Source organism: Balaenoptera physalus (assembly GCF_965194825.1).
Source record: "Balaenoptera physalus genome assembly, chromosome: 5".
NCBI classification, from domain to species: Eukaryota; Metazoa; Chordata; class Mammalia; order Artiodactyla; family Balaenopteridae; genus Balaenoptera; species Balaenoptera physalus.
The window spans coordinates 26,190,182-26,262,270 of NC_138884.1; the positions used below are offsets into that span (position 1 = coordinate 26,190,182).

The 72,089-nt window shown below is 38.4% G+C and overlaps 3 protein-coding genes across 7 annotated transcripts in view; 1 reads left to right on the forward strand and 2 right to left on the reverse strand.

Annotated features, from left to right (window-relative positions):
- The window catches only part of MANBA (mannosidase beta), a 115,298-nt gene extending 114,365 nt beyond the window's left edge, over positions 1-933 (reverse strand). For all 3 annotated transcript variants that reach the window (XM_082462334.1, XM_082462333.1, XM_082462332.1), the window contains exon 1: positions 645-933. In XM_082462334.1, coding sequence (XP_082318460.1) covers positions 645-821 — 177 coding nt within the window. In that variant the 5' untranslated portion in view covers positions 822-933. The remainder of the gene's footprint in view (positions 1-644) is intronic.
- Positions 934-16,995: 16,062 nt separating this feature from the next.
- UBE2D3 (ubiquitin conjugating enzyme E2 D3) lies at positions 16,996-46,557 on the reverse strand. Of its 3 annotated transcripts, XM_082464033.1 has the most exons (8): positions 46,400-46,557; positions 45,466-45,620; positions 33,164-33,291; positions 32,065-32,128; positions 25,211-25,288; positions 23,927-24,032; positions 21,586-21,679; positions 16,996-19,570 (listed from the first exon to the last, which is right to left on the reverse strand). In XM_082464033.1, the coding sequence occupies exons 3-8, from the start codon at positions 33,262-33,264 to the stop codon at positions 19,525-19,527; spliced, it is 489 nt and encodes a 162-aa protein (XP_082320159.1). In that variant the 5' UTR covers positions 33,265-33,291; positions 45,466-45,620; positions 46,400-46,557; the 3' UTR covers positions 16,996-19,524. The 3 variants fall into 3 exon arrangements, with proteins under 3 accessions (XP_082320159.1, XP_082320160.1, XP_082320161.1); XM_082464034.1 differs by lacking the exons at positions 32,065-32,128; positions 33,164-33,291 and adding an exon at positions 21,093-21,142; XM_082464035.1 differs by lacking the exons at positions 33,164-33,291; positions 46,400-46,557 and adding an exon at positions 31,945-31,976 and having other exon boundaries at positions 45,466-46,315.
- Positions 45,744-55,401, forward strand: LOC309661487 (uncharacterized protein; the record flags this gene model as incomplete). Its single annotated transcript, XM_082463176.1, has 5 exons — positions 45,744-45,859; positions 46,380-46,851; positions 47,022-47,159; positions 47,664-47,786; positions 48,930-55,401. The coding sequence occupies 5 exons, from the start codon at positions 45,744-45,746 to the stop codon at positions 49,011-49,013; spliced, it is 933 nt and encodes a 310-aa protein (XP_082319302.1). The 3' UTR covers positions 49,014-55,401.
- Positions 55,402-72,089: the final 16,688 nt, after the last annotated feature.

Consider the following 72,089-nt stretch of genomic DNA (forward strand, 5'->3'; position numbering starts at 1 on the left):
CCCTGAGAGGAAACAGCATCTTTCTTCATATTCCAATCAGCCTTAAAAATTATTTAGCCTTTACACTAGCACTGACAATCCTAACCTTACACCTGCAGGTCTCATTCTCCTCAGCTTATGTGCTGCTGCATCAATTCCAAATCTGACTCCCTGGTGCCTAAAAGCGAAAATGAAAAACTGAGGCATTAATGAACACAGTTAACCCTTACTTGGCGAAAGACTATTGCCCTCTGCGGTGTTCGGGTAGTTGAAACAATAATCCCCCGCTTTAGGCTTTGTCAGTGACAACACGTCCTTTCTAATCTACGCTTCACTGGAGAACTATGGCAATAACACCCCCAGTAGAACTGTCTGGACCTCCGCTTTCCTGAGTTGCTGCTGTCCCAGCGTGGGCGTGGGTCAGCCTCCATCTAGCCCGGACCCCAGCGGTGATCTTCGCCAAGAGTAGATACACTGTCTCGGCGTCCCCATCCCCACCCCTTCACCCCCCCTCCCACCCCCAGACCACAAGACGCAATGGGGAAGTTAGCGCCAAACCGAGGAAAACAGCCTCGGGCTCGGGGACTGCCAGGCCGTTCCTGGGCCCCTCTCACCACGAGGGGGACGCGGGCGCAGGCTCCCGGCGGGGAGGCCGCACACAGTACCTGGATGAGCCTCTGGTGGAACAAGGCGCTGTGCACGCAACCGGGAACCTCCGCGGGCAACTCCAGCGAGCCGTTCCCGCTGCGGATCCTCCAGCTTCCCCGCAAGCTGACGCTGACCTCCATGGCAGCGGAGCCCGCACCGCACAACGCAAGCAGCAGGAGCAGGCGGAGGAGCATGCCGGTGGCCGGTACCTCACCCACCCACGGGGCAAAAAGCCCCGCGCGTCGGTGGGCCGCGGAAGTTACCCTCTGTTCGGGAGGAGCCCGGGCTCTAGCTCTCCCCGCCCCGGGGCCCGCCCCCAGCTCCAGGCCACGCCCCCGGCTCTCGGCCACGCCCCCAGGTCAGCTGAGCTGAAAGGACCTCAGCTGCTCCCCAGGCTCCGCAGGCTAGCTGGGAGCGCGGATATCGTGCCGACTGGGCGAAGCCCGGCGTCGCGAGTGCCGGAGCCGCCACCTCGTGCATGGCTCCGGGCTCGGACCGCTGCGGTCTGGGTCCTCCTCGGCTCTTATTCCAGCTGCTCCGGCGTCTGAACGGGAGGCGAGAACCGTGCACGCTAATTAGGACACACCAATCTCTGGACGCAAAATAGCGCACAGCCTCGGGGAGCTCAGGGACAGACAGTAGTGTGCGGAGACTACAGCAAGAGAGGCTCCTCACTGCTTCAGAGAACCGAAAACCAAGATACCCCATCACTTCAGTTCCCCCCAGTTTCCCCAGACTCTCAGCGCTGCAGGTGTCTGCCCGGCGCGGGTAACGCCCACCTCCTGCAGCTCTGCAGGTTTGTCTCAGAACAGTCTGCCCTTCGAACAATAAATAAGTACTCAAGTACCTAATTCGTACGGTTGTTTTGAGAGCTGAGAAAATCCGTGTACAGCGTGCAACATAAGGCCCGGCCCAGAGAAAACACAGCACGCTGGCCTGATGTTAGTGGACTACAACATTCTGTTTTATAAATCTCTACAGAGGCGGTTCCTGGGGTTCCGGAAGCCTGCATTAATGCACAGGCAAATTTAAAATCCTCTGCCGCTCACTAGCTGTGGGACTTGGGCAAGCCACAAACTCTCTAATGCCCCCGTTCCCAGAACTCAAAAATGGAGACAGTACTCCTTTTTTGGGTTGTGATAAGCATAAAATGGGTTAACATACTTGGCTGTTCCTAACAATGCCTAGGTACCCAAGAAATACCACAGGTTTATTTCAAGTCTCATAGTGGCGCAGTCTACTTGAGTCCCATTTTTGCAGTAGGATGTAACTGCGATCTAGGAAGTTAAGAGGGAATTTCGCATTGCATAAAATAGACTAACGTATGACTGTGTTGACGTTATCTGCCTTATTTCTGTATTTAAGCAGAAGTCTTTGAAGAGAAGTTCTCCCCTCATTAAATCCGAGCTTTGTTTTGCCTTATAATTGCCCTGGAATTGCCTGAATCTGTAGACACTGGACAATATTTTATTTTTTCAGAGTCAGCATTTTTCACAAGCCTAGCATCCTGGCTTTAGGGACATTTGGATTATTCAGCCCAAGCCTCTGGCTTTAAAGCTGAGGGAACAGGGTCCAAAGAAGTCAGGTGACTTGCCTGTCAGACAGTGGCAGACAGGACCCAAACTCTCCTTTCCTGGCCCATAGACTCCTTGCAGTAGAGCCCATTGATATTAAGGGGGAAAGTCTCTGGCTGGTTCAAAGGTTTCCTCACTCCAGGAGCATTTTACTTTTGATAGGAACGGAACTCTCAATTCAAATTATATTCCCTGATTCATGGCATTAAACTAGTCTGTTCAAAACTGATAACAAGGGCTTCCCTGGTGGCGCAGTGGTTGAGAATCTGCCTGCCGGTGCAGGGGACACGGGTTCGAGCCCTGGTCTGGGGGGATCCCACATGCCGCGGAGCGACTGGGCCCGTGAGCCACAACTGCTGAGCCTGCGCGTCCGGAGCCTGTGCTCCGCAACAAGAGAGGCCGCGGCAGTGAGGGGCCCGCGCGCCGCGATGAGGAGTGGCCCCCGCTCGCCACAACTAGAGAGGGCCCTCGCGCAGAAACGAAGACCCAACACAGCCATAAAATAAATAAAAATAAATAAATTTTAAAAAAAAAAAAAAAAAAAAAAAAAAAAAAAAAAAAAACTGATAACAAGACTTACAGCAGCAAGAGTGGCAAAGAGTTTTTCTTTGTTTGTTTGTTTGTTTTTTCATAAATCCCAGAGATCCCATTAAGCCAAGTCAAAGGAAAATTCATCCCTGTGAATATGTTTGGATATACTCTGTTGTTCTATTAAGAAATACTTTAGGGAATCTATTTTTTTAAAAAAACAGGAATAGAGACTTATCATTCCTCCTTTCATTCCAAGACACAAGTATGACCTCATTTGGATTACTTCACTTTGAAAACATACATTGGTCCAAACCCATAGAATGTACAACACCATGAGTGAACTGTAATGTAAGCTACAGACTTTGGGTGATAATGATGGTAGGTTCATCGATGATAACAAATGTACCATTCTAGTGGGGGGATGTTGATAACGGGGGAGTCTGTGCATGTGTTGGGGCAGGGAGTGTATGGAACGTCTGTATTTTCTTTTTTTTTTTTTTTTTAATTTTTTTTTTTTAAATTTTTTTTTTTTATAGCTACTTTATTTATTTATTTATTCTTTATTTTTGGCTGTGTTGGGTCTTCGGTTCGTGCGAGGGCTTTCTCTAGTTGCGGCAAGCGGGGGCCACTCTTCATCGCGGTGCGGGGACCGCTCTTCATCGCGGTGCGCGGGCCTCTCACTATCGCGGCCCCTCCCGTTGCGGGGCACAGGCTCCAGACGCGCAGGCTCAGTAGTTGTGGCTCACGGGCCCAGCTGCTCCGTGGCATGTGGGATCTTCCCAGACCAGGGCCCGAACCCGTGTCCCCTGCATTGGCAGGCAGATTCTCAACCACTGCGCCACCAGGGAAGCCCCGTCTGTATTTTCTATTCAGTTTTGCTGTTAATCTAGAGTTGCTCCAAAAAATAAAAATAAAGTATATATATATATATATATATATATATATATATATATATATGTGTGTGTGTGTGTGTGTGTGTGTGTGTGTATTCATGGGTCAAAGAAATAAAAGACTTCCCGTTACTGTTTTGTCATGTCAGGAGCTTGGAAGTCATCACTCCATCCTAAAAACAAGTAAGAAGCTGAACAAACTGAAAATCAACAGCTTTTGTTAGATCTGTCAGAGAATTCAGGTGAAAGGGCAAACTGCTGCCCCCAGAATTGGAGAAAAAGACAGGTGGATACAGAGAATCACAACTTAACCAAAGCAGAAACCCATGAGTAGAAAGCTCTGCAAAAACCAGTACTAGGGAAGGAAAATCTAAACTCTAATTTCTGGGACTTGCCTGGCGGCCCAGTGGTTAAGACTCTGCATTTCCACTGCAAGAGGCACGGGTTTGATCCCTGGTGGGGGACCACAAGCCGCAAGGCCAAAAAAAAAACCACACAAAACAAAAACAAACAAAAAAAACCTCTAGTTGTTGAGTGGCTGGAGGCTCAGTGTGGACAAATTTGAGAGTTAAAAAACTCCACAGGGGACTTCCCTGGTGGTCCAGTGGTAAAGAATCCGCCTTGCAACGCAGAGGACTCGGGTTCCAACCCTGGTCAGGGAACTAAGATCCCACATGCCGCGGAGCAACTACTGAGCTCATGCACCTCAACTAGAGAGAAGCCCGGGCGCCGCAATGAAAAAGATCCCACATGCCTCAACGAAGATGCCACGTGTCGCAACTAAGACCCGCCGCAGCCAAAAATAAAAATAAATAAGTAATAAATAAATCTTAAAACAAACAAACAAACAAAAACTCCACGGGAATTCAGTCTTACTGGGTCTCCCACAGTTTTGTGTTTTGTTTCCAGAAGATCTACCAGCTCTCACATTGAAGATTTGCGAGCAATTCCCTCATGCTTCCAGCAGAGGGACGGGGGTAAGGAACCATTTTGAAATACATGATAGCATTCTCAAGGACTACCCTCAAGAGAAACGATTTTACCAGAGCCTAACCTGGGAGAAGGGAAATTCCCCCTAGCCTTCTTGCCTTACCTAAGGGGCTGAAAAAAACGAGAAGCACTTATTAAATTCACAGCCCAGGACACAAGTTCACTAAAAGACTAAGGCCCAATCATAGGACTATAGAAAGCTTCCCTCTTCTCATACCTTCCCACTATATCACTAAAGGCCTCTTTGCCACTGTTCATTTCACTGCACACATCACGTATGGCTTTCAACAAAAAATTACAAGGCAAAAAGAGACAGAGCAAGCCCTAGAACCAGACTCAGATATAGCAGGGATGCTGGATTACCAGGACAAGAATTTAAAATATTAGGCCAGCATTGGTCTAATACCAACACCAGACAAAGCCATTACAGTAAAAGAGAACTATAGACCAATATCTCTCATGAACATAAATGGAAAACTCCCTAACAAAACAGTAGCAAATTGAATCCAAAAATGTATACTAAAAAAAAAATATATATATATGTGTATATATATATATATACATATATATATATGAATCATGACCAAGTGGGATTTATTCTGGGTATGCAAGGCTGGTTCAACATTTAATCAATTAATGTAATTCATCACAACAATAGGTTAAAAAATAAAAATCACATTATCATATCAATAGATACAGAAAAAACACTTGACAAAATCCAATACCCATTCATGATAAAAACTCCACACACTAGGAATAGAGGGGAACTTCCTCACCTTAGTAAAGAACACTCACAAAGAACTACACCTAACATTACACTAAATGGTGAGAAACTAGAAGTTTTTCTGCTAAGATCAGGAATAAGGCAAGGATGTCTCCTCTTGTCACTCCTTTTCAACATCGTATTGGAAGCCCTAACTAATGTAGTAAGAAAAGAAAAGGAAATAGATAGTATGCAGTTTAGGAAGACATAAAACTATCTTTGTTTGCAGATGACATGATTGCCTATGTAGAAAATCAACAACAACAACAACAACAAAACACTGGAAATAATAAGCAATTTATAGCAAGGTTACAGGATACAAGGTTAGTATACAAAAGTCTATCATTTTCCTATATACCAGCAATGAACAATTAGAATTTGAAATTAAAAACATAATGCTATTTACATTAGCACCCCCCAAAATAAAATACTTAAGTATAAATATAACAAAAAATGTTTAAAATCTACATGAGGAAAACTACAATACTCTGATGAAAGTAATCAAAGAAGAACTAAATAAATGGAGAGATGCTCCATGTTCATGGATAGAAAGACTCAGTATTGTCAAGATGTCAGTTCTTCCCAACTTGATCTATAGAGTCAATGCAATCCCAATCAAAATCCCAGCCAGTTATTTTGTGGATTTTGACAAACTGATTCTAAAGTTTATATGAGAGGCAAAAGATCCAGAATAACCAACACAATATTGAAGAAGAACAAAGTTGGAGGATTAATGCTACCCTATCAGGAACTAAGCTGAGCTGGAAGAGAGATCTGAGCTGTCAGGAGTCAGAGCAGCCAATTAAAGCAACAAGGAGCCAAACTGAATGTAACAGTGAAGCCTTCAACCACTTACAGTGATAGTATACACAAGAGGCTAAAACTGGAGAAGATGCCAACTCTCCCCTGTTTCATTGCCCAATAAAATGGCACACCAGTCACGGGTCAGGTGGATCAGCACAGATGTGTGTGTCGTCTCACGTTGAGGGAGTCCTGAACAAAAGGCTCTGGCTGTTTTATGGGCCCTGGGGTAGGGGAGGAGAATGAGGAGGAAGGACTGGGAGTGGAAAATTGCTGGGTACTGAGTTTGAGTAGGAATAAATGTATTCAGGGTTTCCCACTTCTCCTCTCCAATAAGGAGATCTCAGCACAGTCACCTGAAGAAGACCTCTGCCCAAGGCCTCAGATAAAGAGAACAAGGAATGAAGTCACTGAAACTAGGAATGTAAATATGTGAAGAGCATGAACAGTCAGAGGGGCAATAATAGGTCCTTCACTGCAACTCCCTTTAGAGATTATAATACTTAGACTGTATACCAAGTCTGATTGGGGAGGACAGCTTTCCCTCGTGAAGCCTTTCAGGTAAAGTCTTTGTAATTGCCTATGGTCAGGCCTGAAAAACCACACTTATATCATATGACCCAACAGATCTAATAGTGCTGGAGATATCCATGGAGGGTATATGGAGCTTTGGGCAAGCTCTAATAGAAGACTCACAGTGTAGACCCTTATATTCTGGAGCAAGGCTATGTGCTTCACCATAGAGAACTGCTCTGTTGGAAAAATAGTTCCTACTATACTACTACTGGGTCTTAGCAGAGACCAAACCTCTGACCATGGTACACCAAGTGACTATGCAGCCTGAACTGAGGATCTGCAAATCAACCAAGCCATAAAGCTGGGCAGGGGCTGCAATGTTCCACAGTGTATAGAAAGTGATACATCCAGACTCAAACGGGAAGTCCAAGAAAATTACATGAATTGGTAGTCTAGCCTTCCACGTCACTATCTCTTCTACACTGATGACCTCAAGGGGTGTTCCTCATGCCTGATTGACAGAGGCCTGATTCATACCTGGGCTGGTGCAATATGTATTGAAACTGGCCATAAAAGGACTGCTGCCACATTACAGCCCCACTTAGGAGTGGCCCTGAATGACATTAGTGAAGGGAAATGTTCCCAGTGCACAGACCTGTGAGATATATGTTTGTTTTTCACTTCATGTGAAAGGAGAGGTGGCTTGAGGCACAGTTATATATTGACACCTGGGCAGAGCCGAAAGTCTTATTTGGTTGATCAGGGCCTTAAAAGAAATAAAACTAGAAGATAGGTGACGTGGAGGTCTGGGTAGATAATATGCGGACGGACTGTAGGAGTGGGCACAACACATGCTGTTTCTTTGTAACTCACATTAATGTTCACAAGAGAACATGTACAGAGGAAGCTCTTGACAGCCAAGTACACAGAAAGACAGTCCTATGAATTTTAACTGGCCTCTCTACGCACCATTCCAGTACTTGACATTGGGCACATGAAGAGAGTGGCCATGGTAGCAGGGATGAAGGCTATGCACGGACCCAACATGGGCTTTCTCTCACCAAGTATATCTTCCTACCTCTGCTGATTGCCCAACCACCCAGCAGCAGAGACTGATGCTGAGCCCTAGATAAAGGTACCATTCCTTAGGAGGACCAGACAGCCACCTGTTGGCACATTGATTACATTGGACACCTTCCTCCTTGACTGGGGCATCAAATTGATATACTGAAATTAATAGATTCTGAATATGTTCTGCCTTGCCGGACTGCAGTGTCTTCACTAGCACCATCTGAGAGTTAATAGAATTCTTTATCTCTTAAAATGGTATCCCTACCGCAGTGCCTTAGAAAACAGACCCACTTGATGTAAAAGGAGATGTGAAGATGGGCAGGTGGGCTCATGACCTTGAGAATCACTTATTTTACCAAGTACCCTATCACATGAGCAGCCAACCTCCTCTCAAAAACAACAACAACAAAAAACAACAAAAAACAACACAACAAAAAAACCCAAACCAGTGGAATGGCCTGTGGAAAACTCAGCTTAAGGACAGCACCTTGCAGGGTTGGAGCACTTTCCCACGGGATGTGGTATATGCACTGAACTATGGTCAACATGTGGTGCTATATCTCCCCAAATTAGAATCCACAGGTATAAAAACCAGGATGTAAAAGCAGGAGTAGCCTCCCTCATCATCAGTCTCAGTGACTCACTAATGGAATTTGTTTCCTGTTCCTGAAACTGTTGATGTTGTTAGGTCAGAGGTCTTGGATCCAGAGTTGGGGAAGGTACAGGGTTCCACCCATTTGGAAGTTGTGACTAATACTGTGGAGTCACTCTGGGTTTCTTATTCTACTGGACAAGCAGGTAAAGAATGAGCTAATGTACTGACTGGGGTAATGAACTGATTACCAGATGAAGCTAGAGTTGCTACAACTCAGTGAAAAGCAGGGAGGATTATGTTTGGAACCTAGGAGAGGCATTGGAACATCTCTTACTACTTCCATGCCCAGTGTTAACTATCAATGGGAAATTACAGTAACCATAACCCAACAGAGACAAGACAAGCCACCATGGCAAGATCCTCAGTAGCCCCAGCACCCAGGCTTAAACCAATCACTCCCTTGGTGATTCTGGCTTCTATTATCACTTCTAATCTCAGATGAAGCATCATGCTGCAGAACATGGGATCAGGCTCCCCCAGCAACTGCCCAAAGGTGTTTTCCCCACTTCCTCTGTCTTAATTCCTTTTTCCTACACTCTCACTATTCTGGGACTGTACCTCACAAAAATAAATAAATAAATTAATTAATTAAATAAAAATTAGCAATTAAGCTTTGCCTCAGTCACTGTTTGCTAGGGGACTCAGGCAAAGACAACACTTCCTCTCAATTTATATTCATTAGGCTACTCAATCATTCTAGGGCTGTCCAATAAAAGTTAGACATCCAGAGCAGTTCGATAGAATTATGTAATACTCATACGTAATTCAAAAATATCTAGTAGTCACATTTTAAAAAGTAAAAAGAAACAGGTGAAATTAATTTTAATAATATATTTTATTTAAACCAATATATTCAAAATATTATTTTAACATGTATTCAATATAATTATTGAGATATTTTACACTCTTTTTTCATACTAAGACTTCAAAATCTATTGTAAATTTTATACTTACAGCACATCTCACTTTTGATCTGTATTCAATTTCATAAATTTTGCAGTGAAAAAAATTCACATACCCAATTTGTTCTGAAATATTGGGAGATAATTCTCTGATATTTCTGAACATCTTGTGAGCAGAGGCACTGGGTTCTTCTGTTCCAGATGATCTTTTAATAAAGGATGTTTGTATATCCATCAGCTTTGGAAGAACACCCATGTTCTAACCTGTGTAGTTAGGCAGAGAGAAAATTATTTCTTCTTCTGCCTTTTTGTTCTACTTAGGCCCTCAGTGGATTGGATGATGCCGATTCACAGCAGGGAGGACGATCTGATTTACTTAGTCTACAGATTCAAATGCTGATGGCTTTTGAAAAGACCCTCACCAAATCACCCAGAAATAATGTTTAACCAGTTCTCTGGGCATCCTGTGACCCAGTCAAGTTGACACATAAAATTAACCATCACAGTGCACAGTTCAGTGAGTTTTGGCAAACATATATACTTGTGTAATCACACACCCATTAAGATACAGAACATTTCATCCTAGAAAGTTCTCTTGTGCTTCTCTCCAAATTCCTCCCATTCCAAGTAATCACTGTTCTGCTTTCTAGCACCATGGTTTAATTTTGTCTCTCGGATGTCATGCAAATAGAATCATACACTATGGTTTTTTTTTTTACTTCTTTTGTTCAACACAGCGTTTTTCAAATTTATCCATGTCATTCATCCTTATTCTTGAAAGATATTTTCCTTGGTATAGAATTCTAGGGCGATAGCTATTTCTTCTCAGTGTATTGAAGTTAATATTCCACTGTCCTCTGTTTCCGTTGCTGTTGAGAAATCTTTCATTTTTGCTCTTCCATCAATCTACCTATTGACTTTTTTTTTTTTTCTTTTCTTTTTGCAGGTAATCTACTTTATTTGCAGAGGAAATAACAGCTCTGTACGGACCCCTGGACTACAGGTGGACTGCACACATGCTGTTCAGGTGTGTAACCCTCCAGGCCACAAGAAGTTGTGTGCAGGCCATGCAGGAACTTTGGTTTCCATGTCAAGGGGGCTGCAAAAAGATTATCACCTGGCCAAGGCTGCAAGGTCACAGATGGATTGTGTTTCGGGCCTGTGGAAATTTACTAAATGTCTTCAAACCTACCCCAGCCAACCCCCAGCCCATACTAGGAACAGCTGGAGAGCCTCTTTTTTCCTGCAATATCCCTCCAGTGCCTTCTACTGAGAAAGCTTATTATTGTGTTCATTTTAAAGGGAAATCTTAAAGGAATTCAGTTGTTTATCACAGAGGATATATTTATTGAAATGTACATTTAGGGCCTAGAGGCAATAAATTGAACTCAAGCTCCAATTAGACATATGTTAGACTGATTCACATCTCACTCCATGTTTCTTAGACTCTTTACATCTCTTTGTGCTACATTCAGAATTTCTTCATAACTTCCACTGCTCTAATTCTTTATTCATCTATGTCTGTTGGGCTATTAAACCTGTCTTCTGAGTTTAAATTTCAGTTATTCTATTTTTTTTTAATTTCTGGAAGTACTGCTTTTGGTTAATTTTCAAATCTGTCATTTTTTATAGTCTCTTGCTCTTTATTCATATTTGAAACTTTTATTTCTGGCATAATGGTTAAGAGGTAAGACTCTGGAATTTCATTACCTGGATTTATATCCCAACCTCTGCCATCAACTGAGTAACCTTGGGTAAGTCGTTTATCGTCTTTGTTCCTCAGTTTCCTCATTGGTAAAGCAGAAATAGTCATGTAAGTATATAAGTTTGTTAATTAAGTATATGTTTGTTGATAATAATGTAAGTGTAAGTAATAAGTATATGTTTGTTATGAGAATTAAGAGTTAAGAATTAAGAATTCAGAACAGTTCTTGGCACCTAAAAATTATTACATAAGTGTCAGCTACTGCCTTTTGTGGCTGATTTTTTGGATAGGAAATTCATATAACATGAAATTAACCATTTAAAAATGTACCATTTACTGACATTCGGTGTGTTCACAATGTTGTGCAACCATCACCTCTATCTACTCCCAAGGTATTTTTATCACTCACAAGGGAGACCTCATACCCACTAAGCAGTCACTACTCATTCTTTTCTCCCCCAACCCAGTCCCTGGCACACATCAATCTGCCTTTTGTCTCTATAGATTTAACTATTCTGGATATTCATACCAATGGAAGCATACAATATTTTTCCTTTTACGTCTGGCTTCTTTCATTTAATATAACGTTTTCAAGATTCATCTACATTGTAGCATGTATCAGTACTACATTCCTTTCTATGGCTGAATAATATGCCATTGTATGGATCACATTTTGTTTATTCATTCATCCATTGTTTCCATCTTTGACTATTGTTGAGTAATGCTATGGACATTCATGTACAAATACGTGTTTGGACATGTTAATTCTTTTGTGTATATATCTAGGAATGGAATTGCTGGGTCATATGGTAATTCTGTGTTTAATTTTTTGAGGAGTTACCAAACTGCTTTTCATAGAAGCTGGATCTTCTTACATTCCTACCAGCAATGTACAATGGCTCGATTCTCCAAATCCTCACAAACACTTATTTTCCATTTTTAAAAATTATAGCTATCCTAGTGAGTGTGAAGTGGTATCTTATTTTGATTTGCATGGTAATGATGTTGAGCCTCTTTTTCACGTTTGCTGGCCACTTGTATATCTTTGTTTTTTTTTGTTTTTGTTTTTGAGAAACATCTATTCAAATCTTTTGCCCATTTTTAAATTGGGTTTCTTTTTTTGTTGTTGAGTTTTAAGGATTCTTTATATATTCTGGATATTAGACCCTTACCAGATATGTGATTTGCAAATACTTTCTGCTATCTTTAAGGTTGTCTTTTCACTTTGATAGTGCCCTTTGATACACATAAGTTTACAATTTTGAGGAAGTCCAATTTATCTATTTTTTCTTTCATTGCTTGTGCTTTTGGTATCAGATCTAAGAATTTATTGCCAAATCCAAAGTCATGAAAATTTACTCCTCTTTTCTTCTAAGAGTTTTATAGTTTTAGATCTTCCATTAAGGACTTTGATCCATTTTGAGTTGTTTTGTATATAACGTGAGGTAGCAGCCCAGATTTTTTTTTTTTTTTTTGCATGTTAATATCCAGTTGTCTCAGCACCATTTGTTGAAGAGACTGTTCATTCCCCATTGAGTGGTCTTGGCACCCTGTTGGCCATAATATGTATATGAGCTTATTTCTGGACTCTCCATTATATTCCATTGGTCTATAAATTTATCTTTATGCTAGTACCATACTGGTTTGATGACTGTAGCTTTGTAGTAAATTTTGAAATCAGAAAGTATGAGTCCTCTTTGTTCTTCTTCAAGATTGTTTCGTTTTTTGTGCTCCTTTGCAATTCTGTATGAATTTTTGTATCTTCCATTTCTGCAAAAACAATCATTGGGATTTTGATAGGGTTTGCATTGAATCTGTAGATTGCTTTGGGGATCATTGCCATCTTAACAATAGTAAATCTAATCCATGAACACAGGGTGTCTTTCCATATACTTAGAACGTTTTTTTCAGAAATACCTTGTAGTGTTCAGTATACAAGTCTTGCCACTTCCTTGGTTAAATTTATTCTTAAGTATTTAATTCTTTTTGATGCTATTATAAATGGAATTGTTTTCTTAATTTCATTTCAGGATTCTTCACTGCTTATATAAATACAACTGAGCGAGTTCCCTAGTGGCCTAATGGTTAGGATTCCAGGCTTTCACTGCCATGGCCCGGGTTCAATCCTTGGTCAGGGAACTGAGATCCTGCAAGCTGTGTGGTCAAAAAAACCCCCAAAACTGATGTGTTGATTTTTGTATTCTGCAATTTTGCTGAATTATTAGCTCTAATAATTTATATTCTATATCATGTCCACTGCAAATGTAGTTTTACTTCCTCCTTTCCAATTTGGATGACCTGATGTTTTTTAATGCCTGAAATTTTTGCAAGTCAATTCCTACTCATGGTACCATGTTCCTTGGTACTTTTTTTCCCCTGATTTTTAACTGTGAGCTATTATTGAGTACCTGCAGAGTATCTGTTTGCTTCTGCCAGCACTGGGTTGCTCTGAATTGGAACAACTTTAAAAAATAAATCTTCTGCTTGGGTTTTCTCAGACTACCTATGCAGTAAGATTTAGGGCTACAAATCTTCACAAAGGCCAAACTATTATTACATATTCTGAGAGAATACTCTCTTGCCACAGAGCATCAAAATTCAAGATATGCAAACTCCTCATCGTATGTATTAGGGATGGGTTTATCCTATTTGAACACCACTCTTTGGATGCATTCTGGGCTTCGCAAAGGTCATGAAAATACATTTCATTCAAGTGTTTTCAAGATGAAAGCTAGTTTCTGATTATAGTCAGCTTCCTTTTTGGGTTCCTGGTTTCAATTTGGTTTTGGCTTGAGAGTACTTTGTCTTGACAGATTTTTTAAAAAACACATTATTTAGAAGTGTTTTTTCCCACCATGTTTAGTTGCTTTTTCACAGGAGAGATGGTCAGTGTAATCATCTATACTGATAGAAACTGAAATGTCCGTCCACTCACTGAGGTGGGCTTTAGTCAGTCAAGGTTCCATTAATTATTTTTCTATAATTATTTTTTCTTCAGTATACTTAAGTTTTTGGGTTTTGTACTTTTGGAGTTAAAGAAAAACAAGGAATACTTTTGGCAAAGCCTACCATTTAGCTCATAGTCATCTATTAAATATCTGACCACCTAACAGTGTGCCAGGCAGTCACCTAAGTCACGTAGGGGAACAAAACAAAAATCCTGTTCTTACAGAGCTTACATTCTGGGGTGGGGTTGGGGAGTTAACAGTAAATACTACATTTAAGGTGGGTATTACAGAATATGCCACGGTGCCCTCTATAGTGGCGGTGCTGTTATTGTATATAGAATAGTTGAGAAAAAAACACTGATGGGTTGACATTTGAACAGAGACTTAACAGGGAAGAAGGAGCCATACTTTATCTTTGATAATTCCAGGTAAAAGGAAGAACAAGGGAAACATCTTGAGGTAAGAAAAAGCCCGCTGTGTTCAGGCGTCAGCAGAGGCCTGTGTGACTGAGCTTAGGAAGTTGGTGGGGAAGAGTGATTAGGAAAGAAGTAAAGGTGGTGGGAAAAGTCATTCCAGCCTGTAAATTGCTTTTAGGATTTTGGCTTTTGCTCTGAATGAGAAACCATTAGGTTTGGAGCAAAGTGATAACACGATCAGATATGGTTTAAAAGGAATATGCTGGGTGCTGTGTGTGGGATAGATTACTGCAAAGTAAAAAGCAAGGACACTACTCAGGTTATTGCAAGAATCCAAGAGATGATGTAGATATAGACCACTGTGACAGCAGTGAATATGGTGAATAGGTAGATTCTGGAAAAAAAAAAAAATTTAGGTAGAACTGACAGAACTGCTGTTTAATTTAGAAGTGTGAGAAATCAAGGTTAATGCCTAGGTTTTGGGCCAGTGCAACTAAAAGGTTTATACTTACTGAGGACAAGAAGAGGTATGGGCGTGTGTCTGTGTGTAGAAATCAAGCCAGTCATCCTTTAGACAGCCAGATGGGATGATGAATAGGAAGTTCCTGAATAGGAAGTTCAGGAGAAATGGCTGGTAGGTCAGCATATCACAATGGTTAACTGTGTTCTTAAGCAACTAGGGCATGAAAGTACTTCATTGTTTGGCCTTACCTGACAATACTCAAATTTGATATGGTAAACAAGGAATCGAGGTTACATAGAGGCTCAGACAATAGTAAGAATGAAAAGTAGTTATTTCATAAAACCATTTTCTACAATACAGAAAAAAATTGAGGGCTCTTAAAATTTTTTAAATACATAATTTCATCCAGAAAGTGTACAACTTGGGAAGAGATAATCGACAACGGAATGTTAAAACAACATATTCCATGTAAAAAAGCAACTAACAGGAGCACTGTTTACCAGTTATTCATTAAAAAATTCTTCAAAATGAGGCAAAGAAAGGAACTAGTAGTTTAACAGTATCAGGAAAGAATGCAAAATATTGGTTAATTACTGGGGACCTGAAAAAACACACTCGGCTAACTGCAATCTTCCTAGTCTTCCTAGAACTTTTTGACCTTTCAACACAAGTTCTTCCATTACTTTTATTTTGGAGGGGGAGGGGGTGTCACGTCTTAAAATTCTGGTCCAAATACCCTTACTGTTTATTTTTCCATTATACTGGGAGAGTAGAAAGTTTTAATAGCTACCTTAGGGTACGTTCAGTATCTTCTAAATTCAGTGAAGACTGCTAACACCCTTAACATGACATCTTACGTTTTCAAACCACCTCCCACAGCCCCCCAAAAGCTGCTTAGGCCACAGAATGAGAACAGGGCTCAAATCCCTGTTCAGCTAGGTATCTAGCCAACACTTAGCAGGAAAACTCTTGCACCTGGTTACTCATTTTAACTACTTGGCTATTGGCTGAATTATGCATACCCAGAATAAAGTTAGGTCTTAGTTATAAATTTGAATGTCACTGGGTTAGACTGTTACTCAAATTAGTTCACTGTAGGATGTTAATACATCTTAGTATTAAGTAAACATGTATATCAACCCACAGTATTAAAAGTACTATGAATTTGTCATTGTTAGAAATGTAATACTTGGGCATACAATGTAACAAGTTCTCTTACAGCCATGAAACATCAAGAGTAAAATGAGTAAAATCATCATAGGGTCGGAAGTAACACTGCTGTAGTCTATTACAAGGGAGAACTAGGAACAGCCTTCACCTGGATGGTTTTTCAAAAAAGGCCACTGGGTACCATTCCATAGTTTCTCAATCAGTAGGCCTGGAGTGGGGTCTGATAACTTCCATTTTAGAGAACATCCCAAATGATACTGATTATTGCTGGTCTTGGGGTCACGTTTTGAGAATCATTGTCCTGAATTCTTTACAGACCATAGTTTTTGTTACAACTGTAAGAAATTCAAAAATAGAACTCACACACAGTATTAAGTTAAAGTGTGGATTTCATGTTAGCTGGAATTACCGAGTTAAGACCAGAGTGTCTTTAAACACAGACTTTAATGGTAACAATCCTTTAAGCTCTATTAACCTTAGCTATTACAAGTGTTATGCAGATGTCACTATTAGACAATATTTAGTGACTTGCACTGGGTTCCTCATAAAATAGAGACAAATTCACTTAAAACTGTAATCAACAATCATTTAACAGTTTTGTTATGCCAACACAAAACATGGCTAATTTGAGTCACTTCCAAAATCACTAACACAGCATGATCAGTATCTGAAGTATGTCAACTAAGCCATTAAAAAAAAAAAAAAAGTGAGTGTTTCACTACCCCTGAGACCACCAGTTAACTGTGGTTCATACTTTAAAAAACTGTGAGTACACCCACACAAGAAAGCAGAGTAGTTATTTTTTTTCTTTTAAATCTGATTATCACATTGCAAACCTGCCCAGGAATAAAAATGAGTCACTTAAAATATAATTTATCATTAACAGGTCAACTGGACTATAATCCCCATAGGTTAAGAGAAACTTAAGTATTTAAAATCTGAGTTATGCATTAAAAGACATAGGAAACAGGAAGAACCAAAATCAATTTTTAATCTAATGATCACTTCAGTCCTATACATGGCACTAGTAATATATATGGGGGGGAAAAGGACAAATTCTTGGATTCTTTTGAAGGTTTCATTGCAGATGATCTCAAGTCCAGTGTTCATACATTCAAAAATGTTGGTTTTCCAGGTACTTTACTGTTCTCTTAAACCTGGAGAAGCCTTTATGGCTTATTCCCTTAGAAGTGACATACGAAATATAGAAAGCATCAGGTCAAAGATACAGAGAACTGGACACATCTACTAATCATTATGACAATAATTTAAGGAAGTCATCTCTATAAACACGTAAGGGCGGGCTGTCTATGGCTAAAAAGGTCAATTTGAAAGCCAATTAGGAATCCAGAAACTCTGACAAGTATGTTTTATTCATGGTTGGCTTTTAAGAAATGATATGCCTACTATAAAAGCTGTTATTTTGAGGGAATCTCAGAATTAATTATTCTAAAAACAGAGCCAAAAAAAGTTTCTTACCTTGTGGAGAGGTATGTTACTAATTTCTCATTTGTACTTTGAATCCAACAGTTTTAACAGTATGACATCTACCCTTGAGTTATTTTTAAAGCAAAAGATAAAATGAAAAATTCACTCATTGGAAAATTGTATAACTGGATTGATATTTCTCAATGAAATGCTTATTACAGAATTAACAAAGCCAAAACATCTTCGGAAGGCATGCATTTCACTTTCAGTTTAGAGAAGAACCTTAAGTCAATAAATCATGTCCAAACTACATATTAAAATGTTTATAAAAATCAAGCTTTAACATTTATTTTATATCTAACTTTCCACATCTGTGCGCAGACAAGGAATAAGATTGCACATAAGTGTAAGCAGTGCAAAAATGTGGAAGTGGAAAAGTCACAGATGTGCTAGAAATTGAATACAGGACTGTAAGAAAGCAATGGACAAATCAAAATAACTAGGAAAAAGTAATAAAACTATAGGGTCAGAATTAGGAAGGGTGAAGAATGATAATGCCCTTGTTACTACAGAAGTTAAATAAGTGGCACAGATAGCACTTGTCAAACAAAAAATAATCCAATAGCATTGACTTTTATTCATTCATGTTAAGTCACCTGAAATGATATCTGTTGCATTTAAATGCTCATTAATGTAAATGGCTGAACAAATTCATTTTAATGGATACTCACTCCATTAAAAAAAAAACCCTCAATATCCCACATAGTTAAGTCACTTCAACATAGCCTTATGACAACTCCCACACCAAAACAGTACTTTATTTTGTAAATTTTGACCCATTATTACTCCCATGTTATGGTTTTTTCAGCTGTCAAGTGTACAAGGTGAAGAAAAAATTTAGTTAGATGGGGGTTGCACCTGGAAAATAAATTTCTTAAACTCCATATACACGTTTCAAAACTGCTGGGTCCCAAGTCCATCTATGAACTCCCGGGCTGCCAGTATCATGTGCAGCATACTAAAGCTACACTATCTGAATAGCTTATTAATTCTGCATAAATCAGGTCAATCAATGTGTCAACCTGTAACAGACTGCACACTTTTAACTGAACATGGCAAAATATTCACTCTCTAGAACTTTACATCATCATTTGATGTCAAACAATGAAGCAAATCCCAACAGTATATACAAAAAACAGCTTTGCATTTACAAAAGATTGTTTCCCATACTGATTAATCCAGGCAGCTAACTCATTGGTTTATGCAACTTTATTGAAGAAAAATAAATCAATTACTAGCAGAGCTATTAGTTGATCACTCATCCATTGACAACTTGCATCATTTATTCAGTGCTATATTAAACAGTGTATTGGAAGATAGATTAACTAATAGCTCCAAGCCTCCTAACAATTTAAATGAAAATTACAAAATGTTTGAGACCCTATTTTGGAATACAAAGGGTGTTTGACTTCCAATTTCCATTCTCTGTAGAACAAGAACAGGTCATTCCTTTATTGACATGCATAAAATACATCACATTTTCTGTTCTGCTGATGCTATAAATTCAATACCAATTCTCCAGCCACATCAGTTATGAGCATAAAGTATATCATGTAACCTCAAATCTCTAACAGTGGAAGGCTTAAACAAGAATGGATGCTGCTAGAATAATGCTGCTTCCTTTGATGTGACAACTCAGCATCCATCTCCCTCCCCCTCTGATGATTCTTCAGCATGTTAGAGCAGTGAGGAATGGTTTTAGTCTCATAACCAAGTTAGAGTGAAGACATTGGCCACATAATACACATGCTCCATTTTTTAAAAAATTCTGAATCTTGGGCAACTGTTCTCTTGTAACTACTTTACAGTTTCTAAAAGCAGTTATTGTCCAAAGCTGGAAGAGCTTAAGTCTTCTCAGATGAGCATGTGAATGAATGGAGGGAGGTAAACAAAAAATAAAATTAAAAAAGATGAGGTCTGATAGGGGAGCAGCCGGATAAGAAAATCAAAAAAGGAACAGTAATTTAAAGTTTATTCCAGCTATAATGCAGGTTATTCTGACTTTAAGGTAGCATCACATGGCATACTTCTGAGTCCATTCCCGAGATATTCTGTTGTACCTGTAAATAAAAAAGATGTTATTTAAAAAGTTAAAATAATTTTTAATACTTAAAAGGGAAGGAAAGAATCTATTTTACCTCTAGACTCATCAGGGAGTCACCTTTAATGGCTATGATTAGAATAAAGCCAACAAGGAAGAAAAAGCACTGGTACTCAAAGCAATGTAGGAAACGAGAACTTTATGCTTCAATACAATGTCCTAATACACTGAAAGTAGTATTTTAATAAACACATAGAATGACTAACAAAAATCAAAGACCTTTTCTGTCTCCTACCACTGAGCTAATGTTCTATTAGAAACTCTACAATTAGTATCCATTCCAACAAATTTTAACATTTAAAATTTTTTTTACAATTCATAAGAACAGCAGATTCTGTACATCTATAGCAATTTCCATTAAAGCCAGACCAAACAATGAACTAAAACATTTTGATCTGAATCCTAGACTTTGAAAAGTTACTTCACCCTGGATATTACCAAAAGAGACAATGCCTTTGAGACTTCGGCACAGGCAGAAAAGTAAGACACTGGGTAAGGTGATAAAAGAGCAGTAATTTTCAAGACGAGGTGGGTGTGTCATGTGTTAATCAAAACCATGTGTTACTTTTAAAGTGTGGTGATTGGCGCTAACAAGCCCCACTTGAGACCTGATGAATGAGACTCTGGGAGTACAACTGGGGGCATCTTTGTTTTAAAAGATCAACAGGTAATTCATACATGAGCAAGGTTATTTATTACTCAGGAAGATCACTAATACTGATAAAATGCTATCAATTTCTCCTTGTATTACATACAACCATGCCACAGGCTACTTACCCGAACAAATAATGAAGTGATAACTTTAAGAAACAAATATATAAAAGGGCATAGGAGAACTTTTGATTTATATTTACAGTTTGACCTCTATAAAATATTAACTAACTTCATTTCAAACCGAGAACTAAACATAGTTCAACCATTTTTCTAACTTTAACATATAAACATTCTTTCCCCCAATTCATGGTTACCTCATTTAAGGATACCTCTTGTAGAGCCAGCACTTTAAAACAAAGGTTTTTATTTAGCATACGGGGAGCCACAAAGTATAGCTGACACTAATGCATGCTTGTCAGTAATGAACATTTAGTATAGATGGTGAGGCTTTAAAGTGTTTCTCCCTTACATTGTTATCTCTTGGCAAAATTTTAACCAAGTTACCACATTCCATATAGTACTGAAGTTTAAAATATACCAATTTTAAAGTTAAAATTTAAATACTGTAGTAGTTTGAAAAAGAAACTAAATTTTTCTTTTCTTACTGGTGCTAGATAACTGGTTTGCCATGCAAAAATACTCTCAAGCAATAATGACTATTGGGTATACTTTCACGCTAAACAGAGATCAAGCAGTTAAATGTACAGTTTTCAGAAAACTGCCACGTCTGTTACCTTTTGTTAGTTAATACAGTGCCTTAACGCATGCAGCACTCAAGTGCTGGCAGTACCATGAATAAGCGCACCATAGAGTGCAGATCCTCTTACCCTACAACATAGCGTATTTCTCTGTCCACTCTCTTGCTAACCTATTGTACCTAATTGAACAAGTATACTTAGCATTAATTATAACATACAAGTTATAATGGTAAAGTTGTACATAAAGAATTCAATATATAAAAAATTTAAACCAAATTTTTACAACAGTACCGATATTTTTTTTCAAAAACACAATTGGGGTGAAGAAAAAATACCTTTCTTCCTCAAAACAAAGTGACAAAACGTTGAACATGTTAGAAAAATAAAACATTTTAGATGGGCTATTTATTGCCACATACACCAAATTAAAAAAAAAATCACATTTCAATAACTGGCTTTCTACACATTTCAATAACTGGCTTTCTACACATTTCAACTATCATCTTACCAGAAATAAGCATCAAGTCTTCTTGGCGTTGCCATGACTTACAGCAAAGTGTAAGCCTAACTTATTAAGAAAAGCCACTTTTTATACTGTTTTCTTAAACTAGTACATACTTACTTATCTCTGTCTGTTTTATAGATCCGTGCAATCTCTGGCACTAGGGGGTCATCTGGGTTTGGATCACATAGCAGTGAACAAATGGATAAAAGAACTGGAAGAAAACAAATGCTTGTTACCCATCATCAGGAGTTTGGATAAATACAAGTATTTAAAAACATGTATTATAAACCTCAATCTTCAAAAGATTTTTATTAGTTTATATCTTAGTCTCCATAAGACAAAGCTTTACAGAGATTCTGCTTTATAGGAGACAAGTTCCTGGTAGGTAAGAAATACTAAAAACAGATCTTTGCTGGCATCAAGTTTACTGATTAGATATAAAAATCTGCCAAAATCAGGGGTTCTAAGGTAGTAAAATGATGCCATATTAGTTTATATTACTATTTTTTTTTTTTTGCTGTGCTGCAAGCCATGTGGGATCTTAGTTCCCCAACCAGGGATCGAACCCGTGCCCCCTGTAGCAGAAGCGCAGAGTTCTAACCACTGGAACACCAGGGAACTCCCTGTATTACCTTTTAAAATAGTTAAGTGGTATAAGAATTTAAGTAACTGGAGTTTCTTGGTACTCTGCGGGGTGGGGGGACCTTGAATAAAAATATCTGGGGAACATCTGTGCAGTATTATTCTTAGCTGTTTGTCATGATAAAAAAATCCACTTTCTGTCCTGCTCTCGGGGGAGTTTCACAAAAATTCACAACTGCCCCCAATGACTGTATGCTTTGTCTCCCTGAATTTATAAGGCAGAGACCATATCCCAGGAGTATTGGTTAAATTTAACAACGTCAAGATCTATTACTAAGTGGGCCTTCAACTCTAGCTCTTACCCTGCCCTGTTCAAAATATCAACTTAAAAGATGCCAAGCATCATGGAACATGTACCTAATTCATTCTGAATGTCTGTTATGTGCCAGACACTGTGCAAGGTTTTTATAAAAGTTTAAGATATAAAAGCTTAAAATGGTCAAAAGACAACATTATTATCGCACATATAATTTTAAACCCAAGTGCGGGGGCAGATATAAAACTAAACCCATTTATAGAAGAAGTGTTCAGTATTACAGTGCATTCCCAACGATGGTTAAAAAAATAACCTGGAACCTAGTATTAACGCTTTCTTAATACCAGGTATCTGGTGTTGAGAGCCTGATCTGAAAAGAAACTTGAATGTATCCAAGAGGGTGAAAAATAGGCCTAAAATTATGCTGCACTTGAAAGAATTACAGCAGCATTCACCCAAATTGTTTTTCTTTTTCCCCGCAAAAAGTATTTCCAATCAAATAAAATTTTGGGAACACTACACAGTCCCTTTAAGGAGATTCAAAAGCACTGTACAAACATATGAGAGACTTTATGATGTCCTGCCTTAAAAACCAAATGAACAAAACCAGTTTCACGTTGCATTTACCATACTCATAAAAATAAAACTTTTGGTAAAATACTATTAACTATTTCAAGAAACAATCTGGGGAATGTTGCAGTAAGTACTCAGCCAGAAATTGAGAATGCTTCAAGTTAGCTGCTATCCTCAAATATCTGAAATACTGTCATAATTAGCAACATTAAAAACTAATTTCGTGTACTAAGGAATGCTAAGCCAACACCAAAAACTGAAAATCACTAAAAGGCAGACTTCCTTCCCATTAAGTCGTTTTGTGTTAGATGATTTTATTTGTGGGGTAAAAGCGACATAAAAGCCACCAGAGTCATTCAAAGAGTAAGAGATGCAGAGACACTCCATCTCCATCTGGGATATTGACATGGAGACTGGACAACCTATTAAAGATGTCACATAATGGATCCCTATTAAAGTAGAAGAGCAGAATTTATCTACAGACCTTCCCAAGACTATACATTTTAGACTATTATTAGGTAGGAACAACCTACCATGACCACAAAACACCTAACTAAAGGTTTTTTAAAAAGGTTTTTTATCTAAAAAATAATAAACACAGGAAAGCAAAATCACAGTTTTTCTATAAGAAAGCACAAGTTTCAAAAGCTCTATTAACTTTCGGTATATCATTTTAGCTAAAAGGCAACAAGTGAATGAGATGTGCAGGTGGCTTGGGATTGAAAAATACTGCAGAATCAATTAAAATAAACGTTGCTACTGTTATTTGCAAATAATGCCCCCCCATTTGAATGTTAACTTCTTCCCACAAAATGTTTTTAAATCAATACTGCTAGAAGAGCAAAAATGATGTAACTTCTTGTTCCTTTCCCCACCTTTATCAAAAACTTGTCATTATAAAAATACTCAGAAAAGTAGGCTCAAAAATGAAACTCCTTTAACTATTAGAAAATCAGCCTCTCAAGACTTTCTCTAAAACTATTTTACCTTTAGAAATAGTTAAAGCAGGAGACCACTGTGATCTTAGAATATCGAGACAAATGCTGCCATTACTGTTAATATTTGGATGATAAATTCTTGTTGTAAATGCAACCTAAAAACAAAAACAAAAACAAAAACTTTAGGTATTTTTCCCAAATAAAAACAAGCACCCTAAACTCTGGCAGAAGACTTTAGCAAGACTCAAAATACTGTTAAAATACTAAAAAATCAAATAGCTAAAACCTAATTAATACACTTAAAAGGACCAAATATTACAGAAACTGGTTTCTATATTCTGACCAAGATCCCTCAGGGGCTCCCCTATTTTTAATTAAATGGAATATACAACTTTGGGGCAAAAATTTTATTGTCAATGATATAGTGGGTTGTTCTGAAGGTTAACTTTTGGCCCTACCATATCATGGGTATCAAAGAGCCATTTGAAGGGTATTTAACATTCACTTAAAAATAAGAAACTTCCAAATGTAAACCAAAACACACAGGCCAGCTCATTTAAGGCATCGAGTTACAAAGGTATGTATCTGAGCCTCCATTTCCACTGTACATAAAAAACACAAATTTGAATATCACAAAGGCATTTCATCTAAAATAACTGTCATATTGCACCTATAACTGTGAAGACAGTTTTAGTGATGTGCCAATGTTCTATATATACTGTCTTCCATAGTTATTCATATAGCTTGAGTTTTATCTCTATCGCTCTGAAAAGTTAAGGACCACATGCTTTTAAATACCTATAAACCAGTCACCCCAGTGCATTAAGCAACTCTTGAGTTTTGATAAATTTACTGTTTGTTACGCATGCAAGCTCAAAGCCCAAAATGTATTACAGTCTGTCGAAACCCCAATACAAATAGGGTATAATTTGTAGCAATATGTGAAAATGCATACTGAAGTTGGATATTTGGAAGTATTGTACATTAGGGGTAATAATCCAAATCTGTATAAGCACAATAAAGGAGAAAATAAAAAAAGCTTTCACATGGTATATTTGAGCCTTGCAACATTAAGGATAAGGCAATTCTCACCTCCATTTACAAAGCTCAAATCCAGATTTAGCTGCTCTTTTAACTAAAGGTTAAGAGTCAGCATTCAACATCAGTGATTCAACTCAATATATACATTCAGCCTCAATTATTCTTATTCACTATACATTCGTATCAATTCAGCCTTGACTTACACAGAACCCTAATTTCTAAGAATTAGAAATTCTTATTTCTGGAATAGAACACAAATCTATACTCACAGATTTGGGGGGGAAATACTTGCCTTAGGTGGTTTGAAGGGGTAGTCTGTAGGAAAATGAATTGTCAAAAAGAATACACCGCCTTGATATGGGCTGTCATTCTGTGAAAAGAAAAATATGCTTAACTCTGCTATTTTAAATGTTATTGCTAGATAATTCATGTAACATTTCTATTTTCTAAGCATTTCTCTAATATGAAGCAAAATTACCTATTTACACTGCAAGAGTCCAAATTATTCCACAATGAAGTTCGTATTAATGAAAAATCACAATATTTACTATAGAACAATGAACCCTAATTTACTTAGATCCTACTTTATGTAAGTAAAGAAATTTAGAAAAAATTACCCAGAAACACAAGGTTCTAGACCCCAACTCTCACAAAGTATACTTAGCAATAAAAGTCTACATAATAGTACCAAATTATAATTTGAAAATATAAGCTTACATTTATTTGTAGAATATTTCTTCTAATGATAGTCATATATACACAAATGGCTTTGTACCTCAACAGGCTATCCTGGTTACTGGCAAACCAAAAAGTTAGGTCTTATAGGTAACGTAACAACTCCCTTCAATAGGAGAAGTAGAACAGAAACAGAATATGTTTTTAAAGAAAGTTTAGTTCCCAATTGGCTCCTCAAAATTCTCATTTAAAAACCATGAAGTCTTGGGACTTGCCTGGTGGCGCAGTGTTTAAGAATCTGCCTGCCAATGCAGGGAACACGGGTTCAAGCCCCGGTCCAAGAAGATCCCACATGCCGCGGAGCAACTAAGCCCCTGCGCCACAACTACTGAAGCCCACGTGCTTAGAGCCCGTGCTCCGCAACAAGAGAAGCCACCACAATGAGAAGCCCACGCACTGCGATGAAGACTAGCCCCCGCTCGCCACAACTAGAGAAAGGCCGCGCGTAGCAACGAAGACCCAATGCAGCCAAAAATAAAAATAATAAATTAAAAAATAAAAACCATGTAGTCTTTTCTTCAAAAGCACACTACTGAGTTCTCTACAGCCAATCAATACACAGGATTACTTGATTTGGAAAACTGTGGAATGTTTGTCTGTATTTCAACAGAAAATACAAAATTTTAAGCTATATTACTACTTTTTCTCCTTAGCTGTCTTGCTCACTTTGAGTATGAAGAACTCCTCAGTAAATAAATACTGTACAATGTTAGTATGAAGTAACATTTGGGAGAAACTTGCTAGTATTTTACATTTAATTTATTAATCAATAAAAGGAAAAAGATATTGTTCCCATTTTATGAGTTGAGTAAAATAGGACTTGAAATTACTTAGTGAAGTGTACAATTGGTACACGACAGAACCAGGATTCAAACCCAGGTCTTCTGAAGACCACTGCTCGACTCGGATCAAAGAATGACGACAAAAGATGGTGACCCAGTCAAGGATTTTAAGGTCAAAGTTTTTTTTTTTAAAAAAAAGGGATTGCATAATTGTCTCTGGATATGCAGAGCCAACCTGAAGACGTGTTTGAAAATTTGCAGTAATTGAGTTATTACCAACACCTATTCCTCTCCATTTGAGTGAGGATATATACAGCACTAATATGAGCCTTTTTCTATGCCCACTCTGTATGTGAGGCAAATAACCTTCACAGGTCTGACGCTTTAAGTTCATTTAATCCCCAGACCTCTGTAAAATAACTAAACATTAGTTGAATTACTTTAACTCCGCCGTTCTATTTACTAAGTATATGTAAGGGACACAGAACAATTTCTTATCTTGATGAGCTTACAGTCTGGTAAAGAGGCATACAGTGAAATGTTATAGCTATTATGAAAAATGAACAAGGGTATATACCTGGGTTTTAAAGGAGAAAGGTCAACTTGGAGAAAGGTCAACTTACTGATAATCAAGTTCAAAGAAACATGACTATTAAATGGAAGTACTACTCTTTAAATAAGTCTTTCCTACTCCCAAGTCCCTCCTTTTCATAGTGCCTACAAAAAATTTTAATTCAAAAAATTAAGACTGCAAAACAGCATCTGAGAAGTATAGAAAAACAAATCAAAGCAAGGCACCAGAATGTGATCCGAACTTATTAGACCAATATATCATTGTTAAATAATAGCGCTACATTAACTGGAAATAGATGCTTCAAACAGCATACCCTTTTATAAAATAGGCTCATACTGAAGATATATGTTTGTACTGAGTACAGTTAACAATTTAAGGGTAAACCCCAAAACATTAAGTTTTCATTAAAGCCAATTCCAAAAGTTCTGTTTAAGCTTTCATTCCAAGTTTCATACAATCAAGCACTATATCTGACTATTTCTTAAAGGTAGTCTAAAAGTGAGATTTAGGCAAAGCCAAATTTCATTTCACTTTTTCAAAAAAAAAAAGAACTTACAGAATGAAAATATTTCAATGTTACAAATTAACACTAAAATTCCAGCAAATAGAAGAGGAAAAACTGTTAAAAACCATACATGATCTAAAGGTAACCAAACTACGTCATCTAAAAAATTGAGGCTCTATATCAAATTTACCATAAATTGACAGCAAACAAATACACCAAGAAAAAAAAAAGGAATACACTGATCAGCAAATTGACCCCATCTTAGAAATCCAGAATACATATTGTATCTCTTTTTTAGAAACCTTCTACCCTGGTTTTGCTCAAATTTGTCCAAGTTGCTCCTCCCTCAGTGTCTGTACTCTTGCCCTACGGCAACTATGATGTATTGGTATTCCTACGGATCCATCTTCTGCTTCTATCTCCTGTCCCACACTTATTTTGGTAACTCTGGAATCTATCTCCGGTGTAGTTATTCATTCCAGGACATATATTCAAATGCCTATTGAATATTTCTACTTGGATGTCTCATGTGTCAAAGACTCAAACCACAATCGTAAAGCCACAGACTAGGATCTCATCATTGATTCTTTCCCATCTCCTCACAGTAGTTACCAAATGTCAAAGACCCTTGAAGTCTCCTGAACCAGACTCCTCTCCTTTATACCCACTGCTTTAGTTCGAGATCTTACTATCTTTTGTCTACATTATGGCAGTGGTTTACTATTGGTAGTATTCCTGCCTTCACTCTGGCTTCCCTCCAATTTATGCCTCACCCTAATGCTGAAGTGGTCTTTTCAAGGTCCAAGTTACTCTCCAGCTTGAAATCTAGCACAGCTTTCAAGATTAAAGTTCAAACTCCTGTGCTTTAATGATCTGATTTCCACCCATCTAGTTAGTCTCATCTTCCACCTCTTCTCCAGAATACACTCTCTGTATTGCACATAAAATAAGTATGTTTCACATCTCCTTTTTCTCCTGTTTCTTTCCCTACTTGGAATATTCTTCCTTACCCACAGGACCCTACCTATACTGTAGGGTCCATCTTGTGCTTAAATGTCTTAAAAAAGATAAATTAAAAAAGATAAATACAGCCCTCCCTTTAGTACAAACTGCAGGCTGTCCTTTTTAAAATACCTTGTTCTGTACACTATTATCCAACATAATTTTAACTTCCGTATTTGTATTTTCCTCTTACACTAGACTATAAAGCTCCTTAAAGAGTAAGGTACTAAAGAGGAGTTTTCACATATTATTAGCCTTTGCAGGAAAAACATAATAAACAACACAAATTGAAAAATTCACCCTTATGTAACAATAAAACAATACCCACTGCTTTAGTTCAAGATCTTACTTCAGATGGGCCAAATATTTTACTTCAGATGGTTTTTGTATCTGATTCTGCTCAGGCTGCCAACAGTTACATTATTCACAGATACGGTACTTTCTTCTATGGCTATGTATCATAGATTAGATGGAAGTTAATGTGGTTCTCAAAATAATTTCAACAATGTCTTTCTGCCAGCTCCATTTACAATTTAAAAAAGGCAAGCACATAAATATCAGAAACAATAGGTAAGGAAGTTAGTTTCTCCTCACTGCATCAATTCTTCATGGAAATTTCCCTTAACATAGCACAAAATAACCAACAAAAGTTTAAAAACCACATAATGAGCAACACTCTGCCACCTTCTTTCAACGGTTTATTTTTATCGGCATTTGTGCTTCCGCAGTATCTTGCCTTCGGAAAGAACAAGCTAGCACGTAGTTTTTAAGAACCAAGCATTTTTGTTCAATCATCAAGAACATTTCCTTACTATAATCCACCAAAATCCAATAGTAACTCTGTCATGAAACCTGAATTAGATGCTCCACACCTTAGGAAGTCAGAAATCTTTAGTTCTGTGACACTGCCATCACTTTGACCCAAGAAGCACTCCAAAGCAAATGTAATTTTGTTAACGTTTATTCTTCCAGCAAATCTGCAATTTATGGATTGTCATGCCACCACTAGCCCTACACTGTTTTGGGTCACATCTGCATGCCACTTAGGGTAGGCATACTAACAAAATAATATTATCTCATCAAACTGTGACGTTCTGTCATAAAGATGCAGTCAAAAGCCAAAACAGCATGGTTGTTTCATTGATACACTTCATAGTAAGGATAATTGTTAACCATTTACAAGCTGGCATCTAAACTGAGGTGCTTACTTACAAAGCGTGCAGTTAAAATCTGCATTTTGGGTGAGTTTTTATAACTTTTGACTCATTCCTGAAATTACCCAACAGTGAAAATTAACCTCCTTAGAAAACAAGTACATTTCAGAGACTAATGTTACTAAAGCAGAACTGTGCTATTATGGTATAAATATATTTTTTGCTCTTGTTAATCAGGGAATACTTAAATAGTTCTGAAAATCAAATATTTGTTTTCAAAAGCAGAAAACTGCTATTCCTTTATATTAAAAGGTTGCTGAAAAAAATTAGCAAAGCATAGCCATAATCTGAAATACATATAAATGAAAAATGTTTCCTGAAAATAAAAGCAAATTAACAGGTGAAAAATTCTTTAGGATAAGCAATCTTCTATTCTGTGGAAAATTACTAACAAACTCCTCAATTATGCTTCACTTTGATTTACTATAGGTGTATTCCTTACCTTTTGGAAAGGAATAAATAAAATAACGAAGTCTCAAAAGTCTAGCAGAAAAACATTACACTGATTTAAAAGAGTTGGTTTATTATGCACACCATCCAATTTTAAGTCCTGACTACCAACTCTTTCGTGCTTTATTAGTACAGACAACTAATTTTTATAATGAGACTATCTTAAAGCACTCTGAATCAAAGATGAGCTTTATTTGGTATAGATATGGCAAGGCATTTTACTGAATTCTTTGCTTTGAATATTGGTGATCTATAATGGGAAAATTCTAGAAGTTGCAACTGTAAGTGCCTAAGTGGACCTGGTAGAAATTGTGGCAGACACACATTTTCTGAAGAAAGGAGGTAGCTGCTACTCCACCCCACGCTTGTAGAAGGAGGGTCTAGTCAGAGGGTTTTTATGTGAAGACTGTCAATGTGTAAAACACTGTGTGGGCTGGGACCTCCCTGGTGGTCCAGTGGTTAAGAATCCGCGCTTCCGCTGCAGGGGGCACGGGTTTGATCCCTGGTCATGGCCAAAAAATAAAACTTTGTATGGGCCAAACTGGGTAAGCCATGAGTTACTTAACTAAGTGTATTTAAGGGGGGGCGGGAATCACAGTTTTGTCACCAATTAGACAAAAAGCAAGCACTTAAAACAGTAAAAATAGACCTTGAGGTAACTGGAAACAACCCTGACTCTGTAGTTTTTTCATTAGGATCTCAATCACAGACACATCTCAAATTGTTAAACTACATATCCCCCCTCCATGTGATTTACAATCAGAACTGCTGAATGAACACTTGCTAAACCAACCCACCCACTGGCTAGCTTTTTTTTCCAAGGGCATTTCTTCTTTTAGAATTAGAAATATCTACTTACTGACCATTATCTCACCTAGTACATTACTGCCAGTTATGTTGAGATTAAAATACCAAAAGGGGGAAGAAAGCAGAAAATTCAGTAACACACACACACACCCCTCAGAATAGAAATCCTTAGGTACCTTCCAAGCCAAAAAAAATGTTAAGTATTGTTCAAGATACAGTCTTACCCCAGGATGTTTTACTGTGCTCTAATTCTGTGAAAACTCTTAGATGGTATCCATAATTCTGAATATTCAATTATCCAGCACATACAGTTTCTTATCTACCCAGGATAGAAAGGAATTTTGCTGTATTCAAAATGTCACTTTCTAAGGACTTCCCTGACGGTCCAGTGGTTAAGACTCCACGCTCCCAATGCGGGAGGCGTAGGTTCAATCCCTGGTCAGGGAACTAAGATCCCACATGCCGCATGGCATGGCCAAAATAAAATAAAACAAAATATCACTATCTACCTAAAGATATTCAAATTTTACATGAAACTAAAGTTCTATAAAAACTCAAATATCAAAATAATACAATTAAGCTAGATTTTAGGCAGCTACACGAAGAGAGTAAGATCTTTGAGTAATATCATGGTACAGCCAGAAAACTAATGGGCTATAAGTCAGGAAGCTCTGTGACAATACTTTACATTGCTATGAAAGAAAATAAGATTGGAAGAGATATTTGATAGATCATAGAAAAGCTATACATACTCTACAACCTGAACACAGGGACAGACACTTAACAGTATACTTAACTAATGACCAATTGTTTCTTTCAAAAGCAGTGCAACAACCACAGCATATCTCAAATAAAATTACAATGTAATAAAATAAAGCTAAAGGCTTAGTTAAAAATTACTAACTACATCAATGCTGGATTTTAATTAAAAGCAAAAACTTAATTCTCAGTACTTACAGGTCCCATAATTGTGGCTTGCCAATGAAACACTAGAAAAAGAAAACACTCTTGTTATTATCTAAAAATACACAAGCTTTTTCGAAACTAACCATAAAAATCAACTTGAAAATTACTTACTATCATCCCCAACTGGACCTGCAGAACATTGTGCTGGAGGGTCACGGGCCAAATCACTAAGTTCCTACACCAAGACAGAAAATGCTGGATCATGTAACCATAATAGAAAACACAAGCAAGTAAAGACAGTCGTCTGCTTCCAGTTATTTTTACACCATTCTTTAAGAGACATATAATCACAACTTACATCAACAATACATTCTATTAGGAAAGAAAACGTAAGTAACCCTAGTCCAGTTTCTGGGACACACTAGGCACAGTTATTTTATGGACACGTACCAAGACAATCATCTCGGCTAGGGGTTCATAAAAGCACACACACACATCGCTATGAAATTCTACCGCAGGCATACACCTCGTTTTCCCGTGCTTCAGGGATACAGGGTGGGGGTGGGGGTGGAGGGGGGTTTGTTTTGTTAAAACAAACGGAAGGTCTGCGGCTACCTGTGCCATCTTCCTAACAGCACCTGCTCACTTCGTGTCTTTGTATCATATTTTGATAATTCTTGCAGTATTTCAAACCCTCTACCAGTAAAGAAAGATTACAACTTGCTGAAGATCCAGATAATTAGTGTTTTTGAGTAATAAAGTATTTTTAAATTAAGGTACATTTTTTAAGACATAATGTTATTGCACACTTAATAGACTACAGTAGTGTAAACATTAACTTCTATACGCACTGGGAAACCAAAAAAAAAAAAAAAAAAGTGACTTGCTTTATTGTGATATTCGCTTTGTTTGGGTGGTCTGGAACCAAACCCTCAATACCTCTGAGGTGTGCCTGTACATGAACAAAAGCTGTCCTCTTACAAAATGAAAAAGTTGTAATGAGACACCTTCCTAGGTTAAGAACTTAGGGCAGTTATCAACAGTCATGTTATTTGCTGAGCTTTCAGACCATCTCAGAGGCTCTGTCTTAAATACTGTCTGCTGTCTTAAATACTCTGCTTTTTCTGAACCACACTACCCAGTGACCACATTTTCTCCTTAAAAAATCTCGCATGGGGCTAGGTAAGTACCCCTTTTGGTTTTATCTCCTTATCCCTCAATTCAACCTTGTCTTTTACTCAACATTGAGTGCATGTCTGGAAAAACCTACCTCTCCAGGTAGAAAAGCATTTTGCTCTTAGCAAAACAAGCAGTATCCACAATTCCATTTGACCTTATATTTCCAACGTAAGTGTAATTTAGCCCTTCCATGACTTATGCATAATCCATATGGATAATCTAGTAAGAAAACAGAGTTGCTTCTTTACAAGTTTAAAAAAATTTATGATACAGCTTTATCTCTATATACCTATGTATAAATTCCTACAGTACAGGGATTTATAGACCTTTGAGATAATAATGGACTTCTAAGAAAAAGGTGGGGAATACACTGCAGGAAGACAGAGCAAATATTTGCCTTTATTATGGTCAAAATAATGCACTTCAGAAACCAGCCAATTGTTCAGGAATATCAGTCTAGATTCACTCCATTAAAACAAAGATCAATGCAGAAGAACTGTCCTTGGGGGGGGTAATCATTTTGCAATATACATGTATCAAATTATTATGCTGCGCATCTATTACGTTATATCTCAAAAATAAAACTGGGACAAAGGAGTGCCTTGATATACTTTGCCAATTTGCTTCTGAATCTCAAACTATGACTGCTTATAAGGTTATCAAGGCAGCCAGGGAATCCCAGGAGTCACAATCTTAAGATGATAGGAAGATCAGATCAGACTTTTATGCTTGCCCATGTAAATATACCTCATTTGTTCAACATATTTAAAGAAAGGGGGAAAATTCATTCCAAACACTTAGATTCTGATCAGTACTGATTACAGAAGCTCTTATCCCAGAGTTAAGCAACTAGTTACAAGAAACTGACACTATGTACAGCTTTAGCTTAGAACTGAATCATAGTTTTTTGAGTAAAAAAAATATACTGGCAGCTTGAACTAATCAACTATCCAAATGACTTTTTCATAGGCCAGATCAACTCTCATAAAGCATTTATTTGCATTCCATGATCAGCCACTTTATTATAATGGCAAGCTACTTCAATACCATCTCAAGATATATACTTTATTGCAGATAAGGATTGAGCATAGTCTAACTGATATGAAGAGAACTTTTTTCCATGTTCCAAAACTTATTTAACAAGTTCTGTTGTTTAAATGATCCACCAAAAAAAGATAAACCAGAAGCTAACTTATGCAGGCTAACTTCCTCTGCCGGAACATAAGGGCCCAAAGAAGTCTATTTTAAGATTAAAAACTTACCTGTTCCAAACCACCCTCCCCGCTTTCCTACACAACGATAAAGATGTGAACTGTCAAAAATGCTACTAAAACCAAACACAAACTTGCACATACAATTCAAATGCTCAAACACAGCATCATGAAATAAGGACAACGAATATGCACCTCCCTCAATACGGATCATCAGTCTGGAGTCTCACTTTTAATCCAATTTAGACCCACTATTTCCTAGGCTTATTTCCTCATCTCTAAAACACAACAGAAATGCCTGTTGTTACAGAACTTTTGAAAGAATGAATAAGATAAAGTACTTCAGCACACTATCTGGCATATAATGTATTAGGTGCTCAGCAAGCAGACCACCCACCTTGAAGGCAAGATTTCCTAGATGGGCACTCAAATCACTTGTTTACTAAACAAAAGCAAAACTGCTTTATAAATAGGCTACTTATTATAGCCTTAGTTTATTTAAATCTTTTGCCTATGTGATGAATTTTTATGCTTAGTTGTCTATAACATACTCTTCTAGCAATTATATGGCTCATGCTATGATATACATTAATAATACAAGGTCAGCAATTCGTGGGCTATCTGTGGATAGGGTTTTAAAGAAACCATGTTATTGAGTCGTATGAAATTACTAATACTTGACCATTTCTGAACTGCAATTTCATGTGGTTCTACCTAAAACTGTCTGGTAAGCATGTGAACTCAAGTATTACTAAAATGAGTTTCTTACACGGACCTACCCCAAATTTATGTACTTAAACACTTTTACATATGTTAATGATAAGAAAAATACCTAGCATTTTTAAATAAAAAAAGTAATTTAATGATGGGTGGTCTAACAAAATACCCAAGTGATGTTGAAACAACTTCATAACGTTCAGGAATCTATAAAGCTGACCTATAATATATCAACATCCTACTTCGAAGTTGCACATTTTATGAAAAACCTCAGAAAACATTTTTTAACGATTCTTCCTGCACATGGACATCTTTGAATCACTCAGCCTTTATATGCTGACATTTTCACTCCTTTACAGTGAATGTATAATTTCAGAGAGCACTGAATTTCAGCTCTTCACTCCCATAACTTCAGGCTCTTATTCCCCTCAGATAATTTCTAAATGCCTTATTTTCCAAGTTCTCCATGACTAAGACACCTCTTAAGTAATACTCAAAGATCTAATATTCGGCCAAGTATGTACCAAAATCGACTTTAAAGTCAACATAAAAAAATGACCTAAAGTAATTTTAAGAATCAAAATATCTTTTAAATCATATACCAGCACTTACCTCAAAGATGCCAACTAATTCTCATGACATTACTATGTCCATAGCATAAGCAAATAAGATATAAGAATATCTTAGCAGTGAAAAAATATGAGAAAAAGCATAATAAGTCATCTCAGATGCTCTTCCATGCACCACTGTCTACTCAAACCCTCTTCTCCTACCTTCCTGGACATGCTTTTCTCATACTCCACACGTATGATTGTAGTGTTGGGGTGACTGTCAGCCACCATTAACCAACTACTCAGAAAGGGTAATCATAGCATTTTGTTCGCTCTATCCCTACCCAAGATTTTCAAATTGAAGCTGGAAAGGACACTTTTTCCTTCTCTAATCAGGAGCTGTAAGGATGTGACCCAGAGCTACTGGCAGGCATATGCCCTGAAATTACATGGTGAGTCCAAAGAAAAAGGGGCCACATTAGGCAGCAGAGATAAAGAACTAACTTGGCATACAGATACACAATTTCAGTTCCTGAGGTTGTAGCTTGCTCTAATTCCTACAGTTACTGCTTTGATTGTTAACCACCCCAGTTTTCTTCAAGGGGCAGGGGCAGCAAAAACAGAGTAAGGAGGGATCCACTCTAAGCAGAGTGCTACCTGGGCCCCATTACCAATTATACACATTTTATATCCCAAGAAATGTGTTGCTTTAACCTTGCTGTAAAACATGTAAGAAATATAAATGAAGCAAAGTCTCAAAATGAAACTAGAGGAAGCAGGGAGAAATCATGTGGCTTACCTAGTAAAGAGTTAAACTTTCAATAATAGGAACTAAAGATTAACTTAAATCCATTTATAAAATAAAAAGTGTAATATCAGCTCAAGTTTCACCCAACAAAGCATTTATTCATTTATATGAAGACTACCTTTTTTGGTGTCAAGCATGTTAGGTCTGAAAATACTAAGACAGAACATGAATGCCTCCCCCAATAGACTGAGCTAAAAAAAAGCAGACATAATACAAAACCAAAAAATTATATTTCAAACAACCTGAGTGCTTAAAGTAAAGGCATTCAACTGCTTTGTGAATTCTGAAAAGGTTATCACTAACCTTGCCTGGGTTTAGAACAGTGACATTTGAACTGGGTCTTGATGGAAGGATAAGCATTCAAGGTAGAGAAACTAATTCAAAACCAGGGGTGTGAAAGAAAACAGGCTGTAAAAACTTGCTTGTAGTTTGGTATACCAGAGACACAACAGGGTACCGGTAAGGGAGTAGCAGATGTGGTTAGAAAGGTTAATCAGGGCTGGATCTTTTGAGAGTCTTGAATATTATGGCAAAGACTATTTATTCCACAGCCAATGGAAAGTCACTGATTTTTAAGCAGGAATAGTTTTTAAGCAGGAGTAAGACAAATGAGGTTTGGATTTTTTGATGTACTAGCAGTAGTACACTAGGAGTGATTGACTTTTTAAATTATTAATCCTAAAAGCAGCCATGTATCTGTGTACCTAGCTTGATAGTTAAGCTTAACATTTTTATTATACCTCTTTCAGATTTTAAGTTTTGCAGACATAATAGAAGATCTCTCATGTACTCCCCAGATGCCCTTCCCTTTCCCTGACAGGAGGTTAAGACTATCCTAAATTTGGTTTCTGCCATTTCTCCACCTTTTCATACACTACTACACATGTATGTAGCATTGTTTGTGACAAAGTCAAGGACTTCTAAGAACCTGATGAACTTCTAACCCTCTATCCCCCAAATACACATGCCCACACAAAGTTTTACTTAATTTATGGGATGTCAAAGACCCTCCTCACCCTCCAAATTGTAGGAATACCTACTACAAAGGATGTACGAGTAGACAACTACATTAGGAAACTATAGCAGTAATTCAGGTGAGAGAAGAACATAAAACTAAGTCACTGGGGATGAAAAATATCTTAAAACACTGATCACTTTACCCTTACAACCACCTTATGGAAATAGGTCTCATCTCCATTTTACATTAGTGGCCCCCCCTCCAAGAGGGGAAAGGAAAGACTGAGTTCAAATACAGGACATGATGCGCTTCAGGATGGGTAGGAAAGCAAAGTAGTGTATCTACTAGATAACCTGAAAAATAGGTCCAGGGATACATTTATGGCTGCTTTCTCAAACGAGTGTCCTTGCATCAAAGATGTATTTAAGTTAAAGAATTTGATATGGTATTTGGCAAACTGGAGAAAAAAAATTTCAATCACACCAACCCAACTCCTCATCAAGACCACTGAAATAAGAAAATAGTTGGCAGGGGAGTCTGGCACACACTAGCTAAACGCTCCACTCACCTTGAAAGGACGCTGGATCAAGGACATATAATATAGAGTACGATGTTAAAAACTGTACTCTCCATGAAAAAAAAAGCACCAAAGTTAGACACTTCTCTGCCATGGTGTGCTCTTTTGGGGAAATTTTCTCCTTTCGGGATCACCTTTCTCTGAATTGCTTCTCCTGAAACCTCCTGAACACCTGGCTAGTGTGAGAATCCAGGCCTTCCCCCACTGGGAAATACGTTTCTCCCTTCCCTTTAAAAGCCTAAATAGACCGATAGGAAAAGGAGTCAATCAAATTTCTCTTACAGGCAACCAACAGGTATAGCTTAAGCCAGTGAGTGTTCTCATCTGGAGGTACATGATTAAACATTAATGAGTCTGACCACTCATTATGTGGGACTCAAAACAGAAAGCCTACAGTTTGTTTTGAGGAAGATCTTTGCTTCTATCACCATGGAACACAGTATCTTTGACAATTGACTGTTGGAGATAAAACATGAAAAGGCTGAGAGAGACACTGGCCAAGAACAGAAGTCTAAACATACTGCTAAATATTTGGTTTTTGTTTCTCTAGTCTCTCTACATCTTCCTCACTCGATATGAAATGACCAACCACGGACTACAAAGAACTGGAAACCAAGGTATTGAACAGATTAGAGGCTCTGAGAGATGTTAAGGAAGTATAAGAAATGGTCACTGCCTCCAAAAGGCTTATAAATTGGAAATACAACTATTTATGAATAACTATAGAGCAGCCATATGAGTAGATAAGCCTCTAGTAAGATTTAAGACCTCCGGTAACTATTATTTACGCATTCTGCTAAACATTCAGCCACTACTTATACATTAGATCAACACAACCAAAGTCAGCATTTATGAAAACAAAATTTGTTTAATCAATTCTGCTACTGAAGTGTAACTCCCTATATAACCTTTTCTAGTTTGTCCAGTTCCATCATTCTCCCAAGGGCTGGCCGAAATTTCACCCAGATGACTACTGTGGTAAGGCCAAGTACAGTAGTTAATTATGATATTAAGTACAATAATTACCACAATGTTCCACGATCATGTTATCCCAATCTCTGCCATCTTGCATCATCACACAAAGTCATAATAATAGCAGTACGGATACATTTCCTATCATCACTTTTGGGAAAACTTGAAGTCCATCCCATTACTGCAAGTTAATTTCTTGTATTTTATTCAAGAGTCCATTTCTTTCAAAACTTTTACTTGACTTCAAGATTTGTATGAGCATGGAAATCAACATTATAAAGACAGCCCTTGGGACTTCCCTGGTGGCACAGTGGTTAAGAATCTGCCTGCAATGCAGGGGACATGGGTTTGATCCCTGGTCCGGGAAGATCCCACATGCCGCAGAGCAACTGAGTCCACGCGGCACAACTACTGAAGCCCATATGTCCTAGAGCCTGTGCTCCACAAGAGAAGCCACCGCAAGGAGAAGCCCGCGCACCACAACGAAGAGTAGCCCCCGCTCACCGCAACTAGAGAAAGCCCACGCAAAGCAACGAAGACCCAACACAGCGCCCCCGCCCCCCAAAAAAGGACAGCCCTTGCCTCTTAAACCTATACTGAGCAACATAAAATACTACCTTGGGAGCTGGATGAGATGAGGGCATGAGGTAGCAAGCTAGGAGAGTGTCTTTAAGAAATTCTGAAATAAGAATCACCCTCAAAGAACCTTTACGACCTAGCAATATAAAGGTATATATCTTGACCAATGATAGAGATCAAAATGCAATATTAATTACCCAATTAGGCAGACAATAATTGCTCTAGTTCTTACAAAGATCAAGTTTGCTATGAAGTAAACAAAAAGTTTTTAAACTTCGATGTTGTGAAATTTATTTTACATACCGCATGTGGATACAAATAGCAAGGAAGGAAACAACAAATATCTCAGAAATGCATGGTTACCGGAAGTCATTTCAAAAGAAGGAAGCTTGGCAAAAAGATTTTGGGATCTGAACAATTTCATATGTGGACTTAAGAATGGGAAGGAATAGTCCTCTTAAAAATCATTTTAGTTTGGAATTTGTAATTTCTTCTAAGAAATCCTGAAAGTTTCTTTTACATTAAAGATTAAGAGGTTAATTAAGTACTGCCTACCATGTCTCATTACATCACTGACAAGAAATTAACTTCCTGTTTAGTTATAATTATGAGACAAGTATGCCTGTTCATTCAGACAAGGTACAAAGAATGGCTTGAATGAATAATACTGTAATTTTCTTTCTTTAGATCACCATTAAAAATAAGTCACTTCAGATTACTCAAAGCTGTTCTTTTGTAAGCAGTACCTCTAAATGGGCAAAGACAGAGAGCCAAATTTAGTTCCTAAGCTTTGATCCATGAAAGCAAATAAGGCATTTTATAGATATGAAAACCAAAAATTAACAGCAGCCCAGTGGTTGAAGACATTCAATTATACATTAGCTAGGAAACTCTAACAAGGCTAGGATTAATGTGAGGTAGTCCATCCTGAAAATGAACAAGTAACCAAGAAGTAGTGAATTACAACTAAGACCCAAAAGGTTAAATACAACAAATTTAACTAAGAAAAGCTGGTTGGAGGTCTCTGAATGATACAACATTATGTTCAAAGTATAGCTGGAGATAAAAATCCGATGTTTGGGCAAAGTATAAAATACTCATTTGAACTTTTCCCCTCCCCATGTAACAGGACCGAGGGTACCATTTTGAGACTAAATCTCATCTAACAACATAGACTGGCAAATAATATACTCACTAAACATATCCATTTTTCATTACGCTATACAATTTTGAAATAAGATCATTGTTACGGTAGCAAAACTAGATCAAGAGCACAAAATTTCCGGTGAAATAAAAATCATTTAATTTTGTTAACACTAATTTGTCTTGGAAAGGGAACTAAAGTAGTTATAAAATAAAACACACACTATTAACAGTAAAATATATATAACTATATATATAACATCGTACAGGAAAGGTATTTAAATAAACCTATCTTTAATAATGGGTGAATCTGACATTGGAATAACGATTCCCCTTATTTTAAATAAATGCTTCCCTTACTAGATTTATAATTTTGAAAAGTTGTATAGAGTGACAAGTACCAATTTATATGTTTACATGCTCGTTTCCTTCGCTCAAAGAAGACATCCTCATGGGTAGTAACAGGCTTCCCTATATTTTGTCCCCTGAGACTAGACTACTATGCCAAACAGTAAGACCTCAATAAGTATTGATTAAATGATTATCCCTTATGTCCGAGGTTCTTAACCAGAGGGAGGCTTCAGAATCACCTAGGGGACATTTCAAAATTATGTGTTCCCAGAGAAATGATTCAGTAAGTCTGGCAAGACCTCATGTACCTACATTCTTTAAAAGCTGTTTAACATTCTGATATATATAATCCATGTCAAAACCCACATACACCAAATCTAGTAGAATGCAAAAGCTAATCTAGGATTTGAGAATTCAATCTGAAACATTTTAATCTCAATACTAGGAATTTGGTGTCTTCTTTAATAAAGGGATTATAGTGAAATGCTTTGGAAAATCCTCAAGAATTGACTGTTATCTTAGATAACAAAGGACACCTGAACGCAGGAGTTAACATACAATATAATGATAGAGATATCCAGTGATAGTTTTTCCCCAGGGCTAGCAAGAGTATTCAACTTTCCACTTGTATGATAACTACTAGAATTAACATTGGCGGTGATCACGTGATCACGATGAAACCAAAGCACAGTGTCAACTTCACCCTTATTCAAATAAAAAACTGAGGTCATTACATGATCAGCATTTCTCAGTGAACAAACGCCCTACAAACTAAGTTAGCTAGCTAAAGACAAACCTTGAGACATGATGCATACAGCCTATAGGCTCACTGGAAACAAGTTTATGATGTCCCTAGTGATTAGTCAGCACATAGTAGTTCCCTTAGTCCTTGAAGATACTAACCGAAAAGAAATTCACTCCTACTTTCAAAACTTATGTTAGCAAAAATCTAAACTCACAAATTAGCTATAACCTAAGAATAAAGTTCAATCCCAATTATTTAAATGTGAAGTGGGAGGAGAGAGCTTATTTCAGGAAGCAAGATTAAATTTAGGAACTGAAATTGTTCAAAATAGCAGACAGCATAGGGTTTAAGAGCTTGAGTTCTTGAGGTAGACTATCTGATTTGAATCTCAGTCCTTTACCAGCCATCTGACCATAGACAAGTAACTCACTCTATACCTGTTTTCCCACGTATAAAATGGAATGGTAAGAGCGTCCATCTCATATGGTTGTTGTGAGAATTAAATAAGTAGATACTCAAAAAGGGCTTAGAAACAGTGTTCAATACAGAGCAGATGCTAAGTCTAGCTGTTAGGAGAATGATACATACAAAAGAAAACTTCTGAAATACCAAAACCCTAAAAAGATGACATGACAATGTATCGGTTAAGAGCACACACTGCAGAGCCCAACTGCCTAGGTCCTAATCCCAACTCTGCCATGATATGAGGACCCTGTTTTTTTTTGTTTGTTTGTTTAAACCTCTCTGTGCCTTAGGTTTCTAATTTTAGAATGGAGATAATAATTATACCTACTTCCTTGGGGTGTCATAAGATTGAGTTAATACAAGTGCTTCAAACAGTTCTGACATACTGCAGACACTCAAAGCATGAGCTATTCTTTCAGGCTTGGTTCACATTACATTTTATGTAAAGTTCTCTTTAAACTTCCCCAAAATACATGCACTGTGGTCATTCTGTTTGATGAGAGTAGTAGAACTGCCTCTGGCCCCCAAACACCACCAACCAACTAGGGAGTTGACATATTTTATTCTTGTTGACAGCCTTATAAGACCACAGCTTGTCCAAATAAAGAATACAGGAGGGGGAAAAAAAAAAGAATAGGGCTGTTTGATAAGGCTGCTTGGTCTAAGAAATATTGAAAAAGACTACAACATAAGCTTTAGAAGGAAAACAAATTTAAAAGCTTAATCAAATGAACTGCTATTGATTAAAAATATTCCAACAATAAGCATTCCAATAAAATGATCAGTGAGGAATACAGATATATCTTAACACTTAGAATCTGGGGGGCTGCAGACAAGAATGAATTAAAAATAAAAGAGAGGTGCCTAAAATAAAGAGCATCTCCCATCAGAGTTGTCCACTTGTTAAAACTGTCTGAATCTGGGACTTTTTTTTTTTTTTTAAAGTTTGACCATGTGATTCTGACAGTGACAGGTGAAAACCAAACCACATGCACAACAAAACTTTTCTACAGGTTGAATCAAAAATGTCCCACATAAACTGTTTTTTTCCAGTTTGGAAAGTGTTATGTCAAGTTTCTGTATTACACAGATCTTCAAAGTATTTACAAAAGGAGACAATCTGTTATTGATGAAAAGTACTACACTCGAAAAGTTCTTTAATAAAAGCTCTTGAAAATTAAAGTTGCAGTAATAAATTGAGTGCCTTGTGCTAGGGGCCTGTTCAAAGCCACACGTTAACTTATTTAGTCCTTAAAAAAAATCTTGGACTCTAAAATTTGTTTTGCTCACTGCTGCAACCCTAGTGCCTAGAATAGTGCCTGGTACACACTAAACACTCAATTATTTATAGCTCATACACAACAAATATTCATTTTATAGAGGCACACAGGTAAATTTACCCAGCCCTAGAATTCTAACTGGAGCATTTCTGCTCCGAAGTTCACACTCCTAACCATTATACTGCCTCTCTAGAGCTTTTAAATCATTAAAGTGGTGTCACAGCAGCTGGGTATCACCTGTAAAAGAAAAAAAATCAATAAGACCTTCCTTTAAAGTGTTCTGTTCCACGTGCATAAAAATCTATGGATTTGAAAGCATTCCACGTCTTAGTGGCTCGAATTAATTCCAACAGATAAAAGGTTTTGATTTGTACTGAGTGCTATGTTCAACTATACTGCGAAATACAACTACGCTTCTCCAGAGTGCTGCTGGCCTTCAAGGTGGTCATAGAAGGAGATGTTTAATAATCCTTTGTACTTTAAGCCTTAACTCCTAAACTCCTCTCTTTTTCCATGGTCTCAAAAATACAAAGACTTAAGTTTGTATTTCACATAAACCCAGAGACAATGCAATGATGGCCTAAATCAAAATTTACCATTTCAACATCAATACTTTGAATCTAAACTTTCATCATTCATAAGATACCAGTTTTGCCAAATAAGTCCCAAAGTCACACGTTAAATAAATGTAAAATTAAGCAGCATCAGGTCTATTTTTAGTAAAGCCAAGTCCTTGCCATTCCGTCCATGTAAACTCTTTTTAAAAAGCAACCTATCAAAACCAAAGTTTGTAATCCACAACCTCCTCTGTTTCCTAGTTTTAGTAAAGGCTGAATTTATTCCATGGCATTTTTTTCAAGTTAGCTGTAAATACTCCACCCTCCTCGATTGTGCAAGAACCAAACACATCACACACAAGTTACAAAAAAGGGAAATACAGTCTGAGAGTCTGAATATAGATAAGTCTTGAGCAGGAGATCTTAGGGCAGTGTACAACCTGATGTAAAAGTTAACATTTAACAAAGAATATTATTTCATATTATTTCGAAAGGAGACGCCGGAAAGAGCCTGAACCAGTTAAAGCAGCCGCCATCTTAAAATGCGGGATAGAAGTTAGAGCAAGAAAATGAGACTAAACCACCGGAGGTGGAGGTTCCGCTCACCCCCCGAGCCTCGAAAAACCCTATTTTTTCCAACACGTATCCACAGTGTACCATCAAACCTCGTTTTAAATAGCTTAACAATTTCCTCGGAGGCTGCTATGAAACGGACCGAGGCAGACACAGGTACACCTATCCTCCTCTCGCTGCCACCACACTCTCCCCCCCTCTCCCCCGCCAAAGCAAAACGGAGCTTCCAGAAGGGCTTTCCATCAGTTCCCGGCGCGCCTCTGACAAACAGTTGCGGGTGAAAAGCCGCAACTACAAAACACAGAAAGCGGCAACACTGTGTCAGCCCACCTCCTCCCAGCCCCGCTGACTCCTGTGCAAGCTGCCCAGAGTCGAGCAGTTTCTGGCCAGGCCCATTCACTACTCCTCAGCTGGTGAGGCTTCTACCCCGACCCTTAATCACGTTCGGGACCCGCCGCATTTCTTAGGTCTTCTCTCCTCTGAGCTTCCCCCGTCTCTTCTTCCAGAAGGCCCAGAGCCTTGATCTTACAACTAAAATAAGTTTCCAAGCCCCGAGAATAAGAAGCGCCATGACATTTGCGGGAGCGTCTCCCGGCAATTCCGAAGAGGGACTAAACTCTTCTCGAAGAATCGAGGCGCCTGCAATCACTCTCCCTCATCGCTAATTTGCACCGATTCCATTGAAACACGCTCAAGATAACACCTCACTTGCCGCAAGTGCTCTGTTCCCGAGTTTTCCCCCTCGTTTCTTCTTAAAGTACAGCCGCGTTCCCCATCCCCCAATGGACGAAGTGACCCAAGGAGGAGTAATTCCGAAATTATACCCCCCCCCAATGGCAAGGCTCTCCCTCCAGGCTGAGCCTTCCTTTCCTCTCACGACCCCATTCCTTCCGCCCCATGGGTTACCTTATTAATCCGTTTCAGCGCCATAGTCTGTGCTTTTCGTCTGGCTCTTCACTATCTCGGTGTGTGTTCAAAGTTCCGGCCAAAACTCTTGATTATCCCGGCGGCTGGGAAGGATTGTCTCTTGGTCTCACACCGGCTCTGCCAGACACAGGCGCCTTTTGCAAAAACGGAGCAGATCAGCACTCGCACAGGCCCCGCAGAGACCCTGACGAGTCCAAGTCCCTCAAAAACGGTCGCGATCCGGGGTGGGTGGGGTGGCAAAGCCACCGACAGCCTCTATGCCGTGCTTCGGCCCGAAGAGGGGGCGAGGGTGCCGGGAAGAGCGGAGGGGTGGCTCCAACTTTGACTTCCCGGCCTCTCGAAAGGAAGAGACCCGGGTGGGAAAGGAAGAGGCGTAGGAGAAAGGGGTGGGTGCGGGGCAGGGTCCGGGGCCCAGCAGAGGAGGAGCCGGGGCCTAGTCGGCGCTACGCCGGCGTCACTAGGGCAAAGAAAGGCAAGGGGGGAGGGGAGAACAGGAGACTCCGGACTGACGCCCGGCTTCTTTCGGCCTCTGCTCAAAAGTGCGCCCGGGGAGGGGAAGGAAATAAAGCAGAGGCTGGATGTGTACCGCTGTCCCCGCAGCTAGAGCTATTCTGTGTCACCCCTGACGCCACCATACACTCCGCCTTCCAGCGCGCTCCCGCGCGCGCCCGCCCGCCCAGCCACCGCCACCACGCGCCCGAGCTGCCCCTGAGGCTCCGGCTTAGGTGCGAGGACGCGCCCATTCCCCCTCCCCCTTAAACGGGAGAGGCCCCGGCGTCCCCAGCCTTCCCACCCTACCCCACCCAACAGGCTGGTCACTCAAGCCACCGAAGGCCTGTATTTCCCTCCTTACCCGACCGGCCAGTGGGCCGGCCTCCCTTCCCTTCCCCTAGCCGTCCACACCCACGCGTACAGAGGGGCCGGGGCCTCCCTCAAGCTGCGGCCTCGGCCTCCTCCCCGCGCGGCAGCTGGTGCCTCCCCGGCCCTACGGGGCTCACGCGCACGACACAGCCACAAGATGTCCGCTCTGACGGAACTACTGCCAGCTGCCACGCTCCGCCCCTCCCCCCTCCTCCTGCCTCTTCACCGCCGCGTATCAGTCCGCCAACGCCGCCGTCGCGAGCACGGCACGAATCTAAGGGCGAAAGAGGACGGTTTGCTCCCCACGTCCTGGGCCGAGCGTATGTGTGCCAACCCCCTTCTCCTTCTTTTCGGAACAGCACCTTCTTACTAAACAGATCGGAGGTTGGACTGGGAGGGCGGGGGCCGGAGGCGGGTCATGGGCTGGGGGGAAGGGTAGACGAGCGGCGGAAACCCTTAGACTCAGAGAAGCATCGAGAACCGGAAGGAGACCATGGGAGGAAGGTAATGGAAGCGGCAGCTGCGCGGTCGAGCCCCACGCCCCTCCCGACAGCGTCCCCCAATTTCCTCACTTGGTATTGAGGAGGCGAATCTCGCGAGAATCTCGTGGCTGGCTACCAGGAGCTGTAGCGCTGCAATGACTTAAGGGCAGTTTTGTGCACTCTTCCTGATAGGGGCCCGCCTCCAAATCCACAAATTCTCGCGAGATGCAATGGGGCACCGGATCGACCTGGGGCGGGCCGTCGCCGGGAAGCACCGCCCCTGAATGCTTACGTTGGTGGGAGGGAGAGGAAATGGAGTTCCCGGGACTGGTAAGAGCGCGAGCCGACACATCCTTCTGTCAGGCGCCCAGTCAGGAATGTGCTGTGGGAGGTACTATGGGTTAATTACTGGATACCTTTAGTCTACGTTGACTCGGGCTTTTGAAGTTTCCGGTGCAGCAGGTGAGCGAAATTGGCTCGCCTGCCGGCCTGGGCTGGTTAACCTGTGGGAGGAGTCGCCCCTCAAAATGGGAACAGTTATTTCAAATAGAACTGGGCAGGCAGCTGAGCAGCGCTCCCACGTGCGGAATCCTAGTGCTATTCTGACCCTAGGGCCTAGAGGGTCAGCCCTGAGAAGAGAGTGTCCATTGACCAGACCCCAGAATTAGAGCAGCCTAGAAATAAAGCTCAACTGTGAATTGATTAGGAGGGAGGGTAGGGAGATTGGGACGGGCTGTTTACTTGCCTCTGTAATCAACGATCACCATCGCTAAGGTTTAGGTATGGGAGTCGGCTTAATACCTTTTTGTTCTGTTGCTGTGTTTCAATCCCTAGAGCCAGAAAGTTGCAAAACTCATTCAAGAAATAAGAGTTTGGGGTCCGAAAAACTCAGTACTTACTGAAATGTCCAGGGGGAGAAATACAGTGTTTTATTCTGCCGGTGAAAACGATGGAGAGGTGATTTTGCTTTCTGGTATATCATACTTAGGGCACAGGGTAGTAAGATTAATTTTTAAAGGGAATTGAAAAGTAAGAACTGACCTGCTTATGGTTTTCTAACGTTCCTTAATGACCCCACTTAAGGGAGTGGAGATCTTTAAGAATTAAATGGAAATATAAATTTGTTTTTTAAATATACTTGACTTTTTAAAAGGGAAAGCAGGAAGCTATTTCCTCTTACAAGAAAGTATTACTTAATAAAAACGTATTAAGTCTGTGGTAAATTTGTATTATTTAAGTGACCATAACAGCATCACTAGAGCAATTAGTGAAACAGTACTTCTCAAAGTAGTATCTTGGAATCACCTAGGACTTGTTCGAAATGCTGATTTTGATTTAGTAGGCCAGGGGTGGAGCCTGAGATTCTGTAATTCTAACAAGATACAGGTTACTCAGAGGACCACCCTGTGAGCACCAGAGCGCTCACCTCATGGCCTGCTGGACACCTCTGCCCCCTCCTTCTTTCCTGAATAAGCCTCCTTTTGTTCTCTCTTTTAACCAGTCGAATACAGTAGAAACACAGGATTAGACAATTGGAGTGAAAGAAGAAATGCAGGTTTGAGTTCTTGTTGCACTGCTTCCCATTTGTGTGATATTGGTGTGGTTACCTAGTTTCTTCAACACTAAAGTAGGTATAATAATAGCTGTCCTTTCTCAGGGTTATGGTATGCTTCAAATGTCATAATGCATGTAAAAGGGCACTGTAGACTACAGTGCTGTATAAATGTAAGTTATTAGTCGGTCAAACGTTAGCTGGCCATAGTGTGAAACAAATCTATAAGAATAATAATAAATATAAGTAATATTTATGGAACATTTATAATGTACCAGGTACAGTGCTTATTAACCTCTTTTCACAAATAAAGAAATTGATGCACAGAGAGATTAAGTTACTGTCCCAAGGTCACAAAGCTGATAAATAGCAGAAGTAGAATTTGAACCCATGCAGTTAATGTCAGAGTATTTATTGAATGGAGTATTTATTGTCTCTTAATTTAGAAAGTGGGAGGGTAGGATGTTTTAGATTTCTACTTTCAATGCTATCCGAAGCTAATTTTATTTGACTTATTTCTCCCTCTATTTGTTTTGCTCTTTCAAAAGCCAAGTACAAGAATGGTAGGAAACATTCCTACCTACTCAGAGGGAACTCACAATATCCAGGAGGTCCAAGAAGAAAAGCCCTAGAGAAGCTAATTTGTACTACCCTAATCTAAACAAGCTTTGGTATGAAAGTATAATGGACCACATCAATGCTCTGAATTAACAGAGCACAGAAGAGAGACAGATTTGAGGTCAGCTTTCTTGACTGTTTTTGAGCCACAAACCACATTAGCAGTCTGGTGAAGCCATGGACGCTTCTCAGAATTATGCTTTTAAATGTATAAAATGAGGCTTCCCTAGTGGTGCAGTGGTTGAGAGTCTGCCTGCCAATGCCAGGGACACGGGTTCGAGCCCTGGTCTGGGAAGATCCCACATGCCGCGGAGCGAGTAGGCCCGTGAGCCACAACTACTGAGCCTGCGCGTCTGGCGCCTGTGCTCCGCAACAAGAGAGGCCGCGACAGTGAGAGGCCTGCGCACCGCGATGAAGAGTGGCCCCCGCTCGTCAGAACTGGAGAAAGCCCTCGCACAGAAACGAAGACCCAACACAGCCAAAAATAAATAAATAAATAAATTTAAATGTATAAAATAAAATTCATAGCATTACAAAAGAAAAAAATTTGAAACAAGCTCAAAATATTCAAGGAAAACAAACTTTTGATATAGGAATATATGGGCTTTATTAACACTGTAAGATCTAGTGTTGGGTCTAATAAAGACCAAACTTTTGAAATAATGATGAACATAAAATTTCCAGAGTTTGCAACAGCTGTAATGTGATATAAAGGATATGTGATTCCTATTGGAGATACAGACATAGGTGCAGCTGTTTGCTGCTTTCAGTCATAATTGAAGGAAATGCTAATTTTCAGTTAGAGATTAGTAAAAATAAAGATGTAATTCTTTTTTTCCCAATTTCACACACCCCCTGAATCCTATTCATGGACTTAATGTTAAAAAACCTAGGTGGAATCAAGTAGGCATATTACTGTTGGTAAGCTTTGAAAGGATTGTGACATTTTAACATGGAAATATAATTGATATTCATAATAATAGTGATTTATTAAGAAAAAGTTTACCACTAGTATACTCTTGTTAAGAAGGCATGGAAGTGTGTAATAGGGTAGGAAATAAATTCATCCCATTTGTTGATTTCTTTTTTTTTTTGGATACCTATAAAAGTACCCTATAGAAAATTTACCTATCCAGAATGATTCATTTCCCAAGCATTCTGGATAACTTAGGTTTTACTGTATCACTCTTACTTATTTGTAAATGCCTTTACAAATAAGACGTGGTGGAAGAATTACAAAATGAAAATAATAACCAAAGATGAAAGAAATTAAAATACTGTGTATTTAAAATTCTTAATAACAAGGGTTAATAATTATTATTTGATGTACTGTGTGCTGGGCCCTTTAATCCCCATTACACAGATGAAACATTCAAGGTCATACCATTACTAAGTAATACAGCCAGGATTTAAACCTAGGCAGTCTGACCTCAAAGCTCTCACTCTTTTTTTTAAATTGAAATATAGTTGAAAAGCTCTCACTCTTAACTACTAAGGTGTTTATTTTTTTTACCCTTCGACTGTTAGCCAACTTTAATTTGCCCACTAGTGTAACAAATACATATTCACTGCCTCAAAATGTTTTCACCCAGTGTCTAACAGGAATTAAAAAAAAATTTTTTTTTGAAGTATAGTTGATTTACAATGTTGTGTTATAAAAGGAATTTTCTAAATTCTTCCTTTGCTGTGGTATTGCTTATAACCAACACTACCTTTAAAATAAGTGGGCTACCAGTTGGGGCTAGAAAATAGTTTGTTTTACAGAAATTTTTGTTGTAATGGAATTTTGCTTAGAAGATGAAGAAATCCACTCATGCCTTTTCCTGCCCTACGAACATACTTTCATATCTGAAATTAAACATTTGTTTTATAGTGGTGCTACTGTATTTTTTTTTTTTACTGTATTTTTTATATTGACCACTGTCAGGGTTGTATGCAAGAAATTATTGCATATAAATAAATCCTAATATATGAAGTTCTAGATTATCTATGCCTAATGGAGGCAAGTGATTATGAAATCCCAAATTCATTTTTGTTTGGCACCGAAGTGAATTTATTGGTTGACTATGCTTTCTATTTGTTTGTATTTACACTAGCATACTTAACATTTCTACTCAGTTTTGCTAAGATTAAAATTAAAACGACCATGGCCTAGAAGTATGTTGATGTTTTAAGAGGCAGTTTAGGATCAGCTCAAACTTTAGAACACTATTCACATATCTGGTATTATAGAGAACCCACTTTACAGTTGCATTTGACCTATTTGAATTACGATGATAGAAATGTCCCCATCTGAAAAAAAGGAAAATAATCATTTTTTTATATAGCAGTGTGCAGTATGCTAAAAAAGATTATGGTTTTATATATTGAAAGAAACATTTACATTCAGAAGTTAAAAAGGTGCAAAAATGTTGAAGAGATAGCTAAACCAATCCCTTCCTTCTTAATGAATATTATATTGAAGTCTTTCTAATTATGGTAGATCAGATTTTCTTGCATGAAGTGTCATAAAACTGGAGAAGAATATAAAGAATGAAGAAAATTAGCATAAAAGTGGCAATGGAATAACTAATCCAAGTTATGAAGTCCTAATATTATATGAATGCAGTGAAGCTACATTATTGTAATGTGAGTACAGGGGCTAATTAAAACATACTTGTGAATAAACATCGTTAGCGTATACTAGTACATATACTTATGTTATTAATATTACAGCTATATTTTCAGATCTTTGTAACTTTGTCACAGAATATTTTTTTTCTTATTGAAGTATAGTTGATTTACAGTGTTGTGTTAGTTTCTGGTGTACAGCAAAGTGATTCAGTTATACATCTATATACACACTTTTTCATTACGGTTTATTTTGGGATATTGAATATAGTTCCCTGTGCTATACAGTAGGACCTTGTTCTTTATCTATTTCGTATATAGTAGTTTGTCTGCTAATCCCAAACTCCTAAGTTATCCCTCCCCCACCACCTTTCCCCTTTGGTAACCATAAGTTTGTTTTCTGTGTCTGTGTTTCTGTTTTGTAAATAACTTCATTTGTGTCATATTTTAGGTTCTACATATAAGTGATATCATATGGTATTTGTCTTTCTCTTTCTGACTTACTTCACTTAGTATGATAATCTCTGGGTCCATCCATGTTGCTGCAAATGGCATTATTTCATTCTTTTTAATGGCTGAGTAGTATTCCATTGTGTGTATATACCACATCTTCTTTATCCATTCATCTGTCGATGGACATTTAGGTTGCTTCCATGTATTGGCTATTGTAAATAGTGCTGCTGTGAACACTGGGGTGTATGTATCTTTTTGAATTATAGTTTTCCCTGGGTATATGCACAGCAGTGGGATTGCTGGATCATATGGCAGCTCTACTTTTAGCTTTTTAAGGAACCTCCATACTGTTTTCCAGTGGCTGCACCAATTTACATTCCCACCAACAGTGTAGGAGGGTTCCCTTTTCTCCACACCCTCTCCAGCATTTATTTGTAGACTTTTTAATGATGGCCATTCTGACTTATGTTGTTACAGAATTTTATAACTTGCTAAGGACACTGGCTCTAACACAGTTTATGCCATTTTATTAATTTAATTAAATTATAAATGCTATGGTCCAGATTTAATATAAAACTATGAATATACAAAATGCATGTTTACAAATTCTACTTGGAATAGGAAATATGGAACCCAACTCAACCAAATGTTTTTCATATTATTTGCATAAAAATCAAATTAGTCTTTATACCTTACCACTTCAGAATTTCATTTTAATGATCAAGACAAGTGAGTGTGGTTTAGGAAACTACTTTATTTCATACTGAGAACATAATTTTGACCTTAAGATGGTTTTTGGCACATAATGAACCAAGCCCAAATATTAAAGCTAAAAATAAATTTGAGCATTTTCCATGTAAAAACTTGTATACATGAATGTTCAGAGTATTATTCATAATAGCCAAAAAGTAGAAACAACCCAAATGTCCATCAGCTAATAAATGGATAAATAAAATGTGGCATATCCATATGATGGAATAGTATTAGTTAATAAGAAAGAACAAAATACTGATACTGCTGCAACATGTATCTTGAAGCTTGAAAATATTCTGCTAAGGGAAAAAAGCCAGACACAAAAGGCCATGTACTGTATGATTCCATTCATATGAAATGACTAGCAGATTACTGGTTACCTGGGACTAGGGGCAGGGAAAATGGGGAGTGACTGCTAATGAGTATGTGGTCTTTTTTAGCGGAAGGTGATGAAATGTTCTTAAGTTAGATAATGGTGTTGATTACACAACTCTGTGAATATTCTAAAATCCACTGAACTGTACACTTTAAAAGAGTGAATTTTATGGTATGTGAATTATCTCAATAGAGATATTTTTTATATATAAATTTATTTTATTTCATTTTTGGCTGCGTTGGGTCTTCGTTGCTGCGCGCGGGCTCCCTCCAGTTGCGGCGAGCGGGGGCCACTCCCCGCCGCGGTGCGCGGACCTCTCATCGCGGCGGCCCCCGCCCACTCCGGCGCACGGGCTCAACAGCTGTGGCGCATGGGCCCAGGCGCTCCGCGGCATGTGGGATCCTCCCGGACCAGGGGTCGAACCCCCGTCCCCTGCATTGGCAGGCGGACCCTCAACCACTGCGCCACCAGGGAAGCCCTAGATTTTAAAAAACTAATGAATTAGAATTAAAATGTGATATCAGTCTGGAAACTTAGTACTAAATATTTTCAATATCTCATACTTTTCTGGTTACTGATAAGATGGCATCCTATTTTTTTTTCATCCTTTTAAAATGTAAAAAATTTACAGCCAGCCAGAGGTTCTTCTTCAGTACAAACAACAGTGTAATTTAGATTTGGTTTTAACATAATAATAAGCATTTGCTGTCAAGTAGTCTTAAATTTGGAGATATTTTCATCAATGTTATTTGCTTTATAAAACATAGTGATTAAAATTAATTTTAAACAGCATTATATTGGGACTTCCCTGGCAGTCCAGTGGTTAAGACTCCACACTCCCAAAGCAGGGGACGAGGGTTCCATTCCTGGTTGGGGAACTAAGATCCCCCGGCATGCCGCGTGGCTGGGCCAAAAAAAAGGCATTATATTTTATTGAAAATTAAAGTTCATGATTATGATCAGAAATAGAATACATCTGATTTTGGCATACTCTAAATATAGAAAAATTTCTTTAAAATTTCAAATAAAAATCAAGTAGTTTGAAAATTGGGGGTAGATCATCTAGATAAGGAATTTGAGGGTTAGGTGCTGTCAAATGACAAAACTAAAACAATTTAGTAATGAGTTTGATGTCCTTTATCCAAGGGAAAAGAATCTGTGGATTGAGGTTGTACAGTGTCTCATAATCAGTGGAACACCCTTTCCCTTCCCCAGGGATTTTGGGCAAGCATGAGTTTTATAAAGCCTTAGAAGCTTCAACGCCAAAACAGGGCATGACTGCCTTGGAGGTTGGGGATTTCCTTGTAAGGCCAGCAGGTCCTGTTTTCTAGGGTCAGGTGAGCTAGTAAATAGTTAAGCTGAGTTGGAGGATTGTGATTGGTATATGTTGGATTTCCTTGACAGGTGTGTCATGTAATTGCAGGCTGACGTAGATTTAGATTTGTGGTGTGGGCTGAGCCACTGAGGTGGCCTCTATTTTTTGGGTCCCGAAATACGAACTAACTTTAAAAGTACTTAACTAAAAGTAAGGAATTCAAATTAAAATTACTTACCAACAATAATTATAATCTTTCTTGTTTCAGTAACAATCTAAAAAGTCTAAAGTAAACAGAGGTGTGGTGTGATTTAGACCAGAAATGATCATGATTTTACCCATATTGAATTTGATTATTTAAATATAGGTGAGAATTCTTTAGTAAGATAGTGATGATAAATTTAAAATTCTTCTATTAGAGAATTTTAAGTTAGGTTGATTATAGGAATGTTGTACACAGTTGTTCTAAAGAATCAGATCTATATAGTACCTAAGTGGCTTAATGGAGCAACTTATGCGAGGCTTTTAGTTTTTAATACTTACTATCTAGTACCTGTTGATTTTTTTCATTGCAAGGAAGTAGTGATTTTAACACATGGCACATAAGAAAGAATGAAACTTACTAAGAAACATTCCACTACATCTAAAAAAATTTTTAAGAATTTGGCTCATTTGGGGTTGAAGAAGTGTGACAATTTCAGCGATATCCCATCATCAAAACATATTAAATCTCAAAGTTAATGATTAAGTGAATGGGCTTTATTATATATACCCAGTAAGAACAGTATGATACGGATTCCCCATCTTACAAAAAGACCTATTCAAAATAGAACCCTGTGTGCTACAATACTTGAAATTCAATTCTCCAACAGTAATTTAGACAAAAAGGCCAAGAGTTGATATAAGTAGATATTTGCAGATTTGTGTGAATTTAGCTTTGCCTTGTTTTCCTTCTTTCTATTCTGCACTAATGGAAAGGGAAGATTACCCTGGAGCATTTTAGGGGTAGGGCTAAATGCGTACCCCTGGCTCGGACAGGGCTGTAAGTAGGGACAAAAGGCAAGGTAAGAACATTGGAGACTAGATGGAGAGGTGTGCAGAAAGAAGTGGTAAGGAAAATGTCAAAGGTAGACTGTCCTTGGGGGAACTGGAAGTGAAGAGGAAACCTTTTTTTCTTCCTCTTTACTCAACTACTACAAGGTCTCCTACTTTAGAGAACAGAATTCAGGGTACCACCATTATGGTGGTTCAGTTTTACATAACTTAGTTGCCTTTTTTGTACTTGCTGGCTTAAAGTCTAGTCACTGTAACATGTTCATATATATAATAGTTCATTTTGCCTTCCAAAAAACTTCCTTATTTACAGTTTTTAAAAACATGGATTTAGATTATAGGACTGCTTTTGATGTAAGTTAAGGAAAGTTATACAGTGTGTCAATCAACGATATTTAGGTCTGACTAGGCTAAGCGGTGTCTTCAGGTTTAGGCCGAAGGATGTTAATGTAGTAGAGATCTGTTGATATAATCACTCCCATCTTTTTAAGTGTTCAGTTTTTAAGAAATATTGAATGCTTATTATGTGCTAGGCACTGAGCTAGATGCTGAAGATACATAGATGAAAGCCACATGTCACCTTGAGGAAAAATTTTTAACTGGGGAGACCATTAAGTATCAGACAGTCACCATAGAGTGTGTTCAATGACATAAATGCATGCATAGAGTAATATTAATGTGCCCAATTCACCGGTGGGGGGGTTATCTGCAAAAGGGAGTTGTATTTAAACAAATGGAAAAAAGGGCATACCAGGAAAAAGAAAAGGGAGAAATGCTCCTAGGCAGAACAACATGCACAGTTTCAGAGAATGTGACCAGGTAAGTTTTAGAAATAACAAGTTTCCAAAACTTACTTTGGAAAGTAAGTTTCCAAGGTACTTTGGAACTTTAGAAGGTACTTTGGCTGTAGCAGTAGTAGTAGTAGTAGTGGTGGTGGTGGTGGTGTGCGTGTGTGTAGGGGTTGGGGGGATGAATGAGAAAAGAGACAAAACATTGAAAGACAAGGCTGGATATCTTGAGGGCCTTATTAACAAGCCATGTTAATGAGCTCAGATTTTATTCTGAAGGGTATGGGATGAGCGAATTGAATTTTTAGCATAAAGTCATGATCAGATTTTAATCATGAAAAGATAACTCTGATAGCAATGTGGAAGATGTAACAAAAGTGTATGTAGAGGTAAAGAGACCACTTGAGATGCTATTGAAATAATCTGGATGAGTTGTGATTATGAGAAAGACCTGAAATAGCTGCAGTAATTGCACTAAAGACCCATAATACAGGAGGTATATTTAGTGTATTTAATGGGTAGAGCTGACCTTAAAAAAAATAATTTTTTGAGGCTACCCCTCCAGTTATTTATCAGAATGTTATAATAAAATTATATATATACACACACACACAAAACATGACGATAAACTATAATAACTGCAATAAAAATAACTTAAAGCAAAATATACTTATAAACTTGGTATAAACTCCTTAAGCTCTTAACTCTTAAAGAACTATGAAACTAAAGTTTATATATTAAATGTGGAAAAATGTAAACTAATAAAATTAATACCTATGTGCTACTTGATTTTTATTTTTTACAAATTGCCTCTTGAAACAAATACAGACCTGACTACTGCAATTTAGGTACATTTAAATTTGGCACGTCTATACTAACTGCTGTGTTCCATATATAATGACCAGCTTTCTCTACTAGAACCTTTAGGAGACCTTTGTTCATTCTTTCACTGATGTCATTTAGCTTTCACATGGCCAGAAATAAGCAATTGTTATCTATTTCTGTTCTCATTTGCCTAAGACAAAGTACTGGTACATGGTGCCAACAAGGTCATAAACCTAAACACAACACAGGCTCTGGAATCACATGGCAGTACTTAGTTGTAAGTGGGAATCAAGGTGATCTGGACTATACTTATATTAATTACTATAGATTAATGAAATAAATAACAACGTGAGGAAAAATATCTGGTAAAGAATTCAAAGATTCTAGTTTGAGAAACACTGATGTAGAGGTTATAAAAATCCTTTTGTCACATACCTAAAGTTGAGTTTGTTGAGTCTGACCTTGTGACTCCTCCATTGATTCCGACTTTACGCATCCAAAAAATATTTGACCAACTACTCAAAATATCAAGTGTCAAATGGTATAGAAGGTTCAAATATACTAGGGATTAGAAATCTGTCAACTAAGATTTGTCATTGAGACATCTGTCACTAAGTGAAGTGGTTTTGACAGTTTAAATTTAAGTAGCTCCGGGAGTGAATGGAAAGAGAAAAAAATGGAGAGCTTGGCCATGGTAAGAAATTAGAAGGTAGGGTATTAGCTTAAAGGAACTCAACGGAGGATACTTTTCTTTAGAATGGGAGAGATTTGAGTATGTTTATAGTCTAGCAGGAGTCATGAGAGAGATGAGATACAGAACAGAGATATTAAATGGAGCCAGTTTCTTCACAAGATGTAACTGTAGGTCAAAAAGTATTTGATTTTGTGCAAGGGGTAAACTTACCAGGGACTAGAGGGAAGAAGATTAGAATGGGTAAAAATGAAGATAAATTTTAGGTGGGAGGAGGCAGGAGGTTGACCATTAATACTCAATGTTCTCAACTTTCTTAGTAAAATAGGAAGGAGTGCTATGGATGACAATGAGCTGGGCATGAGAAAAGGAGGTAAATGTGGAATCACTGAAGAGGGAAGCTGAAGAACTAACTAAAGAAAGGAAAGAAAGTCCTTGTTAAGGGCCTAACGTAGAAGATCATGAATTTGTCGGGGCAATTTTCCATGTGGTTGTATAATTGTTTTCCCTTAGCCTTAAGAACTTTTCACGTGTGTGTTTAATGCCCATAGGATTTGTTACTACATGCTTACAGGCTTGCATTGCTAATCAATGTATGAATATATTTATGTGTGTGTATGTATATATATATAAAAATCAGTGCTTTTAAAAAATGGTATACTTTAGTACCTTATATTGGTAATTTTTTTAAAGTGTAAGATCAACAGCTCTTCTCAAAACTTAATGTTCCCATCTCAAGAAATTCAAATGACAGAGTAAAAGTTTTTATGCCAAATGAGAGAGGGAGTGCAGAAAGAAGTGAGAGGCATTTTACATTTAATTAAGATTCATCTAGCAGATATTTATTGAGCGCCTACTGTGCATCAAGCTCTGAGCTTGGCTTGTGGATAAAATTTACATAGTTTTCATACTTTGTTTTTTCCCCAGGAGTCCTTAAGTCTGTAAACCTAAGAAGTTGCCTGGGTTGGAAGCTGAAGCCTTGCCCACTCAGATTCTTTATCGCTTTCCTTCCATCTCCAATCCCCACTTCCACTCAGGATACCTCAGATGGTTCTGTGGGTACCCCTAGTGTTCATTAAACACAGTCTGAAAAACCAAAGGTCTAATGAATATTAATACTGAAGCCTTGTTATAAGAATAATAGTCACATGTAAAACAAATAATATGAAATTTATTCGGGATAAATGTAAAGACAGGCACTCAGATGAAGAGAATCTGGCCTAACAGCAGGCATGTGCTAAAGACAACAGCAGTGTGCTTAGGGTTGCCCAAAGAACCTATACAGTTTTACCCTCAAAGATGGAACTGAGTTATCCAGAACAAAGCAGTTGCCTTTTACTCATCTCTCCTGGTCATACCACAGTAGATTATGTTTTTTAAATAGCTTTATTGAAATATAACTGACATACAGTAAATTGCACATGAAGTATACAAGTTGATTAGTTGACATATGTATATACCCATGAAACTATCACCAAAATCAAGATAATGAATGTATCCATCACCACAAGTGTCCTTGTGCTCCTTTGTAAACTTTCTCTTGTTCCTGTCCCTCTCTCCCCTCATCCACAGGAAACCACTGATGTGTTTTCTGCCACCATTGATTAGTATTTTCTAGAATTTTATTTAAAAAGAATCATACAGTATGCCCTATTTTCTTGTCTGGCTTTCTTCACTCAGCGTAATTGTTTTGAGATTTACCTATGTTGTGTCTCTATTTTAATAGTTCATTTTTTAAAAATTGCTCAGTAGTATTTTGTTTTATGGATATGCCACAATTTCTTCATCCATTCACATGTCAGTGTACATTGGGATTGTTTGCAGTTTCTATTACGAATAGAGCTGCTGTGAACATTCTTGTATGATTGTTTGTATGGTCAGAGTGCTTTCATTTCTCGAGTAAATAGCTAGAAGTGGAATGGCTGGATCATATAGTAGGCATATGTTTAACTTTTTAAGAAACTGCCAAACTCTTTTCCCAGGTGGTTGTACCTTTTTACATTCCTACCAGCTGTGTATGAGAGTTCCAATTCCTCCTGACTTCTTATGATTAGTCTTCAGGCGTAGCCATTCTAATAGGAATGTAGTAGTATCTCATTGTCCTTTTAGTTTACATTTCCCTAGTGACTAATGATATTCAGCATCCTTTCACGTGCTTCTTTGCCATCCGTGTATCTTCTTTGAAGAAATGTCTGTCTGTATATTTTTTATCGGTGAATAATGACAGTTTTATTTATTTCTAATTTTTATGCCTTTTTCCCTTTGCTTTTTTTAAAATAGATCTTTATTGGAGTATAATTGCTTCACAATACTGTGTTAGTTTCTGTTGTACACCAAAGCGAATCAGCCGTGTGCATACACATGTCCCCATATCCCCTCCCTCTTGAGCCTCCTTCCCATCCTCCCTATCCCACCCCTCTAGGTCATCGCAAAGCACCGAGCTGATCTCCCTGTGCTATGCTGTCTATATTTTTTTGCCCATTCCTTGTTGGGTTCCCTTTGTCACTATTTATTTACAGGCAACACAGATTAAACAGCCTTAAATGATTTTAAAAGTAAAGTCATAACAAGGTAATATATACATGGAGGAATATGAAAAAGGCATGAAGGACTTTACTTTGTGAGATGGTGGAATTTAAGGGTTGACTATATAAATCTGAGTATTTGTTTTTTATCATTAGCTAGCAGAACCACCTCAACTCATATTGCTTATTCCTTGTTACTTCCACAACTAGGAGTGTAGGCCGTAGTACGCTAGAGCTGACTTACGCTGCCTTATGAGTGCCAATTTTAAAATTTTTAGGAATTTTGCAAGCTGACTGTTAAACATAGCCATTATTAGAAATTAATTGTATAAACTGAAAGTTACAGTAAAATCCAATATATGACTGAATAATAAATACTTGAAACTCATTTCCTGGTTATTTTACTGTTTTATTATTATCCATTTTTATGTCTATTGTGTCCACATGGTGGAAGTATTATAATTTGATAGTATATGCCTCTTTCCAACTCTGTGTTCAGTGATGTCCTGTGGTAGCTTGAAGTGGGTCACAGTGGGAGTATTTACCCCAAAGAAATTTGCAAACATCACAATCAGAACTTTTTTTCCCCCCTGGAGAGAGTTGTTAAACTTACCGGCATACCAGTGAAGACAGCCCTTTGAACTACACTAACTTACTGTCCATGATGAATAATTGAAGCTTCAGTTACACAGAGAATTCACCTTTGTGAAACACTTAATTCCTCAAGAACAGATCAATATTTCTGCTACAGAATGAAGGTTTCAACACCTGTTTTCCTTGCTGCTCAGTTTTTTTCTTACTTCCAATTTCCCTAAGGTTGAGAATGCCAAAGTCTAAGTACTGGATAAGGGAGGGTGCTAATACATTATTTTTGTGATCCCAAATTAAAAAATACATAAAGTACTTTTCTGGAGTAGAACTAGAAAGGATGTTAAATACAGAAAATTGTAATGGGCAAAAAAATAGGAAAGGCAAACAGCTCTATATAACCAAATTTCTATTCATGTAGGAATAGGGGAAACTAGACTAAAATGAGAAGGAGCAAACCATGATACAAGAGGAAGTACAAACTTAAAAAAGATGCTGGATGTTACTGGGAATTTAAAGTTACATGTTTGGTAACACAGTACAGCAGTCTGGAGATACTCAGACTGGGGGGGACAAACTCTTAGTCCAAAAGATAAAGTGACTGAGATGGTTGAGTGTCCATTACAATTAATTTTTTTAAAGTACTAGGAGAAGGGGGGAGGGATAACTTGGGAGATTGTGGTTGACATATACACACTACTATATATAAAACAGGTAACTAATAAGGACCTACTGTATAGCACAGGGAACTCTACTCAGTACTCTGTAATGGCCTATATGGGGAAAGAATCTAGAAAAGAGTGGATATATGTAAATGTATAACTGATTCAGTTTGCTGTACACCTGAAACTAACACAACACTAAATCAACTATACTCCAATAAAAAAAAAGTACAAGGAGAAACGAAGAATTTCAGAAGGAATAGAAACCATCTTAAATTTCAGGATCTAAATGAAAGGCATATACATTTAAAATATAAAACAAACATATGCATATGACTTTCAATAAGACAATTTTTTATGTCTCACATGGAATTCAAATAGAAGTTAAAGAAAATGTTTGCCTGGATTATGGTAAGGTACTACGACCTTAAGGTACTGGTAGTGACAACTTGTTTAGAGTAGTGTACATAAAGAGTAACAGTTTGGTATTGGAGGGACCAAACAAATAATCCTTAAACCACTCAATGTCCTGTAGAATCATTTTATCAATAAATTGGACAAAATAGGTCAATTTTTATCAAATTAATCAGTAGGTACAAGCGTTTTGTTTTGTTTTGTTTTTAATGAGGAGGTAATATAAATTCCCAAGGAGGTAACTTCTTTCTCTCTCTAGGAACTTAAATTTTTTATGAAGGAGATTGAATGAAATGATCTCATATGAAAAATACCTAATAATATACGAAACTAACAAATGTAACAGAGAACCTGATGAACATTTCCACAATTAAAATTAAGTGAATCATTATTTTCTTACTAACCTTTTCCTGATTTCCAAAATCAGCTCTTCTGACTGACCTATTTAGACGAATATATTTTCTGGTGTCCAAGATTCAATATCAGAGTAATATTTTTTCTTTCACCCTTACCAGTCTCTACTGTGGGCCTTCAAATACGTATTTAGACCTTATATTTTATAACATACAGTTTAAAATATTTTCATCATTGTATTTGCATAACCACTCTGTGAGTTAAGCAGAAGTTATTAACATTTCATCATTCTGTTGGGGAGCCTACAAGGTGACTGGCATGTGAACAGGAAGCAGAGTAAGAGGTTAAATGACTTGCCCAAGTTGACAGGACCAGTAATTACAAGTCCTGTGATTCTAATGTCAACATTCTTTTCATTACTATGGTGCCTCTCATCAACTCATATTTGGTCCATTACTGTAGATTCCTAGTGGGTTTCTCTGCCTTCACTCTTACCTCTGTCTTGCATATCACTATCAGATTAAACACAGCTTTTATTGAAAGATACCTCAATAAATAAATTCCCAATAGTTTCCTATTATGTAGATAATAAAAATCAGAATTTTATCTCTGCTTTATACATGAAATCTCTAATCATACTGGGCTCCTCATGTTCCTTTGAACATACTTCTAACTTTCCTGAGACTGCCTTTGCTTTTAGCAGTGTTTCCCTTCTTTGAGTTACAGATCCCTGAGTAACAGTCATTGCAGGGGACGTGGACGTTTATTATGTATTATATAATATATAAATATATTATTATATGTATTGTTTATTTGTAGTTTATCTACAGACTAAATATATGTACAACTACTACCCGTGTGTTTTGATGGAGAGGGGGTAGGGAGCACCTGGTAAAATTTTTGACATTAAATAAAGAGTCCTCGCAACCTAAATGTCCGTCAGTGGATGAATGGATAAAGGAGATGTGCTACATATATATACACTGGAATACTACTCAGCCACAAAAAGAATGAAATCTTGCCATTTCCAACAACATGGTTTGGACTTGGAGGGTACTACGCTCAGTGCAATAAGTTAGACGGAGAAAGACAAATACTGTATGATTTCACTCATATGTGGAATCTAAAAAATTAAACTAGTGAATATAACAAAAAAGAAACAGACTCACAGGTATAGAGAACAAACTAGTGGTTACTAGAGGGGAGAGGAGTGGGGCGAGGGGCAAGACAGGAGCAGGGGATTAAGAGATACAAACGACTATGTATAAAATAAATAAGCTACAAGGATGTATTGTACAGCACAGGGAATATAGCCAATATTTTGTAATAACTATAAATTGAATATAACCTTTAAAAATTGTGAATCACTATGTTGTATACCTGAAACTGATATAATATTGTACATCAGCTATAACTCAGTTTAAAAAAAAACAACAACAAAGAGTCCTCTTCAGTTCCACTTCTGGTAATGAAGAACTAGATGGTTTTGATCATGCTTCTGCTGAGAACAACTAGAAAAGCTGAGCCAAAACAAAAAAATACATCTGTTTAAAGGCACTGGAAAGCTACCAAAATGGTGAGGATTTCAGGGCCAAGTTCTAGTAGATGAAGACAGGTTGGAGATGCTTGTAGCATCTCTGCTGGAGGCATCTGTCTCTTCCAAAAGCAGCTAAGAAGGTGAACAGAGCTTTTTGCAAGTTCACAGGCCTAGGTGTGGGTGGAAAGGGAGAAAAACTAGAGTTGGGCTCACCAAGAAAGAGATAAACACCTCAGTCTTTCTGTTGAGATTCTAATGCGCTGTACCCTAAGAGTCAGAGTGAACTGAAAATAGATCGGAACTGGTAGGGACTGAATCATCTCAGGTCTCAACTGGATTGTAGTGATCTGAGGGTACTAATGGCCCTAGCTGCCTAACTGAAGTAAAAGAAATCCTCTCTAAAAGAAAGTAACGCTATCCAGAGCATCAAAATATCTCTACAATATTTTATATATAATATCCAGCACACAGAAAACAATAATCAGGTGTATGAGACGATATGACAAGACAGAGAAGCAACCACAGAAACAGGACCCATAGGGATTATGAAATGAAGACTTTAAAATACTATGATTAGGGAATTCCCTGGCAGTCCAGTGGTTAGGACTCAGCATTTTCACTGCAGTGGCCCGGGTTCAATCCCTGGTCGGGGAACTGAGATCCCACAAGCCACGTGGTGTGGCTAAAAGAAAAAAAAAAATACTATCATTAATATGTTTAGGAACTTAAAATATAAGAGTAAGAATGACTGTAGAGAATGGAAACAAAACCAAATGGAATTCTATTACTGAAAGATATAACAAATTAAAAACCCAGGGAATGGATTTAATAGCCAATTATACAGAGCTGAAGACAAAATTAGAGAATTGGAAGAAAATTCAGAAGAAAATATGCACGCACATTAACAAAGAGACTAAAGGATGAAAAATGGAAAAAATTTAAAAAGTGGAAGAGATAGTAAAAAAAAAAAGTCTAATGTAGGTATAATTTTTTTTTTTTTAATTTTTGGCTGCATTGGGTCTTCATTGCTGCGTGCAAGCTTTTTCTAGTTGCGGCGAGCGGGGGCTACTCTTCATTGTGGTTCGTGGGCTTCTCATTGCGGTGGCTTCTCTTGTTGCAGAGCACGGGCTCTAGGCGCACGGGCTTCAGTAGTTGTGGCACACGGGCTCAGTAGTTGTGGATTGCGGGCTCTAGAGCGCAGGCTCAGTAGTTGTGGCGCATGGGCTTAGTTGCTCCACGGCATGTGGGATCCTCCCGAACCAGGGCTCAAACCCGTGTCCCCTGCATTGGCAGGCGGATTCTTAACCACTGCGCCACCAGGGAAGTCCCAAATGTAGGTATAATTAAGACCCATAAGGAAAAGCATGAGAGACTGTAACAAAGTGATACTGGAAGAGATGTCTCAAACAAAAAGCATCCTGCCTCAGATTCAAGAAGCACTATAAACCTTAAGGAAAAGGCAAAGAAAACAATACCTAAGCACTTCATATTAAAACTGCTGAAAAGCAAAGAGAGGAAATGTTGAGCATCCATAGGTAAGAAACAAATTATTCTATCAAATGAATGACAATAAGACAGCTGCTTTGCAACCAAATGGTGCTATCTTCAGAGTACTAAAAGAAAATGTTGCCAACATAGAATTCATATTCAGATAATATAACTTTCAAAAGTTAAAACAATATAAAGGTATTTTCAAACAAAGAGAAACTGAGAATTTGTCACCAGCACCTCTGCCTTGGAGGAAACAGCAGCCTTCGAGCAGAGAGAAATGATCTCAGATGGAAGCTCTTAGATTCTGAAAGGGATGAAGAACAATGAAAAAGAAAATATATGGGTGAATCTCAATGAATTTTACAAAACAATGCTGATATATCATGGTGTTAAAAACATACAGATTTAAAACATTAACACCACATAAATTGAGAGGAGAGGATAAAGTGGTCTAAGGTGTTCACACTGTCTTGGAAGTGGATAAAGTACTAGTGTATACTAGACTTTTAGATGTCCAGTATGCACATTCTAATTTCTAGAGTAATTAATTAAAGAATAGTAAAAGAACATATAGCTAAGAAGCCAATCAAAAGGAAAAGGTGGAGTAAAAAAACCTGATCTATCCCAAGGGATAAAGAAAGTAGAGAAAAAAGAGTGAAGAACAGGGGAGACAAACAGTAGGATAGCAGCTTTAAAGCCCCATGTATCAGTAATTACATTAAATGTAAATTGATTATCCCAATTAAAAGACAAGATTGTTGCCTTGGATTTATAAAGATACACCTTTAACCTGTTTTCAAGAGACAACCCTTAAATATTAGAATGCAGAAAAGTTTAAAATGAAAAAATATGCAAAAATGAACAAAGACTGTGGCTATGCTAATATCCAAGTAGATTTTAGGCAAGAAGCAATACAAAAGATAAAAAGCTCACGTGTCAAGAGTCCTAACAGGAAACAAATGATACACTCAAGGGACTTCCCTGGTGGTGCAGTGGTTAAGACTCCACGCTCCCAATGTAGGGGGCCGGGGTTCTATCCCTGGTCAGGGAACTAGATCCCACATGCATGCCGCAACTAAGAGTTCGCATGCCACAACTAAGGAGCCTGCCTGCCACAACCAAGACCCGGCACAACCAAATAAAAATAAAATAAATTTTAAAAAAACCAAATGATGCACCCAAGATCATTTAAGGAAGGGTTTTGTTTGTTTTTTTAAACAGAGGGACTAATTACAAATGTGTGTATAGGATATAAGAGAATTACAAGGATAGTTCTGTAACCCAGGGCTAACAGCAGGAGAACTATACCTCCCTTAATCTCCAAGAGACAGAAGAAGTTAAGCAAAGTCTCGAAGGAGAAAGAACTGTGAAGAGTTCATCGTGAGAGAGGCAATGACCTTTGGTCAAGGTACACATCCAGTTCAAGGCAACCTCTAATGGCGGGAGCCAGGGGGACTATAAATGCTCATCTCACTCTTTTCCACCACAGTCTCCTTCCATCAGCTACAAAGTGATCATGGGGTGGTATCAATTCAGTCATACTCTCATCTGAAGCCAAAAACATTATCCACCCCAGAATTTTTCATACTTGGTAGGGGAGAAAAGAAACAAGTAACAAAACATAATCATAGTTTCATAAAACCTGTGTTTTAGCTGGTCACGAGGACTAGGTTCATAAGCATAGCTGCTTTCTTTCACCACCCATTCTAGGTTTCTCTCACTCTTTGCTTGCACCTAAATTGAATGGAGTACTTTACCACGTGGGGCGACCCAAACATTCATTCTTTTAAGATGAATCTTAGTGGAGGTCCTTTTTGGGTTCCTCTAGTTTTCTTATTGGACTATCAGCCAAGAGAATACCAAGAAGCAATCTTGGTGAATATCATACATTCCATATATAGTCCTACTTACTCCACTGTGTAGCAGCAATCCAATTTCCCCGTTAAAAGGAATCTTTCACCCTTGGCAGTAGTGATCCCCTTCTCTCTCTGTTGATTAGTGATAGAAAAAGCCCAAACCTGCCAGCAAGCAGTGTCCGCTTCTAATTCACTGAAACGATGTTTCCTAGGAAGCATTCCTCCCTTGAGTACTAAAACCTCCAAAACCACTAAGTCTGAAGTTTCAGGGACCAAAAAATTCCTCAAGTGGTTTATTAGGCGTAATAAGAGAACCCAACACAAATGCATACATATGTACACCCAAAGACATACACAACAATGTTCACAGCAGCTCTCCTCCTAATAGCCAAAAAATGGAAACATCTCTGATGTTTATCAACAGGGATAAATAAATGTGGTATATTTATAAAGTAGAATACTGTATAGCAATGAAAATGAATGAACAACTGCTCCAGGTAACAACATGGATGAATCTCACAATGTTAAATAAAAGAAGCCAGACACTAAAGAAAACATCATATATTCAATTTATATAAAAGTTAACCACTGTCATGTATTCAATTTATATAAAGGTTAACCACTGTCAAACCTAATCTTTGGTGTTACAATTCAGGATGATGATTACCTTTGGGAAGGAAGAAGAGTAATGACTAAGAAGGGACATAATTATTGATGTGGGTGGTGATTACATAGTTATCTTCACTTTGTGACAAGTCATGCTGAACAACTATATTTGTGCATTTTTCTATATGTTATGCATCCTTTTAAAAAAAATTCATATAACTGCCATCTTGTGTATAATGTATAATTTCTCTGGATGCTTTTAAGTTGTTTTTCTGAATTAGTTTTATCAGTTTGACTGTAACATGCATAGGTGTGACTTTCATTGCAATTTTTCTGCTTGTGATTTACTGAGCTTTGTGGATTTGTACTTTTATGCTTTTCACCAAGTTTGGAAAACATGCCACCAATTTTTTTTTTTTTTACAAAATTAGTCATACTGAAAATAGAGGGACTACTCTCATCTCCACTCTGCATACAATTTGGGGAAGGTGGCACCATATACTGATTACTGATTTTAAGCATATACTTCATTCTTTAGGTCAGCATCCCCAATTTGCAGGTTATTGTATGCCAGCTGGCCTCATAAATGGAACCAGCTTTCCAATTTGTTCTCTCCAAGTTCTTGTCTAGCCTGTCAACTCAGAAGCCACTGACAACAGACCAGTGTATACCCTTACGTCAGGCCATGTCTCCTAAAGTTCTTCCCTATGGAAGGATTTCCCTTTACTATTCTGGGTCAGGGCCGCTAACGAGTGGTGGTGGCGTGTAGTGGCCACTCACATCCAGCTATTGCCAGCTCACTGCAGATTCTTCCATGAACAAACAGGACCCATGCTTTTTTCTCTTCCGTTAATTGGTCAGAAAGAACTCCTCATGAAGCCAATTTATATGGGTTTGGGGAGAAGTGCTGAAGAGTAGAGTCAGGGACTATAGGAGTCTGAGTCACCTGCTCATTTAGTTTAATTGTAGCCGTGTCCCAGTCTCATAGGGAGTAGACTGCTTCTGTGCTCATCCAGTTGTATGGTGCGGTGAATCAGATAACACCAGTTCATGATGGGTGGTTTTATTATTCACATGGTCACTTGATGTCCCATGATCAGGTGTTCCGTCTCTATCAGGTAGCAGGAGCAAATCAGGAGGTGCTTTTCAAAGAAACAAAACAAAATGTTGTTGGCTGAGGCAGATACATCCTTACTCCAAAACCAAAGGGTTTATGTTGTAATTCCCCTATTGGAACTTACCCAAGGCTTCATTTAACATCTCTAACACATGAACTTCCAATACCATTGGATCTGCCCAATCATAAGGCCCAACTGGCAAGACAGTTTGCTCTGGGCCCCACTCGAAACATGTAGTCTTACAGTTACCAGAAAACAGGTAAGAGCAGGTCACCCTAATGTACATTATTTTGTTGCCTCCAGAACCCCAAAAGGCCTGCTACACATTTTTTCCTTCTTCTTGTAGTGGTAGAAAACACAACGACCTGTCACTTATTTGAATGGATATCCTAATATGTCTTAGGCCACTGCACCCCTAGAAACTCGGTGCAGGTCCTGGAAGTTTTGTAGGGTTTATCTTGCATCTTCTGGCAGGCATATGTCTTCTCAAATCATGCAGAATACTTGCTACTGCCTGCTTACTAGGTTCAGTTAACATAATTTCATTGCTGTAATAGACCAGTGTGATAGTCTATGGCACAGTGATATGGTCAAGGTCCCTCCATACCATAGAGACAACAGGAAAGCTGACATAGCCCTGAGACAAGACAGGGTGTACCGCTGTCTCTGCCAGTTAGGCGCAACCTGCTTTTGGCTTTCTTTCCTGACTGGAATCGGGTGGGGGTAGGGCAGGGCGCATTTCCAGATCCATACCTGTGTACCAGGTTGCAGTCTGTACTAACTTCCTCCAGTGCAGGTACCACACCTGGACAGCTGCAGTTGGCACCCCACCTGATTAAGCTTTGCAACAATCCGCTGTCATTTTCCACTACCCATCTGGTTTTTACACTGTCATCTCTGTGACCCATCTGGTGACCACACAGGGAATTGAAATGGGAATCTGGTACGAATCACCATGCCCACATGGGGGCACTAACTTCTGTACTGCTTTTCTTTTACTGTCTTGGGAGGGAGCGGTAACAAGCAGTTCTGAACTTCTATGTAGTCCTTCCTACCATAACACTCAATCTATTGGTCAGAAAACCAAAATGAAGATTGCTTCAATTATTAAAATATATTTATTCTTACTACACATCTGGGGCTGGAGAAATAACCAGTGTGGGTCTCTCTGGGCTCACTGTTAGCTAGACTCTGGCCAGGACTCCATCTGTCACTTGACTTTCTTAGGCCCCCTATTCTAACCAATAAATAGCCACCGGAGAAGGATTAGGGCAGTGATTCCCTAACTTGCTCACTGGAATTACCTGGGGAGCTTTAAAAATACAAGTGCCTGGGTCTCACCCTCAGAACTTATGAGTTAATTGGCTTGGGGTGTACCCTTGGCTTTAGAATTCTAAAGTGTTCTTATGTGCAGACAAGTTTGGAAACCACTGGGTTAGGGGAAGATTCATGGTTACACCACTGTGGCTGCACTGCAGGGTTCCTCCTCTAAGGGACCAAATCTCTCCCGATCATCAGGAAGGACCAATTTAACTGTAATAACACAAGCTAGTCTACATCTCAGAATTTTTCCACCTAAATATGTCACGCAGCACCTTAATAGGTTAATCTATTTTATTTCTCGGGACCTCAAGATCATTTAGTAACCATTACTACTTTTCCCTGTGGGTCAAAACACTCTCGTTAACATTTTCGTTTTTGGCTTATGGTAATTGTGCCCACCTTGTCTCTGATGGTTGTATGCTATCATATGATCTCTACCACTTTAGGCTTCTTTTATTCCCACTGAGATCAGGAAACTCAGTTCTACCACAGCTTTCATCACCATCATTTTTGCAAACAAAGGAGAGCCACTTCAGAGCTCTTTGGGCATGCTGGTGCTCCCATCACCAATGCATTTTTTAATGACTTGGTGAAAGTTGAGGATGGCTAAGGAGCCGTTGTACTCCTTCCTCTATGGTATGCCAGGGGATTTCTGATATTCTGAAATTATTATTTCAAATTTTATTTGTAGGCCGTTTATTTTTATTTTGGGAGCCATTTATTATTTGTAGGCAGTTACTGAGTCCAAGGCTCATCCTAGCAAACTATTAATGCCAACATATTAAATCTTAATTCTCAGGTAAGTTTGCCTTGATCAAACCTTGTATCTACTTTCCCTCGGTGTAACACCCTTAGAACCCACTTCTATATATACTCCCCAGGTTCCTGCTGGTCAAAACGGCAAGGTCTTAAACTCCTCTGTAGGTTGTCTCTTGCCAGAGCAGGCTGCATACTTCCCTGATGGGGAGGCTACGTTGGGATGAAACTGGGAGGTGGTGAGGGTAAATTCTGAGGACAACAGGAATCAACTTACGAGAGAGCTGCCCCAAATGTAGTCACTGAACGCCTCTGTGCAGAGGAGGCTGGTTTCCTCTGAGAGCAAAGGAAGTTCTGGGGAATATGGAGGTTCAGAGTTCTCAGCTTCATTCTTGTCTGCCCAACTATCCCCATTCTGTGTCTCAGGGCCCACTCCTTTCCCATCAATGCTAACCTTAGTGTAAGAAAACTGGAAGAAGTGAGCATTTAATTAGTACTACGAATCTACCTTATCTGCCCACTGATTACAGAAGATGAAGGACTCCTTCAAAGCTACAGTGGAGGAGTTCTGATCCCCTACAAGCATTCTTAACTGTATATTCATAGTTTTTATGTTTTTCTTTTTCCTATGTACAATGTGTTTAGGACCATAAGGGAAGCCTGGTGGATTCAGAATCTTTATAATTACTATGATTACCATGGTGATACTTTCTCTCCCCTCCCCTCCATCTTCACTCCATCCCATGCTATTAATGGTCATCATAACAGTACTGTAAGCCATGGATTACTACCTGTGGTCCCTTTACCTATAGCAATGAGGTTATCCTTGTGATTGATTTTACATATGTGTGTGTATGTGTCCATGTGAGCCAATCCCAGAAGCCCATTGTGAGGATCCATTTCCTGTGATAACTCCTGGTACCAATTAACCTATCAGTTAGGGTTATAAAAAGAAATAGAAAGCACACTCAAAATAAGAAAGGAAAAGATTGGTAA

What these genes read in the sequence shown, in the direction of transcription:
- UBE2D3 (XM_082464033.1), bottom strand. Translation starts at nt 33,264, where the DNA reads ATGGAAGGGCTAAATTACACTTACGTTGGAAATATAAGGTCAAATGGA. An exon ending in ACCCCTTCAAACCACCTAAG is followed by an intron (nt 24,033 to 25,210) that starts GCAAGTATTTCC and finishes TTTTGTTTTTAG; the next exon opens with GTTGCATTTACAACAAGAAT. An exon ending in TATAAAACAGACAGAGATAA is followed by an intron (nt 19,571 to 21,585) that starts GTAAGTATGTAC and finishes TTTTATTTACAG; the next exon opens with GTACAACAGAATATCTCGGG.